Source organism: Pseudopipra pipra, chromosome 5 (assembly GCF_036250125.1).
Source record: "Pseudopipra pipra isolate bDixPip1 chromosome 5, bDixPip1.hap1, whole genome shotgun sequence".
Taxonomy (NCBI): domain Eukaryota; kingdom Metazoa; phylum Chordata; class Aves; order Passeriformes; family Pipridae; genus Pseudopipra; species Pseudopipra pipra.
In genome coordinates, this window is record NC_087553.1 from 50,244,183 (window position 1) to 50,316,271 (window position 72,089).

At 36.9% G+C, this 72,089-nt stretch overlaps 1 protein-coding gene across 3 annotated transcripts; it reads right to left on the reverse strand.

Annotated features, from left to right (window-relative positions):
* Positions 1 to 6,595: 6,595 nt before the first annotated feature.
* On the reverse strand, positions 6,596 to 48,676 carry TFEC (transcription factor EC). Of its 3 annotated transcripts, none has more exons than XM_064656030.1 (7): positions 48,395 to 48,676; positions 44,837 to 44,932; positions 25,005 to 25,119; positions 24,070 to 24,123; positions 19,965 to 20,040; positions 11,843 to 11,990; positions 6,596 to 10,917 (listed from the first exon to the last, which is right to left on the reverse strand). In XM_064656030.1, exons 1-7 carry the CDS (start codon positions 48,473 to 48,475, stop codon positions 10,537 to 10,539), a joined length of 951 nt encoding a protein of 316 aa, XP_064512100.1. In that variant the 5' UTR covers positions 48,476 to 48,676; the 3' UTR covers positions 6,596 to 10,536. The 3 variants fall into 3 exon arrangements, with proteins under 3 accessions (XP_064512100.1, XP_064512101.1, XP_064512099.1); XM_064656031.1 differs by having other exon boundaries at positions 24,070 to 24,126; XM_064656029.1 differs by lacking the exons at positions 44,837 to 44,932; positions 48,395 to 48,676 and adding an exon at positions 37,690 to 37,909 and having other exon boundaries at positions 24,070 to 24,126.
* Positions 48,677 to 72,089: the final 23,413 nt, after the last annotated feature.

The following is a 72,089-nucleotide window of genomic DNA, read 5'->3' on the forward strand; positions in this document are numbered from 1 at the left end:
AAATAATGTAGGACCTTGTACTAAATAGGACAGGGCTTTTGCATCCTTCTTGATAGCAGATGTGCTCCAAAAATGGAATAGAATTGATGTTTATAAAGTTACTTCATAAAGGAGGAAAGAAATGTAGGTCTCTAAGTCTTGGAAAGTATGATAGCACTGTAATGCTTTCTACAAGATCAGTCCCTCATGCCACTCTCTGAGTAGTGTCTTAGCTCCAAAATACAATCATATTGAATATGAGGAGGATGCTTAGGACCTTTACTATTTCTGTACACAAAATTTGTGTCCCTATTTCAGAGTACATACAGAAGTCTTATTTGGCTGTCAATCAGATCACTGTCTCTGTTTCTACTTTCAAATTTTCTGGCTACTACTGGCTAGCACGAGCACTTTAAGAACATCGTTGAGCAAAGAGAGAAAGAATAATAAGAAAGTTACAGTCTAACTGAAACAACCTATGAATGGTCCCAAATCATTTGTTCTCAATTCACTTAAGAATTTAGTTCCCCAAAACTAAAGTAATCCATGGCATGTATTCAGACTCCAAACATCTACTTCAGGAAATGGGCTTGAAGGGGAAAGTCCAAATAGGCACATTTTTGCAAATATTTTAGTGTGAAATTTACTTAAATCTCTGCATTACTTCACTGGCAAAACAGGACATAAGGTTGATGTTTGCAGTAATAGCTATATTTTTATTGACCAACCAAAAAGGTAATTTTGTATGGTCAAGCATAAACACCTCTGTTTAGAAGGAAGTCCTCAGTAAAGCCAACAGGCCCTTGATACAAAGCCTGCTCCCACCAGCAAAGTTATAAGAGCAAGCCATGTACACCTCCTAGTAACACTAGGAGTACCTGAATCCAACAACAATCCTGTTTGGGATTTCAGGGGCCTAAGGGAACCAAACGTCTATTTCTTACTGGATTTCAACATGCTGAACATCAAACTAAGTTAGTTCCACTGAAACGACAGAGCTTAAAGGGCAAATACCTTTGTTTTATTCCCCCGTTTGATAACTTTGAGGATCAAGATATGTAGAAAACCATTTCTGGCCTTTTAAATAATCACATAAGTGCTTGTTACCAGTAATGCATTGTAAGATCCCAGTCCCAGAGCCACAAGCTTAACTGGAAGTCATCATCATGGCTAGGCTTCGCGAATGAAGATTTGGGGAGGGCCCTACCCACGTTTGTTACAAGCATGTTGGTGGCTAAAAAGGCCAATACGAGATAGACATGTCTGGTTGCAAAAGGTACAGTAGAAAGACTCCTCAGATGGTATATTCTGCAAGGCACGATTCTTTCAGCATTGTCTTTTCTCCTCAAGAGTGATCCTGTGTGCTTTCTCAAAAGCATCAGCAGTGTTAAAGATGGTGTGTCTCCAGACCTCCCAATTGGAGGTCAGAGTAGACCAGTTATGTTGATCAATATGGCCAAGGCTGAGATGTTGTTTCAGGGAGTCCTTGTATCTTCTCTTCGGAGTTCCTCTCTTGCGGCAGCCAGTGGCGAGTTCACCATAGAGCATGAGCTTAGGGAGGCGGTGGGCCTTCATCCTGGAGACGTGTCCTGCCCAACGCAGCTGTGTTCTCAGCAACATGGCCTTATGGAGAGAAGACTAGATCAAAACCCAGTCATTTCCCATTGGGGAGAGAGGTTAAATACTTGTGACTGCTGCTTGTTCTAGAACAGATGTATTAGTCACATAATCTGACCAGTGGATATTTAGGATTGTATGGAGGTAGCGTTGATGGAAGTGTTCTAGGAGTCGCAGGTGGTGGCGGTAGATGACCCATGATTCGGAACCATATAAAAGAGTAGACAGCACAATGGCTCTGTAAACATTGATCTTTATACTTTTCTTCAAGTTTTTATTTCACCAAACTCTTTTATGGAGTCTTCCGAAAGCACTATATGCCTTTGCTAACCTGTTGTCTATCTCTCCTTCAATCTTACCGTCCGAGGAGATGATGCTACCTAGGTAATTAAACTGCTGGACTGATTTGAGCTCTGATTTGCCAATTGTGATATGGGGATGATGGAAGACTTTCTGAGGTGCAGGTTGATAGAGAACTTCAAGAGAAGAAGCTACACACTATTGTCAGGAGACACTTTTAATATGGGAGGAAGTAAGGATCTTGGCAAAAGTTTAAAATTTTAAAAGGGGTAATATACAACCAAGGTAGAGTATTCTACAAAGCACCGATCCAACACGCACCAGCTCGTGGCAGAATCCAATCCACTGGTTTTAAGTTACCCAAAAGAGATTAAGAAAAGAGTCAAGAAAGAGATTAAGTGAAGAAACAGAAGTAAAGAAAGAGAAGAAGAGAGGGGAATAAGAGAAAACTAGATTAAATAGCTACCACCAAAGAGTCCTATGGTGGTCCGGCTCTACAGGGCGCTGGCAGGTCCCAAGAGAAAAGGCAAGATGGAGCTTATGTGCTCCTGTATTTGTGTGCTTTAGCCACTATGTCCTCTCCTCCCAGGTGGGACGGCTGGCTCACTGACTACTCAGTGCCTCCAAGCCAGAGTGAGGGGTGGTGAAAGCAATCAGAGGCTGGATTAGGAGTTCCAGGGGGTGTGGACAGGCTCCCAGGCTGCTCTTTTGACTGACAGCTGCTCCATATGTGTTCCGGGGCTGCCCTTCCTCAAACACACACAAGTTGGTTCCAACTCAATAATACTTTATTGATCCAATGTTTCACATACATTGGTGCTGTTTCCCAGCTACCAGCCTGTTAAACCACTGAGTGGTCTGCCAGGTTCAACTGAGGCTGCAGCTGGTCCCTGACAAGCAGGAGGAGCTGATGCTCCTCATGCTTTCACCAGCCTCTGGAGAAGGAAGAGCAGTGAGCAAGGGAGTGCAGATTTTTTTGTTTTGTCTTTCAGAATTTGGCAGAGTTTGAAAAGTTAGAGAATAATGTGAAAGAGATGGATGAGCAAGGGTACTCATAACTTAACCCACCAGAAGCTGGGAATACCACAAAATAAGCTCATTTCTTTTCCTTTAAGAAGGGACAGGCTCTGCCAGAGCCCAGCCCGGTACTCCTCTGCCTGCTTTTCAGGTTGATATTTGCCTTTGAGCAGAGATCTTGCTTTGGGTGTCCCAGATCCCATTTGTAACATTTTGGGATCAAGAATGTACCTTCTTTTTTTTCTTGCCCCTTAACCTGAGTTGTCCCATACTGTGATTTTACTTGCTCAAAGGATGCTCTGCCTACTGCAAAAGAGCAAGTTAAATTTAGTGTAAGTTGGATTGTAAATTCTCAAATGGAGACAATGCCCCTTGGGTGTTTATTGTAGAATTCAGTTCTCTGGTCTGTCCTTACAACTGACCATACTTACTTTACTTTGCAGTAAGACTAAATTGTTTTGTGTCAATTTGTTTTTATAGCAAGCCAGCTGTGTATATTAACTGTTCTACAGTAGAAACTATTTTCCAGTGAATATGATGAAATGGTATTTCTGCAACGACTTTCATTATTCACTTTACTTTCCAAATGGCTCTGTAGCAATACAAGATTTTTTCTTCTTGATGTTCCTCTCCTTAATGATGACAGGAGGTGCCCATGTCACAGACTAACTCAACCTACTTCTGGAAGAGTATATAAAATACTTTAGCTAACAGATTTTTGTCCAACTCTGAATATTAAACTTAAATAATTAGGAATCTTTGTTAACTGAAGACAAGTTCATTACAAGTCAATACAATGTACAAACATGTTTTTATGCAAAATGATAAAAAAAAACATAAACAAAAGTCCTGTTAACCACCATTAACAAAATTAATGTTCTCACAGGGTTTGTACTAGGGACAGCTCTTGGTCTGAGCTAGGGTTTAGCAGCCCTCTTGTTCAAATGTCCTCAGGCTCAGAAGTCTGAGGGGTCTGCAGAAGAGCTCAAGCATGTTGCCAAATCCTGGCTTGCTTTGATGGACCAATACCAAGTTGTGTTACGTCAGTTTTATACTTACTGATTTTGAACCTCTTGGCTGTAAGCAGGTTGAAAGATGATCCAGGCCTGGATTTGAGGCAGAATGATTAGGAGACTCGTGCCAGCCCTGAAGAAGAAATCCAGGTGGAAAGTGAGGCTGGGAAGAGGTGTCCTCCTTAGAGAGATGGGAGGATGGGGCTCACCACTAGAGGCTTGGTTCATTTGAATCTGCTGGCAGTGGGATTGGTTGCTGAATAGAGTGACTGCTGTCTGAGTTGCACAGGCACGTGGTCCTGAGACATCTCTGGGGCCTCATCGTGTGGTGATTTAGGGCACACAAACGTTACATGCTAGAACTCCAGAGGCCTAAAAGGGAAAGTAAATTTCTAATCCAAGGAGTATGTTTTAAAAATGCAAAAGCACTTTGGAGGAACCATTATTTTCTGAGTAGTTCCTCTGTTGCAAACACAATGCCCATGTAGGAATGTTTATTTATGAATTCCAGAAAATTAATAGATACATCACTTGAATCAAGGAACTTCACAGAAAACACTGCTTATTTCCTCCATTCACAAAGAGGAAAGTTTCCAACAGTAACGTATCAGCTAATCATAGCAATCTGTGACGTGTAGCTTTCTTGATAACCTTGCAGCAAAAAAAGTAAATTTTTTAATAATTGAAAATTAACATCTTACAACCCCCCTGGAAATCAAAGGGAAAAAGGTCACAAGTCTAGGTCTAGGTGCTAATGCAAGGACTGATAGGTTTTCCAAGGAAGCAAGATAATTAGGATAACTGGCCATTGAAATCTTTTGAGATTTGCCCTGCTATACACTGATATACTGCTGTAAAATAAGAAAGTAAAAATAAGAGTCATGAAATTTTCTGGGGAAACTACATGGCAGGTAGGGATGCCAACATCTGAAAGTGCATGAATTAAATTAATGTATCAAACAGAGTCTTAGCACTTTAGCACATGTACTTAGGTACAGGGATTTATTTGGGGGGAAAATGCAGTTTGGATAGCAACTGAGATGGTATATTTCAAAGACATTTGAAATAACCCACTGCTTATTTCTTATGATTTGAGGCATTTCCCCTTCTTAACAAAGTGTTGTCTATCAAACTCGTAAGCATAAGAATTTCTTTGACTACTGTTCAATATGCCTGTTCATAACTCAGCCTCTTATTCCATTATAATGCTTGAATGATTCACATGCAATATTTCCAATCCACTTTTCCTATCTTGTGAAACTTTTTAACGAAATGTTAGCATTTGCAGGCACCAGATGTTTTGACATAAGGAGAAGCAATATGTAAATTTTAATCCATGCTAGGAACAATAGCCTGGAGGCACCTTTTTCTTATTACATGAATCATATACTTAACCACAATGTGGTGGATTATATCAAAATCATCACCGCCCTGAATATAAAACACTTGTCTTGTGGTTGCCAATTAATGAAACTGATATATATTTAACTTGATGGGTACCAGTGATTTAACCAATAAGCCTTAGCATACTTCACTACTGCAGTGTCCTTTATAATTAGACCTTTGATCTGATTATTATCACAACTTCATATATTTTTCTCTAATCTCCCATTGGTTGTCAGCACAAATGATGCTGACATTAAATCTGTTTGTCAATTGCAAACATCACCACTTTTAATCAAGCAGTATATCAAAAAGGCTTTTCTAATCTCTGAAATAACTTCTGATTTTATTTCCTGATGCTGTTTATTTAATCATTAACTGTCTGAGTCTGCAACAGGCTGAGCATTGCCTTTCTACAAAGGAAACGGAGGGCTCTCAGTCCATCACAAAGGAACTGAGTATCTTTTATGGTCAAATCCTAAGTTCATAAAAAATATGCAAAAGAGCAAAGCTTCTTTACATAGCTAATCACTGAACTTTAAATAATATTTAAAATAATATTCAATTTTAGTACTGATGCGGGTGTCTTAATGATTTGTCAAAATAAAGAGTCTGGAAAAATCTTTATTACAAATAGAATGTTTATCTGATGTATACAAATAATGAGCACTATTTTATAAGAAACAATGAACTATTACAAAACTATAGATTAAATGCATAATATTACTCAACAAACTTTACAACTTTTCATGCACAGAAAGCACCAAATATCTTCCAAAGAAAGCAGCACTCTTGATATTAGGAATTCAAAATGAAATCAGAATCCTTACTTCATTAAGGAAAAGTATTTTTTAGTGCCAAATGCTACCTAATTATCAGCTTTTAAAATGCTTTATATCTTAAAATACAATATTCTGTTTATTCTAGATTGTCTGGGGAACATCTAGTACATTAAAAGGTTTTTGTAGAGCTTCTTAGTGATTTAACTGATATCATCATGCCTGCTAGCAATTTTGCAACATTCTGAAAACACTTTCCATAAATCAAAGCCTTAGCAGCAGGAATAAGCAGATGGCAGGAGACCATATTAAAGAATGTATCAATTATTTTTATTAATGGGATGCTACTGGATCATGATCTATCATAATGGTCTAAATGTTTAACAGTTGTGAAGTGTTTTGTCTGTTAGATATCTTAGATGTTCTTAGTGGATGTTACTATAATGTCTTGTGACAGCATTTTTGAGGGTATGGACAGTGAAGTTTCATAAGGGGCATATAAAGAGATGTTTTAATTTCAGTCCTTTAATTATATTCATATAATAAACATAAAATACCAGCATATATAAAACATAACTGTAAAAAGATTGCATGTACAGTGTGTAATAAAGTACATTCTGTCTGCATAAAATGACTTGGAAAACAAGATACTATATGGTTAACAATGAAAAATGGCAATTATTATAAAAATATTCTACAGTCTCATAATACTAATGTAAATGCTTTTACTTATATGAGAGACAACATAATTTTAAATTACAATAATTTTACATCCTCCATTTATATATACAATCCTATTAAATTCAAAAGGTATTATAATAGCAAAGGTCATCTTAAGATTAAGTGAAGGAACTATAGTTATTTTACTATATAGAGCAACTGTGTTCCTGTTTGTTAAAACTGTTTCCACTTACTGTAGCTTTTCACAGAATCCACGCTATGCACAATGAAATAGTTTAGTTTTCTGTTCTTAGTATAGCTCTATATGCATCTCACAAATTAAACAAGATGTTAATATTTTGAGTCCCTTTCCTTTTTTGTAATTATCAGTCTGTTGTTTTGTGTATTTTGTAGGAACATGTCCACCAGCTTTGAATAGCTGCTACTGAAAACAAAAGCAAGAACTTCTCATTTAATACATCTTGACAAAAATATCCAGTTTTCCTACCCCCTGCCCAGCTGGAGGTCAAGCTCTGTAAGACTTTAAATTCTTTTCTAGTCCCAGAGCCACAGACATTATGCATGTCTTTCACGAGATTTCACTGAATAGATTTCTGTAGGAAATAGCCAAAGAGTGTATTTCACTTGCACCGTGTTTCAGCCCAATAATACTTGCATGGACAGCAAAGAAATTCTGCCTGATCAAGAATGTCAAGATTTGTCCCGGTAGTCATGAAATCCCTTTCCTCTGTGGAAGCTATTAGGAATGTACTCAGCTCTGCCATAGCAGTCCTCTCAGCTTCACAGTAGCATCACTGAACCTGCGATGGGAGAGGGAGGGCTTACGCTAAAAAGTCTGGGATTTGGCTGCCAGCACACACATCTCCTAAATACCTTCAGTGGCACCTATTAATCCCCAGAATGTCCTAGATTAGTTTTGCACCCTGTACCACCACTTAATTTCAAAGGTGAAGCTGTAAGCCAGTCCATAGCCATTAGCTAACACACTAATTATGGTGACTTTCTACTAGAAAAAATGCAGTGTTGGTGAAACACCATTGCCATAATAAACACCTGCAGGTATTGATGCATTTTGTGTTTAAAGCAAGGGGGCTGGGGATTTTGTGTGAAGAAAGACAGCTTGAATATGTTTGAGGATAGATGAAATACAGCATATTGCAAAAAGAACATTCACTATCTTTTGTCAAGTTTCTCATGCAAGAAGAGAGAGAAAAATTCTGGTGCTTTAAACTGAAGCAATTGTCAGAAGAATGAAAATCAACTTTAAAAAATTTAATGGGTGCACTATAATGTTTTTTTTAGAACAGTGCTTATAAAAGTGATGAAATTCAGGAGTTATTTAAAGTCAATATAGTTCAGAAGTATGGTCTAACTCACATGTAAAAGTTCAATGGGAAAATCATGTAATACATTCATATTTAATTTCTTTTTCTCCATTATGAGCAATCCACACTGGTGTATTTAAAACTAATGTAGTAGAAACTGCAGTACAAGGACAAATGGCATTTGATATCAACCAAATATCCCTTCCTGAATATGGACAATACTCAGATTAAATGGAAATACTCATACTATACTAGACATAATATGCTCCTAAATGTTACTTTTAATTCATCATGTTTTGTATTCAGATGTCAATATTAGCTAGTCTTTGGGAAAACTAGGACAAAAAGCTTCCTCTTTTAATTAATCCAATTTATAGAAGCACTCCAATTAAGGTGGTGTTCAGTCCTCCATCCAATTATCTTTGGGTAATACTCATCTGTCTTTTGCAGTCCTTTCCTACATACTACAAAACCAAAAAACAAACAAACACAAAACCCCCAAACAAAAAAAACCAAAAAACTTGCAAGAATCCTGTTTGTTGTTGTTATTATTTTTAACCATAAAGTGGGAGCATATCATAACCTCTTCTAATGGTCAGATCTGTGCTTACAGACCAGCTTATATCCACATAGTTTGCACAGGCTCATAGAAAACCTTGAGTTTCCTAAAATTATAAATATTCTTCTGAAATAGGACACTCCATCATCTTTCATAGTCATCTGGATGTCATTTATTATCCAGCTGCTAAATTTACAATTATGAAACTATCATGACACTAACTGCGTTGGTCAGGAATGTGCTATGACATGGGAGGAACACGAACCTCACAAGGACTGTGAGGAGGACCCAGATACCCATAACAGAAAAGTAAGAAACAATTGGTCTGGTTTTTGTTAATAAGTTTAAAGACATAAAATGTTAATACAAACAGCCATCCACTTTAATTTTTTCTTAATATTTCCAAACCTGTGGCATTTCTGGGCTGTGAGGCAGGCTCAGTTGTGGCAAAATTAATACACACTTTTGAAACATATTTTGAATCATTAGAGAATTCCCTGATGTGATCTTTTGGCTTTGGTTGAGGAAGAGCTTTAAAGACCTGTGCCAGTTTATTTTCCCATTTATTAATATTACAATTAGAATGATTACACTTAATGTCCTCCAGGAACATACATCACTCTCCAGAATTTCACTGTGTATAGAAGTGATATGACTTCTACCTGCCCTCTAACTGACAAGTCTTTACTGAGTCATCAGAACAGGTTTTCTGAATGTCCCCTCCTAGCAAGCCAGTTATGAGAGGCAGTGCATCACGTCAGTGTTTCTGAATATCCCCTTTAGTTTGAAAAGTCTTCCTTTTCAGCTTTTCTGTGGTGAATCTAAAGCCAAATTTGAAATTACATTATCTTTGTTTCAAGTGTATGGAATGGGAATCTTGTCATTTACCTCTGAGTCCAAATGGATCAAAGGCATATGGATAGAGTCCCTTTGGAAAAACCTCACTGTGCTGCCAAAGGAATTGAAAGCATCATCCAAAAGCACAGGATTATATCTCTGAATTCCAATCTCTTCTACATAAAAAAGGACACAGTTTGAATATTCTTGAAATAAGCAGCTGACATAGCACTATTACCAGTAGTTTTAAATTGTGCTAATTGTAACATGGAGTGTCTGTGCTGTCTTGTACATCCATACAGCCTTTCTGCTGCAATGCCATATCTTTTTCTGTCTCAGTTCATTTGAGTCTCCGTCATTATGTTAGCTTTCATTTTTCTTCTGTGTCATTAAAATATATATTAAAAGAGTGTTCTTTTTCTACAAATGAAATAAAAAAAAAACAACTAATGGCATTCCATGGAAAGCTTAATGGATTTTCTCCTTTTAAAGAGAAGCCTACACAGTTTAAACTGCATGCTTACTTTACTTGTGTGAAAGCATTGCCACCTTTATTTTTAAATTTTAAAATCTGTAACATCTCTGCAGTTCCCATCTTAAATAGTTCTCTGTTGCTTCACATTTCATAGAATTTTTAGTGGTATAAAAGAAAGAAATTAGCAAATTACTAAAACTTATGTTTTTTGCAGAAAAAGTGTAAGTAGATTGAAAAGAGATTGAATACAGTTTTGTAACATGGGTATTCCTTTTGTGGTAACTACTTTTGTAGTACTGTAAGTCATGAAATGATAGTAGAAATATTTCCAGTGAAGAAAGATTTATGCAAATGTCAGCTGTGAACAGAAGGTAAATTTGGGCCAAAGTGATATGAGTTCATGTCCATCTCATTTTCCTGTGAAGTAAGGGCTGATTTAAACCTTTGTCATGTAGTAACATCTTCACAGTGTCTCTCCTTATAAGTATTTAAAGTAAGAACAAACAACATGCTTACATTCAACGCGGTCTTTTAGCAAATGGTTTAGAGAAGTATGAGACCACTTCTGTTTTTATAAATCATCTCCATCATCTGTGCTAAAGCTGCTTCTCCTGCTGCTCTCTTTTGATGCAGCTGGGGACGTGGAGGACAAGAGTGGATCTGTTCCAAATGGCGACACTGTGTCATCCAATAAAATTTCCTCTAGACGTTGTTCTTCTTTTAAAGCTGCACTGAAGGACAAATCCGTGAAGTGTGAAAGTGGATCAGAAAAGGCTGTAGATCCATCACAAACATCAGAATTTTGTCCATGTACCAGAGGCATTTGTTGAGAGTAGTCTACAGAGTTCTCCTCTGGATAAGACTGTTGCTTGATGACCTGTGCAGCTAAATCGACAGCAGTGAGTGAAGACATGACTGGGAGGCCATGTGCACGTGCCTGGATCTCCAGTTCCTAACATTTCAAATGAAAATGATTAGACAACAGCTTTAAAAGACAGAGTTTCTTCAGAACTATTGCAGTAAGTACAGGAATCACGCATGCAAATTAATTATACCTTTTATCCAGTTGTGTGACTACATTTTAAAATATTAAATTCTTAGTCTATGAAAATTTGCCACTCAAGTGTTTTCATCCCCCCCTCTGTCTTTAAGCAACTATCCTACAGGAACATAAGAGATAGGACAGCCTCTACACCCACTGCATACTGAATCCAATGAAAATGGTAAAAAGATGTTGCAACTTGAAAATTTGTTATCCACTGCTATCCAGAGAAACAGAAGAGTCTTTACTTGGTGATGCTTATGATATACAGTTATATAAGTAAATCAACATATGTAAGATGATCGATTTTATGTCTGTCTATCTATCTACCTATCCATTCATCCCATTTTCATACATGTGTCTATATTAGAATCTTGCCTTTCAAGCTATGAAGGGCTGTATTCCATCTCTTCATGTAAAAAGTAGATATAACATAGCACACTATAACCAAGGAAGTGTAATGTGTGAAATGGCTACAAAGGGAAAATGAAAATACTGAAGGCAATTTTGTGTCCAGTATTGATTTTTGGCTGCAGGGACGTATTTTTTTTCCTTATCTTTTTTGTCTTTCTCTCGCTCTAACACATACATAATGAAACTGTTTGTACAAATCCTTTATTAACTTTCCATGAATTCCTTTATGTAAGGTATAATTATCAAAGAAATTTCCTAGAAACCTAAAAAATACCCCCTCTCCAATATACACAAAAATAAATAGGAAAGCCAATTCATTTTTAATAAATGTCATTTGGGGAAAAATTACATAGATTAATAAAATTTGATGAGGGATAAGTACTAAGAAAGCTTTGTAGTTCATGGCAACACTTATACAAACCTGAATTCGGAGTAGGAGTCTTCTGTTAGCATGCTCTAATTTCTTTTGCCTATGTTCTAATTCTCTGGCTCTCTGTTGTTCTTTCTGTAGCCACTTGATGTACTCCACTGATGCTTTTAAAATAGTCCCTTTGTTCCAGCGCATATCACTGTAGAATGTAGAGATAACCTTTTCACAATTGTACATGTCAGCAGAATTCATAAGAACTTACAAAATCTTTTACATTAATATGAAATAATGATTTACATGACTATTATTCACTCTTAGATATTATTGCTTCTGAATGGAAATTTTAATAGAATAGTTAAGAAGCCCTTATATAGTAAAATTAATCCCAGAATGAAAATAAGTGTCAAAAGAAAGTAATAAAGTGACTTTTTGTGGGAGAGCTAAATGCAATATCATGATTCTACCATTACAGTTTTTATATTTTTAGTGAAAATTGCTTTTATTATTAACTCTAAGATTAAAATCTATGTGCAGTATTTCTGCATTAATGAACTAGGAAATATACATTACTGAGGACTTAAACCTAAATTTTTAAAGATCATTTTGAATATACTACTCCTTTTACCTGACTTACTAATGAGGTTGCTTTTATGCTTGTAGAGAAGAATATTATCTGTGCTGAATGCCACTCCTCATTGATGACAGACCAGAAAAATCACACTTCTTTAACCATAATGACTAGGGAATGACACAAATCATGTTCAAAAATCTTGAAACAATATAAAATACACAGCTACATGCAGACCCTAACTCAAAATAAAAGCCTTGCAAAAAAAATTAGATTAAATCTGCCCATCATTCAGGAAATAATGGTTTAACTTCCAGCTTACAAGCAGCCTTACAGCAATAAAACACTTGTTTAAATGCATCTGTTCAAGGATTTTCATGTATGCATTTATCAACTTTTCATGTATTCCTTTAACTCAGGTCTTGAAGGCCTTGGAACAGGAATGAAATTTGTAGAAAATGTTTACTTTCTAATACATTTCAATATTTTAAGATACAGAATTCGTCTGCTGCATTAAATACACAGATATAAGGGTTTATCCAAACTATCCACTTCACTGTAAGACTGCTTAGGCTGAGCAGAAGGTTGGCCAAGGTTCTGGCCCTATAACACAACCCTGAGAAGGAAAAGTTATTTTTGCAACTAAGAATCTGACACTGGGAGGGGCAAGTATTTTTTTAATATCTATGATACCATATATTTACTTGCTGGCATTTATAGAGTCAAAAAGAAATATAAATTATATTCCAGTCTATCATCACTTTCCCTTATTCATAAAATCATAGAATATGCTGAGTTGGAAGGGATCCATCAGGACCATCGAGTCCAACTCCTGGCCCTGCACAAGACACCTCAAGAATCACACCATGTGCCTAAGAGCATTGTCCAAATGCATCTTGAACTCAGACAGGCTTGGTGCTGTGACCACATCCCTGGGTGCTCAACCAACCTCTGGGTGAAAAACTTTTTCCTGTCACCCAACCTAAATGTCTCCTGACTCAGCTTCATGTTGTTTCTTTGGGTCCTGTCACTGGCCAACAGAGTGAAGAGATTGGTACCTGCCCCTCCACTTCCCCTCACAAGGAAGTTGTAGACTACAATGAGGTCTCCATTCAGTCTCCTCTTCTCCAGGCTGAACAAACCAAGTGACTTCAGCCGCCCCTCATAAGGCTTCCCCTCCAGTCCCTTCCCCATTCTCATGGCCCTCCTTCAGACATTCTCTAATAGCTTATTGTTTTGGGTTTTTTTCTGTTGTCTTTGGTTGTTTCAGTTAATGAGATTTGCCCCTACTCTTGTGTTCACCTATGGTGAATAAAATTATTGCAGATGTTTTGTGTTCACCTTCTCAGAGTAAGTGCCTAAGGAACTTTGCACCCTTACCCCAAGGCTAAGCACCCTTATAGACTTCTGCCAATGCAGTTGTTTTTCTACTGAATATATAGGGCAAAAGCTAGGCAAGTACAGGATTTAGGAATCCAGGCCACTCAGCCTTTCCTGATGCACTTTACTAGGGATAAAACCTTACAGAGCTGATAGCTTTAAGGCACTCACAAGAATACACAAAATTATTTGTGATAAAGCGTTACAGTGTTTAACCATATCATAAAATTCAGACAATTTGCTAGAGATTTGAGAGAAACATTTTTTGATCCAAGAGTGTTCAAACTCATGTCTGTTCTCTCTGGGAAGCACACAAAGTATGGGGCTTCAGCATATTGGACCCCCCCTCACCTCAGTATGTGTGCCAAGAATGCACAGCTTTTTGGGATTAGAAGGTGAGGAGGTCAGAGAGAAAATAATTATTGTCTCAGATCCTGCTGTCTGCAAAGCCAAAACATCAGAAGCTGCTCACTGAAGTGGGTGTGTATTCTTATTTAGACATTCCATGGTCAAAAACGCTAGAACAGAGAGGGGACTGGGAGCCAAGAACAGAACATGTCTCCCTCATGACAGCTGAGTCATATCTTGGCAGTTCCTCTGCCCCTTCCTTCTTCTCCCTGAATTTCTTGCCCAGGTGGGAGGACAGAACATTTCCCTGTCAGCATCCCATGGGCTCCATCCTAGCAGAGGACTTTCTTCTCACATGTGGTTTACATTCAAACTGTAAATGTTAAGGAAGTTTTTAGTATGCATAATAATGCATATTTTCTGGACAAATCTTTGACTGCCATCACCAGCTCATGGCAACTTTGAAAAGCACTAGAGGAGTAAGAATGCCTCGAGTATATACTATGGAGAAATGCAATCTGCAATCATTCGTGTTACACATGATTTGCAACCTTTGTGATATTGCTTACTTTTAGTTCATATTACCTTGATAATTTGAGGTTTTTATTTCTATGGCAATGACATTTTTTGTCACAGGATAAAATAAATTTTCACTGGAAGACCAGTTCCTAGATTCAAACCGCCAGACGGATGGATCTGGTCAGCTTCTGCATGAGATACATATGGATAGATATCTCTTGTGGTAATATTTACAGATCTGAGAAGCAAAATTATCACAGGATGAAATTGCAGTAGTTATTATTATCATTTAAGAGACTGTTATTTAACCTGTGTGTGTCTGTGTCTGTGTCTGTGTGTATGCATGTATCCCATATATCTTCTACATCTCTTCTCATATATACACATACTGTTTGATGTCTTATTAAATGAAAAGTATTGAAGTTAAATCTTCCAATGTCTGAAGGCAACATGGCAATGGATCAGCTGGTGACCTTAGTAGCCAATGTGAATTTCACTTTGTGTCTCTCTATACCAGGATCAAAAGAAAATATTGAAGCTGTCTGTGCTAATTCTACATTGCAGGTCTTCCTCATCCATTCTAGCCCAGAGCACCACACAGCAGTCACGGGACAGTGCTGTGGAGAAACAGAGGCTCTACGCAGATGTGCAGTGCTGGAAGAGTAGCAACATAACTGGTGGGGATGAAGGCAAACAGGGCAATAGTACAGGTGAGGTTCCTGTTTAGCAATAGCCTACAATGCATCCAGCAGGTAGGCAAGCAGATTCATCTATGATGGGAAATAAAAACAACCTAGTATTTGAAAAGGGATTATCTCAAAGCACAAAAAGTGCATAAGAAGAATTCAGGAATTCTGTGATCGGTTATTAGGTTTCTGTTATTTCTCTGAAAACAATGCTTTCTAAATTGGGTGCAAATGAAGAAAGCTATCCGAAAAATTATAAAAGGGGCATTAGGAAATTATGGGGTTTGCTTCTAGAGATTTATATATTGTGCTTATATATAATAGAGATAAAAATTGAAATGAAAAGGCTTACAAACCCATTTGAGAACCTTTAAAATCTAAACAATCATTGGCAGTTGTTACTCATTTAACTGGAAACCACTTTATAAAAACAGAAAAAATAAAAAGATACTTGCATTCTTAACTGGTTTGAATCTACAAAGTAAGATATAGATCTACTGAGTCTTGGAGACGGCAGGAATTTTTTTTCATTTTACTCTTTCACTGTCTATTAATTCCTTTCTTGTTTGGTTTTCTTTTTTTGGGGGGGTGGATTTTTTTTATGGGGTTGTGTGTGTTGTTTTATTTGCTGTTGATTTGTTTTGCTTTGCTTTTGTTTTTCCTAGCCTTCATTTTTATTGAATGCATATAATACTTCGTTCTGTAGATATTGAAACACATGGGAAATTCTACATGTGAATAAAGTCATTTGAAAACAGTAAGAACTTTTGCAGGTCTGGTCATCAGCAATGGCCTCTGCAAAGGAAGATTTCATTTTTGTTTCTGTGTGTGCACGTGGTACAATAATTTGAAATTTTTAGCAAGCTACATGTGTTCTTGAGTTTAACTAACAGAGGTCTACCACACTTCAGAAGATTTGCATGAAAAAGTAAAAAATAAGTAAAAACCCACGTTTTATTGTCTCTGAACCCTGGCTCCTCCTAACTTTAAGATCTGAATCTCTCTAGAAAACTCAAATGCTCAGAACAAAACATGTAACTCTCACCTAGGAGAGTTTCCCATTTTGGAGAAACAAAACACAGACAAGAGATCGATCTTCAACTCATTTCCATTAATTTACTTTGTTAAGTCAAAGGAGCTTCACTAATTTAAAGAAGTTGAACTCCTGTAGGAAGAACCAGAGCATTTGGTCATCTAAGATTAGAACTAATTAACAAAAACACCATTTGTGAGAGTGTGATAGTCACAGGGTTTGCCAGGCACAGGACAGTTACTAATAACAAAGACATTTGCAAAGTTGAAAACATGTTTGCAGACCATTTCTTTCCCTGTTTCTTGAGAAATTTACGGTAGCGTGTGCTTCCTCAAAGAAATACTTCGAAGGACTTTGTACTTGTTTTGATGACTTGCACAATTGCAAAGTGTATTCTGAAAAAGGCAGTAAGTTTCCACTTTGTAATAGCAGGAGCATACATAAGCTTTTCCTGTACAAGAAATGTGGCTGTGCTGGCTACTGGAGCACCCAGAGAGCAGAGAGAAGGTCAGGCTCAGGCAGATGCAGAGAGAAGAGAGGAGAGAGTGAGAGCAAACCACTGCTTATGCCCAAATCCTCAGTGGTTTTCCTAACAGCCTAGGTCTGTAAAATGACTAGAATTCTTGAAGAAGGGGGTTTTTTTCTTCTTTGGCTTTCTGATAATTGAAGTCTGTCTACCATAAAACCATTCTTGTGTAGGCACTTTCAGACTCCATCACAGTGTGAAGTCCTGTTAACCACCTAAAAGGTGGATTCCGAAAGGCTGAACACAAATGGAAAAGTGAGTATATTAAAGGAGTATTTTATGAGCTTTCCAACAAAATATGACTATTTCTGGCATTTTTAAAAGTCTATTTTTGAATTATTCTGTATAACTGATTTGCATTTCTGAATCATCTAGCACTTGGATATCTAAGCATTGAAGATTAAACAAAAGAGTCAAAGTTCTTTTTAACTCATACTTATGTCCATTTTCTAATGCTGATGAAGTGAACTTAAAATACCCATTCATTTAAGCAATGTAATCCACACTTTTATTGTTAAATTAAAAAAAAAAAAAAGAAAAAGTGAAAAGGATAGGGGTTTAAGCCAGTCAAAAGAAAGTCCCTGCAGAAGCTCTACAGGAGCCAAACAAGTTCACTATATAACTAACAAAACAAAAGCGAAATAAAAACCCCACACAGCACTTCTAAGAAATATAAATCATAAAAGGTTTCCAAATGGCATAAAAAAATGTCCTTTTCTGTTCCTGACTCTGAATGTAATCTTCTTGAAGCAAGCCATCTGGGACAGGCATGCTAACCACAATGGCTTACTTATAGCAATATTTGCTCTTCAATGCAAAGGCTGATTTTTCTCACTGTCATTAGTCTAAGCATCAGTTAGGCTTCTCCTTATACAGCTAAGTTTCCACTATAGAAGAATTTTCTAAAATCAATGAGTGAAAATGCTATATGTGATAAAATGCTACAGATGAAGTATTGTAAGACATGATAAATCTCTTTCTTTCAAAGAAGAGGGGGAGATTGGGGGCACAGTAAGGTGTTATGAAGGGAAAAGCAAGAACTGAAAGAGAGGGTAAGGACATTGAGTTATGATTTGGCAACACAGGACCAAACCCAAAGGAAATAATAGTAATTTTAATCTGCTTAGCCAACAAAACAACATGCTCAAATTATATATTTCCATCTAAAAATACAAATACAAAAAAAGTGTTTTACACTTTGGATTAATTTATCCTGGCACCAAGCTATAGTAAAGTTATGTTGCAAGCTAGTGTTTCAAAAGCCCTGCACTTTTTGATGCCTTTCTTTTCTTAACACCAACTTGAAAACTTTTAAATAGGCTTACTTTCAAAAGGGGTACTGATTACCAGCCTTTTGAAGACAGCAGTCTTCAGAATGTGAGATACTTAAGTTTACCTTGTGTTTTTGTAAACATAAACCACTCTGGGTCTGTCACACTGTTGAACTCAGTCATGGGTTTGCAGATTAAAACAAGATAAGGCAATGACTGCAGAATCTATACCTGAGACTTTTTCATCAGGCAGCACCACCAGAATCTGTGGGTAAAGTCCACCATCCACTTGCTGGAGCAAAACCGCAGGCCCAGATAATTCATTTTAAGAACAGCCTAAGTGATTGTTCTTGGTATTAATGTTTCGATTAAGTTCACAAACTAAACCTTAATCCAGAACAAAACATGTAACTGAAACACCTCTGTAGGCAACCAAAAATCACAACTGGAATTTGTACCTCATGCTCATCTCTAATTGCAGTGTAACTGCCTTCTGTTATTGCTTTATAGCTGCAAACCAACAGTGCCATCCGCTGTTTATCTGAGAAATCTTTCAATTATTTGCCCAAATAGTATTGATACCAAAAGATGCATCAGCAAAATTAAAATTCTTCTACCAATCTGTGCTTGCAATAGAGCCCAAACTTTTTTTAGGTACTTAAAGCCCTTTTTATTTTAACTCAGCTGTAATACCTAATTCTATATTAATAACAAAAACATGCCCATTTATCTAATCTCAGGTGAATGCTATAGAAGGAGCCAGGTTGGTGAATTCTCTAAAATGGATGCAGTATGTTAACTTTCTCCCTGGTGATTTCACTCCAAGTGAAGCCAATCTTGCACTTTTGTAAGTCTCACATAGCTTTATATTGTTCCAGAAATCCTTAATAGAAACAAAAGTTTCTTAGTGCTAAGGAAAGAAAAGGCTGAAACAGATGTTTTCATTTGAAGTATCACGCAGGTCTGTATTGACATGTAAATGATAAAGACAAAATCTGTATAATCAATTTTATGCAAGTCACAATCATGGTAGTACGTGGTCTTAAGTCTTCCCCGAGTGACGTGAGAAATCTAAGGCTAAAGTTCAACTTTAAATATCACACTGAACTGTTATTGCTAATCCTGTGGTGGGCTTTCCTACAAGACAACCTTTTTCATATTGATGACAAATATAAGCTTTAAGGGAATGCAGGTAGTGGTCAAGCAATATGCATTTTGTGTTACTGTAAGTGTATGCATTAGTATAATATGATATTATTATAGCAATTGTATCAATTATTACTTTAATCCTTGCATTTTAGGACAGGTGTTTTCCCTGCACTGAGTGCAGGACTTTTGAAAAATGCTCAGTCTACAGACTCTTGTACTGATTTTTTTTGCCTTAGTCAAAGGGCAGACAGTGACAACGTGAATTTTGAGTTATCCCACTAGAGGGCCATAGCAAGGGCTGAAAGCATCACTCCTTCCTTCTCCAGAGACACCACACAATTGAGCCCAGGGACAGAGAGATGGACTTTCTGCTGTTTGGCTTATCTTTTTTTTTCTTTTCTATTTTTGGTTTTGTTTGGCTTTAATTTGTTTGCTTGTTTTTCCTTGATGTGGCAGTCACTCTTAAACACCCTGGAATTTTTTTCATTTTATTATCATTTCAGATGAGTTTTTCCAACAGGCACCAAAAATCTGTTAAAGGCTTGTTACTTTAACAGCCTGATCTGAGCCAGTGACCTGGCATGGAAGATTTTGTATCCCATTACTCAATCCTATATCCAGTATATACTACTGTCTCTTTTATTCTTGTATTTAAACTATAAATGTTATTTTAGGAAAGACTGTTGAACTCACGGATCATTGGACTTGGGGATGAGGGTGCCAAGCTCCTTGATTCGGTAGTTAATATTATACCTTCTTCTTCTCTCAACTGTTAAAAAGAAACAGTTACTATATTTATAGTGAGATATTCTTGGTGAAATTCAACATAGAACATTTTAATTAGTTATAAACAAGTCAGTCAGTTGATGGACAGAAAATTTCTTCCTCAAATAGCAGTCCCAACATGAGCTCCTACCTGTCTCTGACTTATTCTCAGGACAAACTGCGTGATTAGTACCATCTGTATCTTACCTTACCTATCAGTTTTTTCCTCCATTAGCCACTAGACTTCTAGAGAATTAAATAGTCGCATATTGTCTAAATGTGAGCTAACACTTCTTTTTCCTAATGTTTCTGTAGCCTTTCTCCACCATGCTTGTACAGAACAGAGATTTCAGTTTGGCAGTTTTGCTGGTGACTTCAACAGGGTCACAAGACAACTCATCTAGCAATTCATAGTTTGGCAGAACTCATGTTACAGATCACAGGTAAGAGCTCCACTATCCCTTATTTACAGTTGCCAGCATTTCAAACCAGAAAGAGGACATAACTGCAACCATATCTCCTCACTGAAACAGAGAAAGATTGTGTTCCAGAAACACTTCATCCCCAGCACATCTCTTTCCTTTGGGTATGGAAAGCACAAGCATGTTTACAATAACTTTTAAAACACACAGAAAATGAATAAAAACACAGTTTAAATAATAAAAATATATTTTATGGATTTAAATTTATGCTTCTTCTAAGACAAGCTATGTAGGGTATCTCAATTTACTTTGTAGTTTAGTTAGAAAGAGAAAAACAGAAGATAAGCTTCTTAAAATTATGTCTGACTCTCTGTGCTCTCAGTTCACTTTACCAGCATTGTACTGGTATCCAGGCTGGAGTATGTGACCTTGAGAAACTTAACATTTTCTAATGTATAGGTCCAAAGGACATCTCAACACTTTGGGGGATTACTTGTATATAATTGTGACATGGAAAGTATATTCAGTGAGAATATAGTCCCGTTGGGGTACTGCTGGCTGTCAAAGACCAGCAGTCTCTACTGACGTGAACTCGCACTTTTGTCCCTTCCCACCACTTTAACTCAATCCAAATCTCACTGAATGAGCAGGATTCAGTTTTGGTCCATCACTAACATCACATTGAGCTGCTCCTTTCATCCTTTTCATCTTGGAAGACCTTACCTTGGGCTCAATATGCTAGTGCCACTGTACTCTGTCAGACCAGCCCTGTCCAGCTTAGAACATGGGCAAAACAGATCAGTGCTCCACATATGGAGATGTTCACTTAAAATTTAATGTCCTAATTTTAAATATAAATATGAAAAGCCCAGTAGAGCTAAAGTATACGTGTTCAGCCAAAGGCATCCTAGCTGGTCTTTCAAGGCTGACTTCAGTCTTCTCACGGTCACATGAGCATGTTGCTTTCAGTCTCAGACCCACCACTTAGATCACTTTTAGTCCTTTACTTCTTCCAGTACATAAAAGTGTTTTCTTCCTGTCTCTGTGAGGCTCTTAGATTTGTGCAGCAGTCAGTTGTTTCCTCCCTAGCTGATTACAGCTCCAGGAACTCCCTGAGTGTTGTTATTTATTCTGATGAAGTGTTCTACCTTGGTGGGATGTATTATTTTGTCTTGATCTCTCTAGAAATAGGAATTTCACTCAGCAAATTAAAGCATCTCAGGTTTTGCAGTCATGATTCACACGTGCAGAAGACAGGTAATATAATCCTCCTGAGTGTACTGCTAAGTGAACTCTTGTATCCCATTGGCATGAATGTGCTGGATCTTGTAGGAGAGCAGAGTGTACAAAAGCACATAGCAACTGAAAAAATTAAAATATATATTTCAGTTATGTTGGCAAAATAATGGCAGGGCAAACAGAGTTAAAGAATGTGCCTTAGCTATAAAGTCCTATGGCATAATAGCTGTTGTTTCATTAATATTTACAATGTGGAAAAGCTCTGCAAGATACTCATCAAAAAATGGTCAACTAAACATTGGCTAAAAACAAGGTAAAAAAAAAATTGTCTTTACAAGTGGACACCTACAGAATTCTTTTTATTTCTATTCTTTTTTATGTTTTCCTGAAAAGAAACTTTCAGTGGTTGTGCTAACGAGTTAGGGGGAAATTTTGAAGCTTGGAAACATGTTTCAATAGAGTTTTCCTGATATATGTCTGCTAGAGTTCCAGTGATATCCTGAGTTATCAATAATATTTCAAATGTCAAAATTATACATAAACCAAACCAGAAAATGATTTTTCAAACTACATGGACAGGATGACAATAAAACATTCTTTACTTGGAAGAAAAAAAAAAAAAGGAAATGTTTTCTAATGGTTTAAACTCTTGCTGTTATATGACGTGGTTCAATTTCCTAAATCTAAATCCCTTCTCATGGTTTCATTGAGGATATAACCTTTCAACAGGAAATTTTTTGTAGTTCCTTTGTTCTCCTTGGTATGAGAATGTACAAGAACATTTTTGCAAAATGTGGACTTAAATTCAACCTGAATATTGAATGTTTGTATAGTTCCAATCAAGTTCCACAAACAGATTTTTCAGATCATGTCTAAGAAACCTGGTCCTTATAAAAGAGTAAATTACACTAATAAAGCCTTTATATGCAACACATTATAATGTCCAAGCCATTAGATAGTACAGCTATCTCCAGAGAGACTTTGAGCTCTGAAGTGTATGACTGGAGCTCTGAAGTGTATGACTGTCTTTCCCCTTGTAGTTCCAGACAACTTCTACCCACCACCTTTCCTAGACCAGCAAAAACTCCCCATTCCTGCCCAAACAAGACAGAGAGCAGCTGCATTAGCATTTCAGAGATTACGTGCTAGCAACAGTTCTAACAATTTACATGGTCTGTCTGTAGCACACAAAAAAATTACAGACAGACATAAGGATACCTTCCAGAAATTTTAAGTAGCAGAAAGTTGTCCACAGTGGTTGCTAGTACATTATGCCAGTGGATGTGCACTTTTAGGTATGTAATTTCATGCAAGTAAAGCCTCTAAGATTACTGGAATGGCCAGAGAACTAAGATATAAATAGAAGAATAAAGATATAAATAGTGGTTATTAAGTAATTACTAATTTGGGTTTAAATTCATAGAATCATAGAATATCTTGAGTGGGAAGTGATTCAAAAGGATCATCAAATGCAACTCCTATAATATTTCTGCTGGAAAAAGTGGAAAGGAGAACTGGGAAATGTAACTGCTTTATTCAACAGAAATTTCCAAATTTCCAAAAAGAATCCTTCAGGCTTTTTGTTTCAAATTATCCTTTAGAGGGAAAAGTTGCCTAACTTTATAGGCAATCTTCTCTCAATAATAAAACTGATTTTTTTTTCTATTCTGTATAAACTGGTTTTTATTTTTATAAATATTTAGACTCTAAACTATGAATTTCACTATGTTCTAAGAAGACTATTCCTCTAAATCAAAATGCCTAACATCTGTACCTGGATGCACTGCTCTCCACAAAGGAAACAGAAGTGTATCCCAGATCACAGAGGTTACAGGGGTTTTGTGTCAGAGTCAGAACACTGTGAGTCTCACCCAGTCCTGCCCTGATCTCCTTTTGTGACGTACAATTTCCGTAACTTTAAGTGCTTAACAACCATTCGTAATTATCTGATATACTATGCAATTTTTTTTTCCCTCCACATCACCCATCAAGAGATAGAGCCTCTTTTTTGGACATTTCAGTAAATAATGTACGAAGACTTGATGTTCACTGTTGTTTTTCTCATCATCTCCCTCCTTTCTTGTCTGTTTTACACTGTAATTTTTAGAGACAACATCAAGTGTACAGTCATAGGATAAAAACATAATAGCAGGAGATTATATGGAAATAAATAAATTACAATATTCAAAGAATGAAACTAATTTCAGGAAAGAAAGCTCTGTGGTTGGCTGTGTTTGGAGTCTGAGTTCAATTTGATTAGCCTAGTAACATGCTGATCTAGAAGATGAGCAGAGATGGGGTAGCTAATGTCTAATATTTTTGCATTCTCCATACATTCCAATTAATGAGATGGAAGATTAACATATACTTACTGAGATTGTGGTTATCCTTTTTTTGTCTCTCCTTTGCCATTGCTCTTGTATCTGCTTCTGACAGAAAGTAACATTTATTAAAATAGTTCTTAAGATGAAATTTCAGTACTTCTTTCACCTTTCCAAAATGGCCTCTTGTCACAAAGACCAGACTTCCAGTCCTTTTACCTCCAGTCCTTTTACTACATTACTATTATTAAAGCAGATCATAGGCAAATCCATATCCTACCAATACTAAATTTTGCACAAGCTAGCAGGTTGCTTAAGATCTTTTTATTGCACAATATTTTTTATTTAGGAACATAGAAATATCATGGAGGGGTATTTTTCTCCAATTTGCTGTATTTTACATCAAGATAAACTTACAATACACTAATGTGAATATGGATTTTCTATATCCCATAATGCAAGAGTTAATCAGATTTGTAAGATATTGAACAAACTCACTGTTTCCTCTGAGTGACACTAATAAACTGTACATGATTTTTAGCATTCTTTGGATTAATTGAATGCAACTTTTAAAGTTCTTAATCCACTAATATAGATTTACCTTGAATAGACTTATTGTAAAGTTTTAAAAGAATCATTTGTTCTACCCTAGAACAAATTAAAAGGATGATAATTTATTTTTACTCTGGGTCAGGAGCCAACATGTGGAAGAATATACTACGTTTTCTAAATATTAAGGTTTATTAGAAGTATAATGTTCATAAAAAACAGAAGAAAAACCTGGTTTCTGAGCTGCTAAACACAAGAACAGAAAGAAAACATTTCTTCTTGCTCTTTGTTCTTTCTCTTAAACAAAACTACAAAGTGCAAAATTCTCAGGAATTTTATTATGGATATCCTTTTCATGGGTAAGATTTATGCAACTTTTAAGAGACACACTGTCACTTTTGCAATCATAAAATACTAAAATCACAGAGTTCTTTTACCTGTGAGTTCCCTTTTTACTGGTAGATTAGCTGGGCAAGAAGCATTTGTGAGACTCATATTAGCTGGTGCCATTCCCTGGTCACTGTTATATATATCCAAAATGCTGCTAGATAGCTTGAGGAGTACAGAAGGAAAGAAGAATAAGAAAAATAAGATAATATTAAAATATGTTAAAGACTTAAAAGATTTTAAAAAAAATATCCAACATAAATTCAAGGAGCAAACATCTTTGGATGTGAGTCTGGTGCTCTATAGAAGGAGATGTGTATATGTGTCTAAAGAGAAAGTTTACCATTCTGTGGTATTAAGTGAAATTGAAAGCAAAGGGTCACAGCCTGCCACTGATCCACAGGCAGCTTTCTAGGTGTTGTGAGTGGGTTTCAGATGCAGAGTGATGGCAAGATATAGGCTCCCATCTCTACTTTTCAATTGTTTCTATACTATATTCTCTAAAACCATGACTGCACTTCAAACATGAATTAGGTTGAAAGTCAAAATCACCTTGCTGATTTTGACATACTCCTCAGTGATTTTTCACCGCATCACTAAACGCTGAATTAGTACTTCATACTGTGCCTGGTTTAGCAGTATAAAGACTCAGGGACCCAGTTATATGCAATAGTTAAAATTAGAGTAGACAGAACATCGAAGAATATGCTTTAAGGAAAGAAACTGTGCTGTTGTCAGGATAGACCAGATAACCTAATGGTTTTAACATGCATAACATATTCGACCACGTATACCAGTATCCTTATTACCTTCAAAATTCTAATATAACATTATTTAATAAACCCATAGAATGCACCCAAAGAGAAGTAAGGCTAAAGTATGGTTCTACGGATTTCAGATAATTACATAAATATTACCTTTACTTGAATAATTTTACATATATATAATAACTGTAAAATATGTAAAAGTTTAGTAAAGAACAGTTCAGGCTTTGCTCAGTTTCAGTGACCCTATAATTAAGTTTTCAGCATTGATCATTATCTTATATATCTTATTATTTCTGTAAGTTCTTGTGAAAACAACTATATGAAAACATCCAAGTCCAGATTCACAAAAAATTGATTTGTATTCTTCTTGACTTCTATGACAGTAAGAGCAATTTTTTTTTTTATTTTATTTTATCATGCATATAAAATTTGTGATGACATATTTGTTTTCTTTTGTGGCCAACACACATGGACTCAGAAATTGAATTTGGGTCCAGCTGGCCAAGGCAACAGGAAAAAAAAAAGGATTAAAAAGTGGGTGAAAAAAGTGGGTGAAAAAATGTGGGTAAAACTACTGACTTTAGACAGAAAAGCGGGAAAGGAAATTATGAGTTAGTAAAGGAAATAGTTTTTCATAGACAAGCAAACATGTTGTTAACGATATGCCCTACAGCCATGGATCCTAAAACACACCGGAATTTTCCAGGCAGGACACCAAGACACCAACCATAATTATATTGGTAAATAGCTTATTTTATACTGATAATTTATTTTTTTGTAGAGACTGTGAGCTTCACCACAAGTTATTTTGAATGGAGACAATTTCCCAGTTACTTAGTGTGAAATTGTTCTACAGCAGTTCTTCCTGTATTTTTATATTAAATCTGAAATTTTAAATGTTTTAATTTTAAATAATGATTTTATTAAATTAACTAATAACTTTACTAGACCATCTGAGATCCTAGTTTAAATTTCCCCAGTTCTATTTCATGCAGTTAAATGAAGCAATCAGAATTCTTTTTGAATGTACATAAATAGCATGCTATTTTTAAGTAGATGTTTATTACTTAAGAAAACTCATAAGTCTTGAATACCATTAAAAATCACAACACTAAGTCAGTTTTAAAAATCTGCTTACATATTTGACCTCTCAATGAAAATATTTTTCAAAAGAATGTTTGGAATTCAGATGAGTATTACTCAAGAACAAGCAATGTGTAATAGGTAGGATTTGAATGCTAAGAGTATTCACACATTAAGCACCTTTGTTTCATTCCAGAGGGGTAAAGTGACAAGTATTACAGAATTCACTGCAGCTTTACCTTTTCATTTCCTTTGTTCCAGTGATAGGATATCTGTATTACAAGAGTGAACTCATATTAGCTCTAGACACATATTTAGTTACTTCCTACAGTCATGTAAATGAATTTGGCTTATTGAAATTATATGAAAACAGAATGACATAAAAAATTGAGAGTCAATGTGACTACTACACTCATTCCAGTGGACTTCCAATTGGGTTGTTATATGATTTAGGCTACTGTTTTTGTGAAATGCTAGGAAATAGTAACCCCTGAAAATAATATAACCTAATAAATAATCTAACAAATAAGAAATGCATATCTATCGTATTTTGCATATTTCATTTCTAATTTTCAAACTATAATTCACATTTATCCTTGAAAGATAGTTAAATCTCAACAGTCTGTTCACAAAGGTGTGAATTTAAATGACAATGTCCAAATCCAAGATGAAAGGTCATGAAAGGCCTACTTAACTGTTAATGAAAAAAAACAAAACCAACACACCTGAAAGTTCAGAATTATGTGAGCATTCAAAAGAACATGAGGAAATTCAACCTAAAACCACAGGTAGACATTTCAGATGAATTTGATTACACAGTTGATGAAAGCAATTGCATGTAACTGCTGCCATTGTCTGAAGTGATAACAGTTCATATACCCTCTTCCATCAGCAAAACCACTGGGGCAGGGGCTGCAATCAGATATCTGTCCATGGTCTATATCTGACTACTCTAGTGCTTTCATTAAGCAGCAAAAGGCATGAAATATCATAGAATCATAGAATATCCTGATTTGGAACGAACACACATGGATTATCAAAGTCCAGCTCCTGGCCCTGCACAAGACAACCCCAAGAATCACACCATGTGCCCAAAAGTATTGTCCAAATGCTTCTTGAACTCTGTCGGGCTTGGTGCTGTGACAACTTCCCTAGGCAATCTGTTCCAGTGCTCAATCACCCACCACCCTCTGGATGAGGAACCATTTCCTAATATCTAACCTAAACCTTCCCTGACACAGTTTCATGCCATTCCCTCCCTGGTCCTCTTACTGGTCACCAGAGACAAGGGATGAGTGCCTGCCCCTTCACTTCTGCTCATGAGGAAGTTGTAGACTGCAATGAGGTCTGCCCTCAGTCTCTTCTTCAGGCTGAACAAACCAAGTGACCTCAGCTGCTCCCCATATGGCTTCCCCCCAAGATCCTTCACCACCTCTTGGGCCCTCCTTTGGACACATCTTCCCAAAACCACACACAGTATTCAAGGTGAGGCCACACCAGTGCAGAGCGAGGAGGGCAATTACCTCCTTTGACCAGCTGGTGATGCTGTTTCTGATGCATCCCAGGACATGGCTGGCTTTCCTGGCTGTCAGGACACTGCTGACTCATATGCAATTTGCCATCAACCAGGATCCCCAGGATCGTTTCTGCAGCGCTGCTCTCCAGCCTCTCATTCCCCACTCTGTACGTGCATCCCAGGGTTGCTCTGTCTCTGGTGTGGAATCCAGCACTTGTCTTTGTTAAATTTCATACAGTTGGTGATTGTCCAGCCTTCTAATATGTCTAGGTCTCTTTGCAGAGCCTCTCTGCCAAATGTCCCATATCACCTTTGTTTTCTGCAGTGTTTCAGCACTTTTCCCCTCATAATTTCAGAATTTCTGTCAGCCATCAGGAAAACAGAATCATCATTCCATGTGAAGATGATGAAAATGAAGACCAAACCCAAGTCATTCAGCTACTGATGACTAGAGTTCTATTATCTCACTAATTAGAATGATTCACATAAGCATTACTCCGAAAGGAATAGGTAAGAAAGGAGAGACATGGGGCAGTCCTGTCTTTTTTAGTGTTTTGATTGTCTAGAACTGAATAATGGTGATGATAGGCTTGAGTGTTTATGGGTAAGAATCAGGAGGAAGGCCAACAAGCCAGCTATCCAAGTGAGACTGTTATAGACCACCCAAGTAGGATGAAGAGGCAACTGAAATATTCTATAAATAGCTGAGCGAAGTCTTATGATTGCTGGCCCTTGTTCCCATGGGGAACTACAGCTTACCAAATGTCAGCTGGAAATAAAATAGCCAAGAGGAAACAGTCCAGGACATTCCTGGAGCGTGTGAAAGGTAACTTCCTGACACAGCTGGTGATTGAGGCAACTAGGGAAGGTGCCCAATGGACCTGTTTGTGAACAGAGAAGGACTGGTGGATGATGTGACAGCTGGAGGCTGTCTTGGGCACAGTGATCATGAGATGGTAGAGTTTTTGATTCTTGGTGAAGTGAGGAGAGGGGTGAGCAGAATTGGACTTGGACTTCCAGAGGACACACTTCAGCCTGTTTAGGAAGCTGGTTGAGAGAGTTCCTTCGAGGTGGTCCTGAGGGGAAAGGAGTCCAGGAAGATTGGACCAAGAAGGAAATGTTAAAGGTGAAGGAGTAGAGCATCTTCATGTGCGAAAAGATGAGCCAGTGAGGAAGACTGACCAGGCTGAACAGAGAGCTTTGGCTGAAACTCAGTGTATCCTTTGGAAGAAGGGGCAGGCAACTCAGGAGGACAGCAAGGATGTTGTGAGGTTATGCAGGGAGAAAATTAGAAGGGCCAAAACTCAACTAGAAATTAATTGTAAAAGACAATTAAAAGTGTTTCTATAAATATATCAGCAACAAAAGGAGGGTTAAGGAGAATTTCCATGGTTTATTGGATGTGGGAGGAAACACAGTGACAAAGGATGAGGAAAAGACTGAGGTGCTTAATGCCTTTTTTACCTCAGCTGGAAGACAAAGAGCAAAACGAAGACCTCATAATCCAAGGAAAATGGTTATACCACTTAGACACACACAGATTTATGAGGCCGGATGGGATGCACCCAAAGGCACTGAGGAAGCTGGCAGAAGAGCTCACTGAGCTGCTTTCAATCATTTATCAGCAGTTCTGACTAACTGAGGAGATGCCAGTTGACTGTAGGCTAGCAAATGTGACACGCATCTACAAGAAGGGCCAGAAGGAGGATGGAGGAACTACAGGCCTATCATCCTAACCTAAGTGACAGGAAATACCATAGAAAGTTAGTGTCAATTGCACTATCAACTGCCTCTAGAACTCTAGTCATCAGTAGCTGAATGACTTGGGTTTGGGCTTCATTTTCATCATCTTCACATGGAATGATGATTCTGTTTTCCTGATGGCTGACAGAATTTAGTAGAAATCAAGTATATTGTAGTGGGCACTGTGAAGGATAAGTGGATTTATGGATAGGGCCACTGGTGATCTCCCTTTGATACAGTCTTCATTCACAGTTAGTCAGCATGAAAAATGTGCTATGAATTAGCATGCAATGAATAACTCTCAGTGCCAGGATTCAGGATCAGGAGAAGAAACAGAGGATGATTAATCTGACCTGTCTTGGACACTTAGAATGAACTGAATAACCTCTGTTTCTTTTTCTTGACTCAAAAGACAGTCTGGGGTGACTACTGCAGGCTTTCCATGTGTACCTTCTCATGAAACCTCACCGTGCTCCTAGTGTGAAAATTTCCACATAAACTGTTGGTCTAAAAATCATGGAAGAGGAACTTCCTTTAAAGATATTCACATTTCTGATTATCAGGGATTTTTAAAAATAAAGTAAAAAATGTATCAAAGTATTTTGCTGAAACTCTCTACCTGAATTTGCTCTGCATTTATATCAAACGTGGAAAATTCCAAGGAATTTCTTTGCTAGTGTTACTGAACACTGAGAACAGTCTTATAGTAGAAATCAGCCAATTTTGATACAGCATGAGAAAAGACACTATTTTTGTCTGACAAAGCAGGAAGCTCTGTTAGAAATGCAGACATCTGTAATAACTAATTTTTAAATTATGAAATCAAAATATATAGCATAATATATTATAGAAATTGTGGGTCAAAATACATCTAGTTGTTTGGATGTGCACTAAAACTCATACACCATAATTCATTTTTTTTCTTACAGTGTCATTTAAGTGGGGAAAGTTTTTGTAGTATTGAGGCTTCAAATAGCTTTCAGTCTCACATTATGGGATATATCTATATCTATCTGTCTGTATATATGCATACATAATCTCACAAAAATCCAACACAATCTTACTACAAGTACAAATCATTTGCAATGGCACAATTATATGATATGTGTACAGTGATGATCTTACAATAAATTCTATAGCACTGTCAAAACTGATGAATCCCAAAGCACTTTAAAATTCCAACTGATTCTACTGCATCAAAAGCATGTTCTTGCTTTCAGTTTACAGATGTGAAAACAGACATTTGGGTATGAAAATTCATAAATCCCAGGAAATTATCTCGCAGGTGTCATAACCTGTATTGATTCACACCTGTGTTGTTTTGAGAAGTCCTGGTAAGTTACATAATTTCCAAACTTTGAATTCATGATACATATATTTATGTATATGGATCTGAGAATTTAGATGCTAGCAGCTTGTAAGGGATGAGTAGACATATATTAAAAATAACAGAATATAATAAGGCATCTTTCCTACTTCTAAAATACAGCCAGCTTTGGAGAAAAGATCAACTACCTTTAGCACAGCAAATGGTTAAGTGGGAATAACCAGTTACAATGTGGTATAGGAAGAGAATAATACCATATCTAATTAAAACTGCAAGGAGAATTAAAGACTGTAATTAACAAAGTTAGCATTTGGCAAGGACACTGGGGTTAACATTCTTCCTTTTGTATAAAGTGTCATGGGATCTTCAATTCCTGTGTGCAAAGACTGGAACATGAGAATTTCCATTTATGGGGCTCAGTCCTGAAAGATGCTCAATTTTGAAGCTTAGACCAATTATAAAAGCAAACTTCAGCTGCAGTACCTGAGTGAGTACACCTCACAAGAGCCTGTGACCTTGTGCTTGCTGGCAGTGTTCAAGGCAAGTACTATGAAGGTCTAGTTGAAAGAAGGTTGTTACATTCAATACTTGGGTCTGAACTGCTATGCAGGCAGGAAAGTATAGCAAATACTAAGGGTTTGTTAGTATGGATAATTACCAATGGACAGCTGTGATCACAGTATGCAGTCTCTAATACCAAGTTTTGGGGGTTTTTCTTTGAAGGAAACCATTACTAAGATATGAAAGATACTACCTTATTAAGGGAAATAATGTAGTGTTCCAAATCCCATAGCATGATAGCTGTTGGTAAACATCATGTTATTTCAAGGAAGATTTAAGCCATTTCCATACCTTCCAAGAGAAGGATTCTAAATGTGATGATAAGAACTATGGATACAAGTTGTCTGTGCCTGTTCATCTGTACCCCCTAGAGCTCTATGTTTCAACAGTGTTCACTTGCATGATCACATATTATTTAAGTATTTTTCCGTTTTGGCTTTACATGATGTGTTTGCCTCACGCTAACATTCAAGTCTGTAAGGATCATAGCTCTATCAGAATCAGTGTGGCACAGATAGAGAATATCAGTCCAACCCTTTTCCAGAGTCAGTTAGACTTTTCTTAATTTAAAAACTCTGTTGAATGTGGTAATGCCCAGTCTGGACTAGAAAATATTTCATGGATATTGGGTTCATTTAATGTGTTATCACATAATCTATTTCATAAGACAATAATGTTCTAAGATCAATTAGGTTTTACATCTCAAATATTTTTAATTTGAGTATGTTACAAAAGTTGAATGATTGGAAATTATTGTCAGAAAGCTTTCCCTTTATTTCCATTTCCAGACAAATTTTGTTTTGGTTTTGTGTTCCTTTAAGACATATAATTCATTGTTCAACATCCTCATGTGACTACTGTGAGTAGCTCCCTTAAGAGCTCCCTTAAGAGTTTGCTTTGCTAAATAAAACAGGTCATGCTCCTTTAGACAGAATTCCCATGATATTATATGTACTAACAAGTCTCTCTCTACCTTTCCTGCTTTGAATTAGTTTTTCTGAAGGGTGGACACCTTTATCTGTCTAGAGCATTCCAGAAGTTTTGTGCTCAGTGAATCCCACAGTGAATATTTCCTTATGTCTCTTGGAAATATATTTCATGATGGATACTAAGATCATATTTATCTGTGTTTTGCACTCCCATCATTTTGATGGCTTACAGTTATCCTCTGGGCAACTAATATAACCAGATCTTTTTCTGTCATCTCCAGTTAATGAGCTCTCAGCTTACTGCAGACATTCCTGTTATTAGTATTTGAATAAATGACCTTGCACTCAATACTATTACACTCCTTCCATTTAGACCATTCTGTCATCACAGTCTTATATTCTTATATAATTCTTCCTCTATGTTATCCTTATCCTCCTTTGTATTGGCAGTACTTCCTACTTTTGCTACCTCAGTGAATTTCATCAGCATAAATGTATTTTTATATCACTAGTAAAAATATTAAATAAACTGAGGCCGACGATTGATTGTTGGTGCACTTCATTAATATCTTTTATTTGCAGAAAAAAATCTTTATAATCTCTTTATCTTGCTCCTTAACCTAAAAACAATTCTGTTAGGTTACTTTTTAGATAATCTGTATTGAATTTTACTAATATGCATTCATACAAGAAGGTTACAATCAACAAACCTTGGATATGCAGGACTAACAAGAAAGACTAATTCCAGTAGGAAACAGCTCTCCATACATCCAAAGGATGCCAGTAATCAAGGATGATGGAGGGTGTACATTTTTAAAGAGCAGACACCACATATTTCCTAGTTGTCAAAAATGGCTAAACTCTAGGATAGCAAGAGCTTTTCACCAAAGGTATCTGGACTGTCCTAACAGGTCAAAACAGTTCATCAGCTAGCCTGCTTTCCCTTGAGGAACCTGCGAACATACAGCAGAATGGACTGTCCAATTAGTGGAGGCTTATTTCCTCTTCCATTTCTCCCAGAGCCTTACTTCTTCACAGTTCCACTCAAAAGCCCACGTGTAAGATCAGAAGGGTCAAGATGTGCCAGCTACAGAGGTAAGGACCAGACTGTCTCTATCAGAGGTCTTCATTCTGCCCAGGTCAGAAGTGTCCATGAAAAAAAGCAAGTGGGAAGCATATTGCAGAAATAGTCCTGCAGAAACTTCCTTTGCTACTCTCTTTTCCAGTCCTAATAACTGTAGACACACAACCTACAATGTGTGCCTGCATGCCTATGTTTCCTGCAGTAAGAGAGGTATGGCACGCATCCACAGCAGCTGCAGTGCAGTACAGACCATTCTGAGGATCATTGACCCTATTACACGTGATCAGATTGCCTGTACTGCACCAGCAGACTCAGCAAACTCAAGTAACAGTGAACCACAACACATGCTGCTTTACTTGTCACAAGTTGAGACTATGCAGCTGCCTACTCTGAAAGGCTGAGTACTGCATTTGCAGGAGAAAATTTCTTTCTGTGCTAGATAAAAATTGGTACTTGCTCAGACTGCATCTAAAACAAAAGATTAGTGCAATACTTCATCATTTCCCACCCCTAAATACATCCCAACTTCAATCATGTTTTCATGAGCTTAGTTGATAGCATCACTTCCAAGAACGGTTTTGTAAAATGAGGCTGCTTCCTCTTCTTAGCCCCAAAAATATGTTAGCACCCATCTATTTCAATGTGGTTCTTTCTCATTCATTAAAAAAAAAAAAAAAAAGGATTTTGTAAAATTTTTATATTCTTATCCCATATATGCATCCCAAATATAAAAATCTAAACTTGGAATAGTGTCCACAGTTCATTTTACGCATCGAGTAAAAGTTTGTTCAGTATTTGTGTTACTGGGGTACAAAACATAAGAACACAGTTAATTGCTTGTCATGGCTTTACTATTTATTCATGACAGGTAAACAAAACATTTTCTTGTTTTTCAAGTTCACAGATTGACATCAAAATGTGCACTGAATTTGACCAAATAGTGGTTGATCAATAAGTGTATATTAATCCATCCATCAAAAATCCATTTTCTAAATAGCAAGATATGGTATAGAGGGTGTTTCCAAGTTTAAACAGTAGGAAAACTGGGGTAATTCTTGTATCTTTAATGTGTTCTAGTTAATTGTGATTTTCATCTTTTCAAAGATATTGCAGACAGGATGTGTAAACTTGTGAGTCAATGCAAGTCCTGTGCTGAGAAGACTAGGGTTCAGCCTCTGGCTTTCTTTTTCAGTTGCTGTGCTACTTGAAGAAAGCTGAACATAAGCTCTGTTATCCTTTCTATTTGCAAAGATTTGTTTACACTCTCAGTTGCCAAAGAAGTTGTAGTACACTGGTTTTGAGGTCTAGAACAAGAAGATATCATTCACAGCTAAATGTTTTAGGTCCTTTTGTAATTGCAATACAAAATACTTATATTTGAGAATATATGGGTTTCAGCAACAAATACTCAAATGTTCTAGTTTCTCTTTTTATTATCTAAGGAGAACAGCAGAAAATTCTAGCCTTCTCAGGCTTGTTTTCATTTGAATAAATTGTATCTTCTTCTATATTTATTTTTAACATGGTTCATAATTACAGACTCCTCAACCAGGGACTTAATGTTCAGATATATTATATTACATATTATATATTATGCATGAAAACTGGTTCATTTTTTATCTTCAAATAATGATCATCAAGCTGGTTCATTATTCATCAGAGAAAAATGAACTCTGTTCATATTCCCAGTCACAGTACCTTCCTGCCCTGATCATATACATAGAAGTCCATTGTCTAGATAAATGTCTGATCAAATATGACCACGCAAAGGAATTTTCTGGAGAATCAACCCTTTGCAGGAGATATCTGCTCTTTCAATTATTATCTCTTAATTGTATGTTTTTAGATATTCTTGGCATTTCTGATTATAAAATTAGCATAACACACAGTCCAGAAGTAAAGTGATGCTCTGATTATGTCATCATCCAACTTCCAGCTGGAAATGGGAGTACTGCCCACTAACCCCCAGGTTCTGAAACCTAAAGATGACAATTAAATGACAGATCTGTTACCTGTTTTATTAAGATTGTTTCGCTAGTAACACCACCTAATGTACTAATTCCTGGTTCCAACTGACTTCAATTTTGCTGGATACCATACATAAATGCATATACCAAATCATTCAAATTCTTCCTCTAAAAACAATGACCTAAGATAAGCACGAAAATTCAAAAAAAAATGAAAAATTGAGGCTGAGGAAGAAGTGAAAAAGAGATTTTTTTTCAGAATTAGAATATGAGGCATTTGCTCATATATATATACGTGTGTGTGTGTTAATATCTCTATTGCCAGTATTTATATTATATATATATATGCTTTATATTATATTATTAGACTTATCATCTAAATATCTGAATATATTACAGTAAGGTATTTACTGATTTCAATGACCTAGTGTGTTCACACGGATGTACCATGCAGAGTGCAATTTTGATTGAAACTCCTTGGTGTAGTGGTCGATTTCAGATATATTCACAAATGCTTATTTCTAGTATAAATATAATAGTCAAATACTTCATAAACTACTGCACACATATATTAAAGGTCGTAGAAGGCCTAGGCAGATAGAGAAGGAAGTGCTAAGAAAACCTATTGTATTTTTCAGAAGTTTGCTTCTCAAAATGGACTTCAAAAAATCTGGATTTTTCTGCAAGTTAGCTTTATCTTGCAGTAAAAAGCTTGATTGCACTTGGAGAACAAAATGGCCATTGTTGTTGCCTCTGAGTATTCAGTCTTTTATTCAACCTATATAAATCATTGACAGAAATTCATAAAGTTTATTTCCAGAAGTGATTGTAACCTATACACCGAGGACCCCAATGAGCTTAATGTAGCCTTCTTTATTCCCTGTTGTCTCCTAGGGACTTCAAGTCTTGCATTGCTGTATGCAGACAACAGTATGAGACATGCAGCAGAGGCTTTGGGATATGACAGAGTCTGCTTGGTGGCCCCAAACAGCAGGAATTTGCTTAGAATTAGTAAGGTATGAATATTAGGAGAATTAGAAATTTGTTTTAACTATCCTTTTCACTTACCTCTGTCCAATAAACATTAAGGTCTGAGATAAAGACCATGTTTACAAGAGATACTTGTGTACAAACAACTGTATATTTTAGAATAATACTTTCATTTCTGTCTATTTACCTTTTAAAAAGAGAAAACCAAAGAGGAATTTCCCCTTCAGTTCAGAGTTATGGAGTCTTGTCTCCCTTTAGCCAGAGACTTCTACCCCCAAAATAGAGAAGGGTTAGTAGACACTGGCCATGTTAGAGTGTTAGAGAGAGAGATTAACTATTTGGGCATTTTGCATAGCTGTTGAGCGCTGCAGCTATGTAAAAGTGGACCACAGTTCTTCTCCTGACCCAAAGAAATGTATGCTGTGTGCTATGAATACCTTTTCTACACCATAAGGTAAATTTCAAACACTCATACCTAATCTATTTGGAGTATTTAGAGCAGGCATGAGAGCTGTACACTGCCCATTTCAGCCTCAAACTACTAAATTGTGTGAAATATCAAAAGAAAACCTTTATCTGACATTCATATGACATTCAAAACTGCAGAGGCAGTGTTAACAAAAGACACCTCCAGTTGCAGGAAACTAGCCTGAATTCTCCATTTGTGCCTTTTATTGTTAGTTTTTGCAACTGAAGCAACTGAAAGACACAATTTCCTAACTAGCATCTTTATAGTATTGAAGAAAGACAAACAAAATATTTGCTCACCAGTTTTATTTTTGAGGAGTCTATTATTTCCTCAATAGCTACTGACTGTTCCTTCTCCTTCATTTTTCTTTTTCATTAAACTTGGAAATGATGCCAGAGAGTGCTAGAAAGAAGTTTATATATGTAGGTGAACTTTGATGCTTCCTTGGACTTTAAGACTAATCTAGTGTAGAATGTGACTGACAAAGCATTTTCATGGATGTTATGCAGCCTTTTCAAGTTACCCAACCTAAGCAAACGAGGTTGTTAATGTTTACTCTGGCCCTTTCTCTATAATGGTTTTGAACTTTAGCAGATGTTATCAACTTATAAAGTTTGCCAAATGACTTCAGTATTCACTAAATAAAATATACTTATGATTATGCAGCAGGGGACTGCCTTGATCAGCAATACTATATGCACCTCTAAAGCAAAGCCAGGTTTACTTCATGATTGAATAATCACAGCAATTATTGAATAAAATACTTTAGAGCATTCCTACTTGGATTTCTTCTTTCTGTATGATTTCTGAGAATAGGAGAGACAGCAATTTTTGTAATCCATCCAGATGGTAACCATCAGTATTTGACAAATAATTAATACAAATACAAATTATTAATGTCATGATGAGAAACTGTGACCTCAAAGACCTTGTAATGGCAGTGAGATTTGCAGACTGAGTGAACCGTGTTTTACCAATAGTGTCTTCATAAAATCAAAAGTAGAGTTAACAGATTTACCAGGACTTTATACCAATTGTAGTTAATAGAATCATAAAAATTAAAGAAGGAAAATATCTATCCTGTCTTGTCCTGATCTAACTTCTACTCCATGCCTGTACAACACAAGATTTTTTTCAAATGCCATAGGAGCAAAACAAAGACAAGCAAGCCGCAGGGCAACTGAAGATTTTCTCTGCAACTTTTCCTGCAGGAGTGACAAAAGTGAAGCAATCCCACTGACTTGACTCCCAAGTGGACTGGAAGCAGACAGTAGCTCGCAATCTTAGTGAAATACTAAACTATAAGTATATGAAATGAAGTCATGAAAGCGAAGCAGTGAAGCCTCACAGGACCCTTCAAGAGTTGACTCATTGCAAGGTATCACCTTCGCACAGCATTGTGCTCCCCTCTCTGCCACCCTTCCCCTGCCCAGTGGGCCCCCCAGCTCACAGCTGGCACAACTCCTGCCTTTCAGCATGCTCAGGTGCTTTTGCTTCCTTTCTCTGTTAGTGATTTAATTCTTTTTTTCCCAGCTTATAAATACCACATACATCAAGTCAGATGCAAATGAGGACTGAAGAAATTTGGTTAGCTTTACAAATAGACAAAGTTCTCAACAAAAGATTCGTTGTTTGTGATAGCTCTAAATATCTGAGGTGATGCAAACTTCAAAGCACCTATATCACCATAATAACTTCAGTACACTGTTATAGCTGGAACTGTTGGAGGAATTAATGCTGTTTCAAATCTCTAAGTATCTATTTCCTTTAAAGAAAAGAATCATTTTTTGGAAAATATTTTGGAGAGTTTTTTTTTAAATAACTTTTTTTAAATGATATATGCTCTACCTTTATCTCGGGCTACCAAGGCTATTCTGCTTCCTGACTGAGAATAATTCTTTAGATCACACTAATGGTGCATTTATCTATATATAATAACAATATCCCGTTTCTAGTGGATAGAAGCCGTTGCTTTCAGGAAACATTCCTGCTAGAAAGCTCATTCAAGGAGGTAATTAAATAACATATATTACAAATAAATCATAGAATCGTAGAATGCTAAGGGGTTGGTATGGACCTTAAAGATCACGTAGTCTCAACCCTCCCTGCCATGGGCAGGGACATCGCCCACTAGACCTGGCTGCTTAATAAGGATGGCTGCTTAAGTCCTTATCCAACCTGGCATTGAACATCTTCTCCACATCTTCTCTGGGCAGCCTGTTCCAGTGTCTCAGCACCCTCAAAGTAAAGAATTTCTTCCTATATCAACATGGAAACACTTTTTCTTGGCTCTATTTAGTACTGGACATGTTAAAAAAAATCAACAAAAAGGTTTTCCATAGAGAAGCTTTCCATTTTCTACCAAGCAATCTGAAAGAACCTGCTCCTTTTCAATTTCTTGAAGTCCAGTTTCATGGTAGTGCTCTGCCCAAAGCACTGCTCTGCAACTACTTCTTAGCTCTCATTACCAGCCATCTACCTGCTACAGAGCCTCTCCCCTCAGACTTCTTCAAGAATACTACTGAAAGCTTATATTTTTTTTGTCTGCCAGAAAAATGACAACTTAGAATCCTTGAAAATGTTCACAAAATTAAATTGTTTTCCTGGCTGGTCACACCCAGTACTGTGCAAGAGAGGCCTGTGCCCTTGCAAAACATTAATATCCTCTCCTTTCATTCTTATTCCTAGCCAGTCAATCTCCTAATACTGTTGATGTAAGTTTTAGTGGACTGCATGTCAAGCAGAGGACATTATCACAGTTGTACAGTGATTATCTGGGCTGCAACAGTTATTTCTGAATGAAAGTACTGGTAAAAGGCCAACTGTTTTCATACAGACCTCCACTGTGCTTGCTAGATTACTGGGTTTTCTGGTGACTCCTAGGCCTGTATACATATACTGTCAAAACAAAACAACATTTAGTGCCAAGAAGTGGTTCACAAAGTCACACACTGTTAAATCACACCCTGAAAAACAGAGATCCTATTTTTCAACTTTGCCCTTTTCTGTTTCTCTTCACTGTGACTAGTGCTCTCCAAATCTGCCTTAATACAGCATGGTTCTTAAATTTCTCTTTTTCAGATACTAAAAGCAATGTAGAGCACAGCTTTTTAATACCTGCCCTGAACTTTTGATGATGGTATAATATACACTTTACATTAACCTAAATATCTAAATTTACTATGTTCTGAACATTTGAAAGTTAATAAACTTTAAATTCACTACCAAATATTGAATAGACTGTAAGGATTTTGAATAAAAATGAAATTCTGATAAAAATGAAAAGTATTTGCTTTTCAAATGTCTGTCACCATAGCTGACACACATGGCATTAGTTCACTTCTAAAATTCACTCATATATTCTTTCTTTCATTTTTCTAATGATTGGTATAAGGTTGGGAATAAATATATTCCTCCTAATTTGATATTTAGAAAAAAAATTAATTTCTTATAATATAGATAAATATGCTTCTGTCTGTTAATAAAAGTATCATGAAAGTAATTATTACAACAAGGAAAAATGGCTTTAAATTGGTGTCATCTTCATGGGGGTTATACTTTCAGAGGAATCAAGAACTCTTGCATATAGGGAGGACCTGGTCTTATATTTTAACTGAACTTCTAAAAACTTGTTATAAAAAGTAGGTTTCTGCCATTAGTGTACTGTGAAGAGAAACAAAAACACAGACAGAGAATTCCCTATTTTAAACAATTCTTAAGTTGTCACCTGTCACGGGTTGAGAGCCGGGGGGCTCAGAGGTGCTTGGGTGCCAGGGCAGTGTTCCCTGGAGAGCCAATCACCGCTCATCTTGTTCGCTTCTGCTGAAAAAAATCATATATACAGAGCCACTGGAAACTGTTGGCAATTTTCTGTCTGTGTCTGCTGCTGCATGTAGGTGTAGAAGGCCAGGGGGTGGCTGGGCCTCCTTCTTCCCCCCTTTGGGGGAGGGGAGCCCTGCGGCCCCCCCAACTCTGCCTAAGCCAGAATTAGGGGCAGCATTTGGAGTGAGTGTTTGTGAGGGACGCGACTCACAACACCTGAGGTAAGAGGGAGGAGGCCAGGCCCTCTTCCCCCAGCCCTGCAGCTGCGGGACACTTGGGAGAGCGTATAACTGGACCGAGCTGCCTGTGGCCAAGGCTAGGGGGCTTTTCTCTCTCACTGTTAAGAGGGAGTGGATGCAAGGCTCAGCATTGAAGCAGAGCCAAAGTGGACGGGCTGAATGGAGCTCGGTGCCAGGGAGAAGAATCCCAGGTGAAATTGGAGACGGACCAGAAAGAGAGGCTCGGGAGTTGCCCTAATGAGGTTTGACCGAGGGCAGCCGAAAACTGACTTGGAGGACACTTGATAAACTGACTACACTACAGCAGCCTACGAACCGAGGTATGAGAGAACAGACTCAAAGCTATCTTCTTGGACTTCATGAAGAAGACAGAACTGCAGCAAACAGCTGAAGGTTGGTGGGGGAGTGTTCAGGGGCCCCGAACACTCCCACGAGAGAGAGACCGGTTACCTATCAGCCTGAAAAGGCTTTTCGTGGACTAATTGAGGGAGAAGCTCTGAAGGGACTGATAGAAATGTATAATAATATATATATAGTTGCTTTTTGCTTGTATAGTATTTATTTGTGTAAATAAAATGTATATATGCTTCCCCCTTCCCCTGTAGAAGCCTCTTGCCTGAAAGTTTTCTCTTCAGTGTTGAGATAAATTGTGGGAATGGGTGGGGAAAGCCTGGAAATTGGATTTTGGATTTCTAATGTGGCTCAAACTGCCACACCACCCAAGACCAGACAGTTTTATGAAATTATAAATTTGGGTCCAAAGACAATAAAAGCCACATAATCCAGAATTACAGCTTTAGAAGCTGTAATTATTTTAATGAGAGATCGAGGAATGTTCTTGTTTTCACTTCTCTGATTCTACTAATACATAACTGTAATTCATTAATTCAGGGTCAGACAATGAGTCTTTGAGCAATTATTCACATGAGTGGTCTCACAGAATTCAATGTCCTCATTTAATGTGCCATTAAAATGGTACATGGGTGCATCTAACTAAAGCAACATTAATTCAGTGCAACACACAACAAGTAGCACTGTAAAAAATGGAAAGATTAGTCAGCCACTGTCTATTGAGAACAATGAGAAAAGAAAATGGCTTTGTGAATTTGGAACACCCGAGTCTTATAACACATTCTGAAAGACAGTCAGATTATTTCAGAACTTCAGAGTGACTACTCTGCGGAGTTTGAAAAATCAAGACAATCCAAAGTAAGGAAAATATAAGATGAAACTCTAAAAATACTTAAGCGTTACACTGGAGAAGTGTAAAGAGAAAGCAAACACCAAATCAGACAGTTGCACAGGCAACTCAGTCTCACCTATGGTCTCACTCACTCTACATTTATGGCAGCCACCACAGCAAGGCGCTTGTGCAGAAGTACATAAGAGCTAATTTAAGTCTTTGCTTAAGTACAGCTCAAACCCAGCATGCCTTCTCAGGGAAATTAGATGTTCTCTTATTCCTGATCATGTCTCCTAGTCCAACACTCTTGTAATTGGTACATTTTTAGCTCAGATAAAGAAAATTTCACTATGCTTAATGTGATAATGAAAAACTGTATCTAAAAAACTTACTTTTCACCTGCCTCTCTATCATTCTCTATTGCACAGCTTATGACCAAAATTTTGCAGGCAAATTTAGAATGTTGCCTGAAAGGTGCCATAAAACCATGTGCCATGAACTAAATGCCTGAGATCACCTCTGTATGCATATTTCTTTTGTATATTTTTGGAGTACACAATACCGAAAAACAAGATAGAAGAGGCAGAGGCACTGCTCAATTTGTTCCACACTGGTGCAGTTCACTTGCCTTGTTGAAGGCAGGCTTTATTTTGCCATATTATTGAACAGAGAGATTGGGAAATGCATGCTATTCCCCAACTTACCTGCCAGCCTGATGATTTCCTCAGCACAAACAAAAATCCCAATACCACTGCTTGGACCAAAGGCACTGCAGGAGTCCCAAATCTTTGCAAATACAATATCAGCAAGGCCTAAAAGTCATTGCATATTTCCTTGCTCATCAAGAATAGGATATTCAATATATTTTAGAGAGATATGTCCTTCATGGCCGAAGATAAAGGCTAATGAGCCTGGAATTAGCATAGATTAACATCATCCAATTTTAAAAGGTATTAAGGGAGTATGACTTCAATCCAAAACCCAGAATTCATGCCTCTCGTCACCATCCCACAGTACCACACCGAAAGAATCCTCCCCTGCCTCACATTAATTTGAGAGAAAATATTAATTCACTCCCAGGGGGTATTTCTTTGCTAAGTTCTGTACTGAGATATGTATAAATCAGTCAAGCTGTATTAGTTCTCTAGCTGGCATGCAAATATAAGATGTTCACGGAACTATTAATTGGCATCAATACTGGACTGTATAGTGGGTAACGTAGACCAGTAGAGATCTTATCTCCTAAGGTATATTTGTAGCCAGTGATGTTCTCTAGTCAGAAAAAGATGTTCCTCCAGAGGGTGATTAAGAGCAAGCACCTGACACCGTATTCTGAAATTAACTTGGTAGATTGTCAAAGCCTTCAGCCTTCACCAGAGTGAAGTTTCAAGTCTCCCTTTATCAGTGTACATTTTAAAACCCTGTGTACATCAGTGTACATTTTAAATTAGGGTTGAGAGTACAGAGTACATCCTTCTATAAAGTGCATTACAGTTATTGATAGGTATGACTTTCATAAATAATAATGCTCTGGTTTTGTTGTGTCCAGAAAAGGTCCATCCTTCCTCTTCAAAGATGTAACATTTATGGAAACATAAGTAGCCTTTGTTAGTCCTCTGCCATTTCTTCACAAAAAGACATTACAAAATTAAAGTTTGTTACATTAATTCCCATAAAGCACTTCATTTGAAAAGTTACATTTCTCTTATTTTTCCTTGAATTTATTCAACTAAATGCAGCTTGTCTATATGAAAATCAAGAAATAGAGCCCATCCTTGCTTCAGCATAAGACACTGTACCATAGGAACTGTTACACAGGGAAGATCTGACTTTTGTTTTAGTCAAGGTAGAAGGATCTTTCAGCAAGACTCTAAAAGGTCTTATAGTGTTCAGAGACTCCTTTTATCCATGGTCCTGCATAGGAATTAGTAACTCCAATGGCTTATGCACCAGATCTTTCCTGGGCTAGAACCCTAAATGCTATTCAAACCAATTAAAACAGCTGTGTCACACCACACTGAAGCCCTTTTTCTAGCATTTTACATTTCTAACTTTTCTAACATTGACAAAAGAACAAACAACTGAATAGAAATGAGAATAGTCCACTGATACTATGCCTTAGTTTCTGAACTGTGATGTGCTTAAATCACTCAAAAATTTTTTCTGGTATAAACAGCAAGACGAATTCAACAAAATACTTACAGTTCTTTGCATTAGTAAAGGAGTTTCAGAACAACCTATGCCTTCATCATTAAAATTTGATTCCATATTGATTATGTCTTCAATCACCTCTTCCATCTGATAAAATAATATTTTAAGACAAATCATTACAAATAATAATGGAAAAAAGTTATTTTGAATATATAGAGGAATTAATCTTGAGTATTTATTACATCAATGAAACTGAATTTTAGAAGTTTATATCTTAAAATTCAAATAATTCAAACACTTCTACACAACATTCAGATTTTTTACTTCTTATGAAAACAGCTGTGGTTTAACAAGTCACATATTTCCTCTTAAGCATCAGTCTAATCTCCTGTTTTAACCCCTTACTGCAATACCATGACCAGATGACAGGAGTGCACTGCTATGTTGTCACTGTGACCTGTCATCTCAATCAAATGCATCATATCCACAGTGCATTTCTGCAACAGTGGCTGAAAGGAACCTGTGGTTCTGCAAGAGTGTGAGTCTCTCAAGGTCTGGTGTTACATGCTGGTCTCAAGATTCAGCAGGTAGAGGTTTGTGTTGTGTTTACACTGGATACTTTTCCAGACATTTTCTGCTCCCATTTTTGCTCTAATCTGAGTTAAAAACTACCAAAGCAGATGGAATAGCTCATTAATTATTTGGGATGAAATATGAATAGTTTGCAGACCCATAGACTTATACAGATTTGGACAAAGCAAAGCATGAGTTTTCAATGATAATTGTGGTCTGGTTCGATTCACAAAAATAACTTTGGGAAGGATCCCATGCCGAACATGTCGCTTTTAACTCTACTATCTGCAGCTCTTGGGAGCTGAAGGAAGTGTAGAGGGTCCTCTGCAACAAAAGAAAGTATTACACAGCCATGAGACATTTTGACACAGACTTTTAGGCCACATGGCCCAGCACAGCTGTGGTGGGGGAAAAACGTTTTCCCTCCTGGAGCTATAAAAAGTGGTAATCCCCGAGGGGAGTGGTGTCTCTCTTGGGGTTGACCCAATCAGCGCTCCTGCAAAATATAAACATATCACAAGCAGACCAGAAAAGAAGGTGATGTTGCAGTTGTTGTTGGAGAGGTGGCCATGTTCTGAGGCCACGAGGAGAAGGGGCCCAGAACCCCACTGGGGGCTGGGCCTCCCCCAGCCCCTGGCTGGGTGACTACAGGGACTTGGAACAGTGTTAGACTGGGCTAAGTATCTGTAGCTAAGAGCTGGGGGATGTTTCTCCACTGTAAGCAGCAGCAGAAGCAGCGACAGAAACAGCAGTGAACGGAGGCTATGGCTGAAAGCCAAGAGATAAAAACTGAAGAAGCAGCAAAGCTGGCGTTGCAGCCAAGGAGGAGAGACACAGAGAAATGTCTGATGGAGACAGAGCAGGACTAAGCTCTACAGAGAGAGAGAGTTTGGGTAATAACTGAAACAAACTCCCCAAACTCCTTGGAGACCTCTCCTAGAGAGGAAGGGTGGTGGACTCGCACTTGAGAGGAGTCCTAAAATGCAGCACCAGAGAGACGGAGAAGAGCGAAGAAGCTCAAGAGTCCTGGAAAGCTGGACTGGGACAGCCAAAAGGAATGTGGAGGAGGGCTTCACCCCCCCGCTGCCGCTGCTAAGCGAGCAGCCTGATGACAGAGCACGGGAGCTCTGCAAGGGAGCTTGAATCCCCTGAGGATAGGGACTGTCACAAAGACTCCTGCACTTCATGATATGACGTGGTGAAGTGACCTTTGTCCTAGTGAACACAGCCCACAGAAGAGAAAGACCCTCACTTGGAATCGAAGGGCTGTGAGGGGCTTGGAGACCCCCCTCGTGTGTAATGAAAAGAAATCCAGCTACAGCTGCTGCATGGAGGAAGGGAGACTACTGCCCTAGAGAGACTGCTGCTCTGAGAGTGGAGAGGATCTTTCCTTTTCCCTTCTGGACTTTTATTGAAGGGAGAAGAGATTGATCCATTGTAATGGATCAACTGATTTATTATAGGAGAGATAGTTAAGATTGTATATGATGTATTATAATATTTATTTGTACAGTGTTTGTAATATAATTCCCTTTCCTCCCATATTGAGTCTCGTGTTTCTGTCTGGAAAACCCATCTCACACTGCTCTGAGTTGTGGGAGAGGGGCTTGAACTCAAGAATTGGATTTTAGGGCTCTCAAACCATGATATAAATGGAGGTTCCACCTCCCTCTCTAAAACCAGAGAAGTGCTCTGCCAGGAGCTGTGCCCAGACACCTAGGAAAGCATTGTCAAGGCCAAAAGGATGCCAAGAAATGCCAGTAATTACACAATAGGAATGACTACTGTTTACTGCATCACCTGGGTGTTGGTTCTATATTATTTACTAATGTAACACTAGCCTACTCTCAACCACAAGGCATATCCACATTAGGAAATTACACTGTACCAGTCATCTCCCTGAGACTCTGTGATGGGATTATTCAAATCATCAAGAAGATGCCCATGAGAATTTTGGTCAGTGCCAACTATTACTCTCTCCGTCTTCACCAGGCACAGATCTGGAGAGGGATTTGCAAGCAGCCATCTTGCTTGCCAGGACAGAGAGTGGTGCAAGGGTAGGCTCCAGTTATTCCTGGTCAGATACCCAAAATACCTGACAGTAGTTCCAGCAACTGCACTTGCCAGCAGGGAGGTGACCATAAAGGCCTCCACAGAGGCCATCTAAAATAATCTTTGCAGACTAGTAGCTCCAGTAGTCCATAAACCTGGCTTAAAATATCGGTTGTCAATGCAGAAGGAATGGAGAGGCCCCAGAAGAACTCTCCAGGAAACTTTGTGGATTTTTTTCATCTCCTTCATGCTTAGCTGCATAACATCCAAATGCTCAGATGAGTCACAATATATTTGTAACATTCTTCTATTCTGTTAGAGTCCAAGATATAATACACATCTCCATGTCTCATTTCTGTAGGAATTCCCCCTTTACCTAATAAGCAGTCTCTTTTGAAATCTACTGAAGTACTAAAGGACATAACGATCTACATCTCACACTGGCTGAGAATGTAATATTGTATAATAGCTGTCCCTCTATTAAAGTCAATGGTGGCATTAAAGTTAGCATATATATGTCAATTTACTCAAGATAACCCATGTATAAATATATCAGCTAACTGAAAAATGAATGAGGGATTCTTTCAGTTACATCTTGAAGGTAATTAGTATTTAACTTTTTAATGCAGCTAGAATAATAGTTTTAGACAGAAATAACTCTCATCTGGAATAAAAGTTTTCCTTTGCAAAGTCCATATTCAGAAAACATATAGTAACATATGACACATATATTAAAAGATGCAACAGTACATTTTAGATGGCAGCAGCTTAAAAACTTGACCATGCAATAAGCTATTCACAGGCATTCAAGGGAATAACCCACATAATCCAAAAGAATGCAGGAAGCAAGTGCTGTAACCAAAGGCCCCATGAAAGTAAAGAAAGTCATCTCTTGCCCACTACTAGTACAAGATGGGTCATGTGATGTTTCTGCAGAAGCAGACAAAGCCCAGTTCCCCTTTCCTTTCACCGGTCCTGCCCTACCGCATTTTCGTGTTCGCCTCCAAGGGCCAGCAGCTTGGTAACGGGGCTTTCCGGTGTGCCAATATCACTGACTGGAGGCATGTGTCCGTTTCTGAGAATAGAGGTCACTCCCACAGGCTGGATTGTGTGAGAGTGGGAGAGGGAAAGTGTCTGGCTGGACAGCTTGGTATCAAGGGTCAAGTACTGCTTCACTTGGTGCCTCTGGCTCTGCTGTATGTGGTATCTAGACTGATTTTCCAAGTGTGTTTGTACCTGGAGAGGAATAGAAATAATTGCTGAATTTTCAAGCTGCTAGTATCAGTATTTGCCAATATGCTTACTTAACAATACTTCAAAACAATAGATTCAGTTTTAATAACACTTGGATAGAATTAACAACCTTAATCTTTTTTTCAGTTTTACACACACATTTCTTATTTGTGTACCATTTTCCCCTTACACAGCTGAACAAACCCTCTGAATAATTATAAAAAAAAATATAATTAGAAAAGATAACTATGATCCTGAGAAAAGACCAGAACTATGCTACACATTTTTCTCTTCTAATTTAAAAATTATCTTTCTTGAGATTACTAATATCAAATCTACAAGCATATATGTACTCTAAAATTAATATCACAATGTATTTACTCTTTTGTACATGAAAGAGTAAATAAATGCATGAAGAAAAATACGATCCAACCAATAAATATAATATAATAAAATATAATCCAACTTCAAATGATATCAACAGCAGCAGACATTATTTCAGATCATTTGAGGAGTGAAGGACATCATAAAATCTAATGGTTAGTAGATTATCCATCCCCTCCTAGGCACTCCTGTTGTCTATTACCAGGCTTTCCTAATCACAATGAATTTAAAGTCTATTCAGAACCAGAAACACCAAGCATGAAGGAAGTCGAAAGCATCCAACACAAATGTAAATATAACTCCACCAGTTCCACAAAGCTGAAACAGAAATGAACACTCTGAGATGGATTTTGTAATCCAGAAAAAGATCCCAATGCACATGTAACTGACTGTACCCCTTTCTGTTTTATACCTCACTGACAAGTCTGTTCTGGGAACAAGAACATAGCAGCCTTTAAGAGTTACAGATGCATATTCAAGCTTCTTCAACTGCTCTTTCTAGCTTGAGTACACATCATCATGTTGTAAAACTGTGGTAGAGTTGTGCAATGTCTTTTCCCACAGTCACACTAAGTTTACTTTTGTTTCTAATACGTTGCACAATGGCATAACTAGGCCTTCAACATTTTCTGATAGGATTTTTCTTCTGCTAGTAAAAGAATATGTAGCATGTCAAAAGAAAGAGGACAAATTTAGGGGACCTAAAGGAGGCATGAACAGTGTCACTGATTTTCCAGTAAGCAGCAGTGCCACATCTTTTTTGGCGTTCCACTAAGAACAAACAGACAATATCTGTACTCCCAGGCTGCTTTGCCCACCATCAGTCCCAAGAGAAATAATAGGAAAACTGGAAAGAGATTTAATTAATAAATTATTAAAATATAGGAATATAATTAATGCTAGTCAACATAGTTCTGTGCAAAATAAGCCTTGTCAAACAAATCTACTTCTGCTCTTTGATGAGATTTTAAGTTAGATTGCCAAAGGTAACGATGTAGGTATAATACACTTCAACTTTTGTGTGCCTTTTGACTTAGCATCATTTAATATTCTAATTAAAAATATAGCACTACACAATATCAATAAAGCGTGTTTTAACCAGTTTAAGCACTGGCTAGCAAACATGCATAAGAAAGTGATTAGCTTGGCATCAGAAAGAGGGGCTGTTCAGTCTTGTACTACTCAATTTAACCATCAGAGATTTGGGACCAATGAAAAATATAACAGACTAAAAAGAATAAATATTTTTAGAGCAGTGTTCCCAGTCAGAAAAACACATATCTGCATATGCTGGAGGAAGAAATACAGGAGCCATCAATGACGAAAACACTTCAAGCAATAAGTCTGTCTGTAAAGAATTTGGCATCATAACAAACCAGCAACTCAGCAGGAGTGTCCCACTGATACTATAGGAAGAAAGGGAAAATAACATAAAGGACGTAGTGAATAGGATCCTGGCTTAACTCTGCTTTTATTTATGGCTCAGGAGAGATCAATAATGGAAGCCTAAAAATATTTCTACTCTAAACATATTTGAAATATAGATATTGAAAAATAGAAAGTATGTAGAAAAGAACTATGGAAGTCATTGTAGGCTGAGAAAAGGGTGTTTGAATGAAAGCTAAAGAAACTCAGCTACGTCCTTGGCAATTTGTGAAAAAAAATTGTGAAAATCTTGAGAGATCCTGAATGTAAAAGGGACTTTCAGCAAGCACAGAAGAGCTGTGGTAAGAACCGCTGGCCACAAGCTGATGCTAGGCAAGCGCATGTCAGAAATTGTGTGCATAAACACTGAAACACTCAAAAGGAAATGTTCTAACTGCTGTTTTCTTCAAACTGAGGATTGATGACTTTCTGGAAGAGATATAGTAGCCAAATCCAAAATATATTTTTATCATACACATTCTTGGACTCAAAGTTGAGTACTAGGATAATAGTTGAACGGAATACAAAAGCATGTGATTTTAGAAGAATTAGAATGAGTGGTCTAATAACCCTTTCTGTGTTAAGATTTTATGGATTTTGAGATCTGAGAAATAGTTATTTTAATAGCAAAATTTTCTTTGATGAAAATTTACTCTGAATGTAATAAATGTTTAAATCTCTGCTACAAAATAATACACTTAAAGATGATCATAATATACTGGACAGAACTCAGCAGACTTCATAATAGTTTGCCATTTATGCTGAATGTTAATTTGTTCCAGTGTTTTTAATAGCTTCTGAAGCAAAATTTCTCATCCTGAGGGGATCATGTCATTTATCATCAGTCCTGAATGCAACACTTCTCTGCAAATGAGTTATGGGGTTTCATGTTCTTTTCAGCCACTGTACCAGAAAATAAGCATCTAATTATGAACTTTTAATTATTAAAATGTTCTCCAAGCACCCAAAAAGTCTAATTCCATTTTACGATATGAAACACAGTCACAACACAATTTTTGGTCTATTTCCGAGGGCTTTCAAATATGTTTTAAGGGTTAGGAAAAAAGCATTTTTAGTTATGAAATAACCCTTTTTAATTTATTACAAATGAATGTCAGTTGTATGTTTGTCCCGCTCTTTTTATTAAACTTTTTGAGGAAACACTATTTGTAAAACTATTTCATAATAAAATGAAAATTCAATTTAACTTAGGAATTATACATTTCTGTTCTATCTTAAGAACTATCACCAAATACAATATTCACGTTAATGTTTAGTTTATAAAAGCATGTGTGATTATGCCAATTAATTACTTAAGCTAAACACAGTGATTAATTTTTAAATGTGAGTATTTTTCCTATAGGAACTTTGATCTGACTAGATAAGACCTTCCTATTAATATGCATGAAGAGAAAACACAAAGTAAAAGACATCCAGTCTGGAAACTTACAGCTGCGTTTAGTTGATGCCTTAGAGTAGCTTTCAAGTTAAGAAAAAATTCTCATGTGACTCTAGTGCACTATTTTTCATCTTATTTAACCTTTGACGTCATATCCATCAGGAACTTGTGAATATTCTTTCAAGGGTGAAGGGACTGAAGAAGAAACATTCAAAAGTTCATTGACAAAGGCCATGTCTTCAAGAATGGCTATTACTTGTGTGTTTTGGTATCTCAATATCTAAAAAGAGCTGATAAGTATAGATGTGGGGTAAAGTGGGAGCAATTGGAAATTCTCCATCATACTGCCAAGCATTATGAAAACCAAGAGGAATGCGGTAGCAAAATAACTGCAAAACAGACTTTGCAGAAATCAACGCTGGCTAAGGAAACTTTCTTTGCACAGCATAGGCAGCAGAACAGTGTTTCTCTAAGGAGGAGAAAGACAGCAGAGCTCTCAGGACTGTGGCTAATAGATGCTAGATCTTACAGCTCACCATTTCCTGACAAATCCTCATGCAGGCACAGGGATTTTGATAGCATTTCCCCATTGTGCTATTCTCTAGCACTCACTGAGCACTGATGGAGCTCAGTCCTTTCAGTTATTCCTCTGGGCTAACCTCCTTGTGCAATCAGAAATGAGTTGGGGGAAGCCAACTACCTGCAATGAGCAACTACAGAGACATTATCAAAGCAAGTACTTCCATTTGTGCCAGCATACCTGAGACACTCTTGGCTTCTTAATTGAACTCCTGCAGTTAAGATACACATAGCTCTGATGGCTTCTTATCCATCACCAGCTTGACTTCTGAAGAAAGGATCCCTAAGGGCTTAAGGCCAGCTTGTCATGTTTTAAAATAACAATGAGTTTCAATGACTTTGTGGTCTTCAGTGGCAGAAAAGAATCAAGTTTTTTAACATTGAACTATAAAAACAGGTTATAAAGTTAAGCAAAGCAAACTACAGGAAGTATTTTTACAAAACTATCCCTTTGATTTAAGTTGGAATTTAAGCTGCAAATCTAAACTGTGAAGAAAACCAACCACTACAGTTAATAGACCACACAAGTGTAACAATGGGTTGCAATCAAATTATGAAACCCCAGCTAATATCTTTACTTTGACTCTGAACAGTTACCCTGTCCATGCTCTCACTGATTCTTGAGATCTGTTTAATACAATAAATCTTTACTGTTTCACTTCCTCTTTATTGCTGGTGTTATTACAGGACAGTGAATATGACTCTTGCATTTCAAGAATGTAAAGAAACTTTTTGTATGGCTAGCTATGTTCTGTATTTATCAACTGCAATAATTAGCACAGACCCATAGAAATTACAGTTATAGCAGCATGGGAAATCCATAACTAGAATGATGCATTTTATTCAGAAAGTTAAGATTTTCTGACAAGTGCCATACATCTAAAAGAAATCTACTCCAAAATATAGGATGTACATAACACAGACTGATACATGGATCAGCAATAAGGAAAATTCTTGCAGACGTGAAAGATTATATTTTAATTTCAGCATTTTTAACCATTTAGCTTCAGACGAAAGCACTCAGAAAAGACAAAAGATGACTATATTATGAAATCCACATAGTCTATTTTGTTATCCATCCATAAAGTTTGTAATAAAAGTCTAATATCAGAGAAAACCAGTTGGCAGGTATACTACCTTTATGTGTAGATAAGAATAGTTGCAAAATATTTTGGTCTGTTCTTTGATTTCTGATTGTTTTCATGTGGCAGCTATAATTCTTCACTTGTGTCTAACTTTAAAGGTTAAGAGAACTCAAAAAGAAGTCAGCCTTAAAAAGTATGAAGAGGGATCATTAGGCAACAATTTTGTCACTGCTGTACACTTTTTCTGGCTCCCCAGGCGAGCAGACACTGTATCATTTGAGATTAAATTATGGAAGTAATATAGTTACTGTTACAGTTCAGTTACAGACAGACAAACAACCTTTGAAGCTAGATCTAAAAAGTGTATTTTCCTGGTATGTAAAGGTATGGACATCAAGTATAATGTGGCAAAAATGTACTAATGGTAAAACTGTAAGAGTAGTAAATAGTACTTTGACATTTAATATATTTCTCGGAGAAATTTCTTTTTGCACTTATTTCATTCCATTTGACCATTAGTGTTCCATTCCATTACTATTTGCACACAAAAAGTAACATTTCTAATGCATATTGCGATAACATTGTCATGTTTTGGCTGCAGAAGTTGAAGAAAAATTCAAAGCCTGAACACAGTGAACCTACCTCTGGTGTGCTGTTCTTCTTCAAAAATGAAGTTCAAAAGGCTTAGTGAATTTGGGCAAAATCACTGGTTTTGCCTATTTCTAATATACAAGATTCATGTCTGTATGCCAAGGAGACTATATCAACATCCCCCAAAACTGAAACCCATGCGTTGAAAAGCATAGTCAATTTGTTCAAAGTGGTAATTTCGCCACCAGATGACAGCACTGCTCATTACTAACCCTTTTTTTTGTGTGTTTCAGTCCTCCCTCATTTCGAAAACTAACTGTAAAGGGGTATGCACCCCCGAGCCCATGCACGGCAAGAACAGAGGAAACAAAACCAGAGGCATAAGGTGGTTTGGTGAGACAGTCACATCAGGGAGGCTAATCTTTTAGACAAGATACTTTAAGTCTGTGAAGGGTTATAGCTCCTGTAAAGGCACAGACAAAACCAGCTTCAGCCTGAGAAATGTGCTTTCTATTTCTATTTCCTCAATCTCAGAATGATAAAGAGGGCAAGGGGGGAAGCCTTCAAAGTAGGCATCTTAGGTTCAGCTTCACAACACGATTTTTGTGAAATCAAGGCAGCAACATAATTTTCAGCCAGCTTAGGATCTGTCCACAAAGTATGCTTTCATACAAGGCAAGCAGATTAGGTTAGCTGGCAGCAGTAGGTGACGTTTCCATCAAAAATAAGAATGGCACTTCAAGGATAACTATGATGAGAAAAAAGTAACAAAAATATTTCATATTAGTTGTTAAGAGCATTTTTAAAAAAATCTACCTGATCCATTTTGTGTCCAAATATATGTTATGGATGTAAGCAGCAATGAGTTCGAGCATGTTCATGCTTCAGGATGCTGCTGTCATGCTGTTCATGGGGTTCGCAAACATTACCTTTAGTACGTGAACAACAGCTACGAGTCAGTGTAATCTTTTGGTAATACACTTCCACTTATGTTCTGAGAGTAGTAGCAGTGGATTTACAGTACATCAATTATGTGACCCTTGAAATATTTTAATAGTTTCATAGCATTTAAGTTTGTCACTATTCTTACAAATAAGTGTTAAATAAGGAACCTGTCTGTCAGTGAAAAAACACCTAATATAATAAGAAACTATAATGAATATAAATGTTTACTTAAAAATTTTAATTTATTTTGAGGAATATTTTCTGAACTGTAGGTTTTTTTATATTTGAGCCTGGAAATACACATTTCAGTCTAACACTGACAAACATCTGCTGAAGAGAAGAGAAGCCAACAATTCATTCAGGGAACACTTACAGCATGCAAAACTCCAAATATTTATATTTTGCTGTACTCTACAGTTGATGGGAAATCTCACAAAAATAGCATAATTGGTACTTTCAGTACTGAACTGGGAAAGCAGTCTTGCCTTTTGACGTGTATTTAAACTAATGTTAGTTCACAATATGTTCCATTCAGTACTGACTCAATTAGGAAAAAAAAAAGTAAAGAAAGATTATATCATTTCTAATATGCAACAGATCAAAATTCAATGCCTTTTAAAATTATTTAAATTCTGAAATCAGCCTTTAAAAATTTCTTAGAAAAAGAACTGCTGTAAAAGCAGCATAAATAGAATCAAAAGGCAGCCTCGCAGAAACAAGCACACATCCTTCAGTGTTAGAGTTGTATTCTGCAGCATTTCCATTTCAAGTTAGGTACAACAAACATTTGTGCACTTAGTAGACACTATAGAATAGGTGCCAGAGGAGTGATATTAGACTAAGCTCAAACTACTTAACAGTTTTCAGCTAACAGCCACTAAATAAAAACGTTAACAAAAGATGATTGATTTTACTGGGATTGATCAAGAGAAATTCCCATTTAGTTTAAATGAGAGTTCTGTGTGAATATGGAATTAAAGCTTACTAATAGTAAGCCATTACTAAGAGCATTATTTATAAGCTGTATTGTACAGAACAAGTCTTTCAAATGAAATGGTCCTCATGTGAAAAGGAATGTACAAGTTAAAAAGAGGTTGCTAGAATTGCCTGGAAAATTATTGTGATACCTATATATGCATGAAATAATTTTAGTTGAAAGTAAGAATATTTAACAATGATAGCTATTTTAAAGAGTCTTTAGTATTTTGCCACAGAACTTTCAGCAGGGAAACCTCACAGTGTTTGTACTGCAACAAAGTGCTGTGCTGTGAATGTTAATGGTAAGATTTAGTAAGTGAGTTTACTAATATTAACAAATTTATTTAATTATCAAGAGAGTTAATTAGCATTTAGCAGCATAGTCAGTAGGTCATGTTAAAGAGAGAAAGAAAGCGCTGGTCTCTTTGGTCTGGCTTAAGAAGTTGGGAGACAAAACTGTGATTCCATCACAAAATAAAGCAAGAACCTAATAGCTTGAATTTTTATCACACAATATAAAGTACAAAAACACTGGTTTGACAGCATCATTAGTTACCTGCAGTAGCTGGATTTCTATCGGTTTTATCACCTCTACACAACAACATCCCCCCATAGCCTGGGTACCCAAACACAGTAGGGCAAACAAGAAAAGACTAGTACAAATCTGGCCATGAATAATGTATGTCTGTGTATATTCAGTCTGTTCAAGGGAGAGAAAGGAGAAATGGTCCATAAGGGTATTTCCTTAACTCTGGCTGGAATTGCAGTTAAAGAAGAAGAAACGATACAGCACTTCTAAGGAAAGAAACTTTCTATCTGTGTCTTAAATGCATTATTAACTGAAGAATAGATGCTGAAAGAAATCAATAGCATAATAGTATGACCATGTTAGCAGTTTTCTTCAATCGTTTTGTCACTCTGTCAGCACTGTTGCCATACAAAAGACCACAAAGGCTAAACCCAGATGCAGAATTCTTCATAATGCAGTCTTCTTATTATTTTATTCTGAAATGAGATAATTATCTCCAACATAAAACACTAGGTTCCACCCAGTTCACAGGCAAAGTTTATTCAGCAATATCTCAAAGTAGTTTAACAACACAATTTACTGAGATTTACTCAAGCTTGTCACCTTTTTATTAGTTCTATGCGGAGCATGTGTATAAGACGGCTGTTATTTGGTAACACTCTTCTTTTTCTCAGTCAGGTTCAGATTTTATCCTTATGTTAGTGGCCCTCAGGACCATCCCACTGAATTAACAGATGCATAAATGCTTGCCAGAGTGGGGAAGGCTTTCTTACAGTAAACTAGCACAAAGGACAGCATAGGTAAACATGACCTCAGACTGTAGCTGTGCTGGTCTCTGAGATGGTTTTTTGCCTTGTTCCTCCTTTGACCACACATGCACAAGTACACAGCCCACTGTTACATTCAGAATGATGTCTTTATTGGTCAGGAGTATCCCTCCCTAAAGATTACAAAATCCTACTACCTGAAGTGTAAAATTGCTGCTGTCCATCCTCACAGCTGGATCTCCAGTAGAAGAATTTAGCTTGCCACATTAATCCATGAGTCTCCAGCCCAGCTAATTTAACCTGCATTTCCAATTCCTGAAGCAAGATTTTCATATAGACTACTAAAGCTTCATATTCAATTCTAAAGACACATTTTACATTATTGTAGATTTTCTATCTTCTAAAACTTTTATAGTGCACTTCAGTTGAAATTTACATTTACCAAGGTAAATGAAAAGGTCCTTTCCAATTATGTCACCAACCCACTTTTCTCCTGCATGAAGGTCACTGCAAACCTTGAACAAGAAACTAAGCATAGCACTATCAACAGAGAATACTCAAGTCACCTGAGATTTGCAGATAATATTATCCTCCTATTTACTGGAAAGCTTTGAGACAAGGTTCAGAGTAGTGGGAGGAGCAGGATATGCTGACTCAAGATGAATAGGCACAAACAAGAACTGAGTTTAATACCATTATGAAAGAGGAAAACACTATAATAATGTAAGTAGAAAAAAATATGTCTTGATAAAAAGCCATCAGAATATGAAGCAACAGAAAAAAAACATTAAGTTCAGTTTCTACTTCAAAGATATTTTGAGTATCCCTCTATTCCTACCCATAATACTTGAAAGCAAAAATAAAGCCTTTGAAAAGAAAATATCTGGAATAAAACTACTGTCCTGGCTACAGTTGAGAGAGAGTTAATTTTCTTCTCAGTAGTTGGTCCAGTGCTGTGTTTTGGATTCAGTGTGAGAATAATGTTGAGAACACACTGATGTTTTAGCTGTCATCTAAGTCAAGGACTTTTCAGTGGGTCATGTTCTGCCAGTGAGGAGCTGAACAAGAAGTTGGGAGGGAGCATGGCCGGGATAGCTAACCTGAAATGGTCAAAGGGATATTCCACACCACAGAATGTCATGCCCAACATATAAACTGGGGAGAGTTGCCTGCAGAGGAGGGCCAGTTGTGGCTCAGAGATGGGCTTGGCACTGTTCAGCAGGTGGTGAGCAATTGTACTGTGCATCACTTGTCTTTCTTGAGTTTTATCTCCCGCTCTCTCTCTCTTTTATATTACAATTATTAAAAGTACTATTAGTATTGTTGTTGTTATTAATATGATCTTATACTTTGTTTCAATTATTAAACTATTCTTATCTCAACCCATGAGTTGTATTTTCTTTTCTTTCCTGATTCTCCTCCCCATCCCATCAGTGGATGGCAGAGAAGGTGAAGTGAACAAGTGGCTGCATGGTACTTAGTTGCCTGCTGGGGTTGAACAACAATAACTGTAAAGGAAAAGAAAGATTAGTCCATCATCATAATGAAAACTAAACAACCTTAACAAAATAAAAGGAAAACTGGAGAAGAGAAGACTTCTGTGTATTTGCACAGAACAAAGGATCCTGATGTTAGATGTGAAACTCAAGACACCACAGAAGTTCATAAGCCAGAAAGTTCTTTGCCAGCATGAGCTGGAAATGATATAAAAGACTACCTGCAAAACAAGAAACAGTAATACTCTCAGCAGGGGTTTTTATCATTTTATGGATCCAAACAAGATGTGTTATTTTGTTGCTAGGATTTTCTTCAAGATGGTAAATTTTGGAACAGACAGCACATAGGCAGGCAAATAATTTAAAGCTTTTATTGTTTCATTAAAGCAAATCCCAGTGTTCCCTCACAGACAAGGAGGAGTACCAGTAGTACAGTTTCACTGTGTAGATGATGTACACAGAAACTTATTTAAAATAGATTTTATGTCAAAGTGTGACAGGTATGTGTTCACTGTGCAAAAAGTGCCATGGTTGGGAGGGGAAAGGTGTCTCATGGAAGAGAAGCCCTGGACAGCAGCTAATTTGGTTACCAACCATACTTCAAATACTGAGCAGTGAGGAACATAGGATTTTTTATTTTTTTTGTCTGAGAATTCATTACCACAGAAAATTTCATAATAAACATTTTTTCTCTCAATTCCTGTACACGGATCTCAATTCCAGTAGTCCTAGGATTTAGATTTCAGTAATGAGAAGGATGTGTTAGAAGAAAGTAGAATTTAGTAGAAGAGTAGAATTTAGTAGAGTAGAAGCTTTAGTAGTTTCCTAAACCTACTTTTAAAGCCCACTATCTGGGAGGTCTGATATAAGACACTCTGGGATTCCTTTGATATGACAGAGAAAAAAGTCTTTGCATAGAACCAAGACAAGTTAAAATGATTCATGGTACCAGTGGCTGCCGTATAGTAAAATTCTAAGTCATTTTACCGTAGGCTTCATATCTGGACACTGTCTCTGAAGCAAATGTGTGAAGGGTAAACAAAAGAGAAAGTCTGATAGGAAGAGGATTGCAGCAAGAAGTAGCCTGCACAGCAGTAGGAAACAGAAATCTACATATAAGCCTTCATATACAGAGATTGTTCACAGTCTCATCAACGATATAAATTCCAGATTCTGTTTTATGGTTGAACAGTAAAATCAATTGGTATTAAAATATAGTATGTAGAGTATTGCAGATTAAAAAAAAAAGGGAGGGGGGTGTTTGTAAGTGTTCTCTGCTAGTGACCAGTGGAAGTTGAAGGCCATGGGCCGTGTCTCCATCCTCCCAAGTCTGAACTCAATAGCTTTAGCAACACAGTAAATACAGAAGATAGACACAAAAGCAGGTGATTTGAGGAAGGGGGATGAAAAAGATGTATTTAATAAACATTAATTCTCAAGAATTCCTTCCATTTTTCTGTTCCTCTGAAACTTCTTGTAGTTGCATAGTTTTTGATTCCACAGGTAAATAGGAGAGGTTTTTAACCTACTTATTTCCAACTCTCAAATTTTCCTTTAGTTAAGTAGCAATTAATTTTTGTCTACTTTCATCCATCTCAATGGAGGTGGGATGGTGAAAGTGTTTAGTTTTGTTTAATCATTGCTCATAGGTACAAGAATGTCTTTATCCTTGCTAATACCCTTCTAGGCCCTGATCCTGCATCTTCTCAGACTTTTTCCATTGTATTATATGAAGGGCTTTCACTGATTTCAGGGAAATAGTCACATGGACAGTTGCTTGTAGGACTGGAACTTTAATCATTAGTTGTCAAGGGCATCCTGCATTAGTGAGCTACGAAAAAAGTCTTTAAGAAGTGTGCTGTGCTTCAGCTGTTTGATAAAGTAATATTTTATGTCTATTTACATTACTGAGAATTGACTGTAAAATTTTGACTAGCCAAAGGATATGTATGTCGTGCAAGAAGTAAGATGACAAACCGCCATTTCTTGGTTTAAGTTAACATTCTTTAATCACCAGAACTTGTTGTGGCTCCACTATGCTATATTCTTCCTGAATGTACCAAAACAGTCATGCCATTCATAGGAAAACCACTTTTTCCACAACACTTGTCAATAATTTAAATTACAGCGGATTGGCATTCAGAAGTGCTATATATTCCCTGCCCTTGCTAAATTTTCCTTATATGACCTTAAGCAAAACATTTAATCTACTTTCCTCAATAAATTTGAGTAATAACATCTATTTATCACTGTTATTATGTTTTTTCATCTTGGAAAATTTTGAGGGCAAGGATTATTCCAGTCCCCTTGGGACAATGGCACCACCTCTTCACTGGGAACTTGAATTGAAACACTTCTTCTTCTTCTACTACTATTACTACTACTGCCAATAATAATAACAGTATTTTATTTATTTGCAGTTAAAAAAAACAGACTAAGCAACTTTATTTTTCAAAATACAACATAAGACTTTGAGACTAAATATAAAAATTCAGTCTTTTCTCTTGTATGACAACCAATCAATCTCTGTTAGTAGACTGGAATTCATAGGCAAGACTAGAAATGCAATTATTTTCTTACCATTGTAAGACTGATTCTCCCAGGTTATTAGAAAGTGAATTGTTGTATCACAAGAAAATTCACTGCAGCCTAGATTGCCTTTTTTTTTTACTAATGAAACATATTTGTTCTAAAATATTTACAATGTTTTTTCCTCTACAAGGGCTTCACAAGAGCATGTAAAGGTCTGGATATAGTTTCTTGTTTTGTCCTTTTATTGATAGAACTTTATGTTTCTACCCTTAACTAGAAATGTCTTTCCTGCTCATGTTTATGCAAAACAGATTTTTTGGAAGAGAAGAAAAAAAAATTAAAAAAAGAGGTACTATAACATCAGAAGAAAACATCAAAGGGCTAGTGGCAACAGGCTTTTATCAAAGTAGTGAGGGAATGCATTAAAGCAACAATATATGTAGCGTACAAATGATAAGTCTATCAAATTCAAATGTCTGATGAATATAGAGGACATGTTTTTATATGCATTCTTTGTTTTAAAAGAAAGACTTGAACAGTGATTTTGCTTTCAAAACTATGAGAGGAAAAAAAAAAATTACACTCAGGTCTTTAGGTTGTGTCATTCAATGCAGCTACAGTGGAGCCAAGCCCACTTACCTGAGGACAAGTTACACTTTTATATTTTTCAAGATCAGTGTCTTCAACACACACACAAATATATTTTGGGCTTTTTATTCATCTTCACTTTTGTACCTATATGAGAGCTGTGTAACAGAGTACTGAGACTTGGCCTCATAAATAAGAAATGTAGATAGTTCTTTTAGCTCAGAACAAGTCTGTTATGAAATGGTGGAGCATGTCCACAAAATATCTTTCTGTCAACCCTGTTTCCCAAAAGTGTTTCAAAAATCTCTAAGTTGGCTTCACTTATTAGGAAAATGCCATTCTTTTTTTCCTGTTTAACCCTAAAACTTGAATTTAAAAACTTTGTTTCTACAAGCAGCGATACCACGTGATCAAGTCCACAACTGATTTACAGTCTAAACTTGGCCCTCAACCCCTGTGCAGAGCACAGCTACCCGTTCTGTTCAAATTCATGGCTTTTGCAGCCTCCTGTAGGAAAAAATACACATTATGAACCTACTGTAGGAAGACACGGCTCCTAGCCCAGTTTCTGCAGTAGTAGTCAGCTTCAAGCCCCAAATAAGCCCAGAACCAGGCTCTGCGACTTGTGGTTCCAGCAAGTCCATCAGCTGCTCCTAATATTTCACTAATGCTCACTGTCATTAATATACAAAAATACTCAGTGCATTGATGGATAATAAACATTCACAAGTTTTCCAACTAAAATAACTAGTAGTTCCTACAAAACTAGTTCAGATACACCTGAGATTAAAACCTAGTTTTGTTATTGGGGGGGAGGGGTGTATATACATACATATACATATATATATATTTATTTATTTTATTATTTTTTTAAGCCTAATCTTAAACACAGTGTTATAGTGAGAATTTAGGAGAAAACCTGCCCTTCACAGCAGCAACACAATATACAGGGAGGCATCAGAACAAATAATTTCCTTAATAAGAGATCTGACCATTTAGTTCATGTACATGTAAAAAAATGTTCTGAGTTTAGTTCGTGGAAATTATTCCTGCTGGATCATTATTATGGCAGTTATGTTTTCCATGACCCTTGAATCCTGGTCAAGAAGACCAAGGAATAGCTAACAAATGTTCAACATCACTATGTTCCCTCTCCATGCCTGCTTCCTCCCCCACTGTGTGTGTAGCTCTGAGTAGGGTGATGTAGGGATGCAAAGAGGCTTCTTTCTATTGATTTGCAGCTCTTACAACATATTCTTTGGCTCTGTAGGCTGAAAGTTCACAGGCAGATGCTAATCCATGTGGAGGTGAAAAGCAATGGATAAAAATTAGCATAGGGACTTTGAAATCACAAACCTCAACTGCTGGAGTTTTATTGCAAAGTGCAGAATTTAGAAAAAAAAAAGTCTGATGTTCTGTCTTTACTGTGTCATTTTTATTTGCTTTTGTATATGGGTACTCACTTTTTCATTATAGATGTGACAGAGTTAGAGTGTATTCGAATCCTTCAGCAATGTCAAGACCAGAAGACTCTTTCAGAGTAGAGGCCAAAATTCAGAAAGTAGTTATTATTCTTGAAAACATAACTCTGGAGTTCATGGGAAAACCAGGAGACCTGATTATATGCATCAGATCCCCAGACTGATTAATGCTTACTACAGCAGAGATTTATGGAATTTTCTTTCTAATAGCTCTTCTGTGAGCCCAATACAGGGTGATTTTTTGCATATCCTAACTCTCTCATCATAAGTTCTTCACCCATTTATACTACTTCAAAATGTCAGCAGGCCAAATGTGCCCATTACAGCTTATTATTATTTATTAATTGCATTATAGCAGCACAATGAAGCAGGAGTAGAGTGCACAAAAGGAATGAAATGCAGTTCCAGCCGATCATACCCCTCATGCCTATTTTCTGCCATCTTGGCAGCCCAGTACCTGCCACCTCCTTCATCTATACATCTGTACCACATTGTCACTCAGTAGTCATGTCACTTTTAAGATCCTATGATATGCCAGAAGCCCCTCACGCTATACATTTTGCAAACTCAGAATAAAATTTCAGGCTCTGTCCTACATCGCAGGTTGCTCAGGAGACACAAGCAGCCAATAGTTATGACCACCAGATTGACAATGTGTCAGGTTTCCTGCTTTCTGAATATGACTGGAATTTTTTGGGCTCCTAGAGTGAAACTGATTTTGGAATAAACTCTGAAAGTTTTTTTTCTGTAAGAATTGTAAAAATCCAACATATAAAAGCCCCTTTGTTAAAACTGAGGAAGTCGAAAGGGCTGAGAAATTCATCAAACACCCATTTCTGTCTGTCTACTGGAGTGCTTGATTAGGGCCTCACATATTTATGAAAGACATAATAATAAATACAGCTCTGAACTAACAAGAGAGCAGGAACAGAGACAGGGAATACACATTCAGTCCTATTAATTGCCTTGCTATATGGTCCTCCATGCTTGTGGGAAGTCATGTTTTAGAAACATTCACAGAGATATCCAGCAGAGAACATGATACTCTTTTCAGTAGGCATACTCATAGACTTGCAAAAGCTAATGAAATAATGTCAACTTTTTACGAATATTCAGAGCACTTTTGTTAATAAAAAAGAAGGTATTATAACAGCCAACCATTATGTAGGCTGGCACCAACTATTCAGCTTTTCTAACAGAAAAAATTAATTGCTTGTGAATTGTTTTGCTCATGAAAGTGAGACAGATGAAGGAAGAAGTCAGGCAAACACCACTAACACTTGCATCTCACCTCAGACTCCACCTGGAACACAAGTTATTCAATTACTGGGGCTTAACTTAGTCCACACAATGTTATGCAGCTTTTGCGGCTAATTTGCTGATTAAGATATGCAAACAATTTTTCAAAACTACAGCAGTTTTGTAGACCTACATCTTTCAATATAGGAATTTTTAAACAATAATACTCAATAAAGTTGAGACCAAACAAACTAATGTTGTCCATTTATAGGTTAGTTTGGATCCAAAATTTTATGTGAAGTTTTTTTGCTACTCCTTTCCCTCTCCAGTCTCTCTTCCAAATGAGAGCTCTGTCCCTGAGCACAAAGTAAAGACAGATGGACAATTGCAGTATTCAGATTATTGATTTAATTTTTTTCTAACTTGGTCTTACACATTTATAAGTGAGTGAACTGAGTTAAATTGCATTAAAATCTAATAAAAATTTTTTTGTAAATCAAAGTGTCTGTTATTGGTGAGTTTGACTCTTAATCTGACCTTTTCCATGATTATTCTTCCTGTACAGCCCTACCATGTTATCATGCCTCTCTGGGCAACCTGTGCCAGTATTTTACCACCCTCATTGTAAAAAATTTCTTTCTTATACCTAATCTCTTTCTATCCTCTTTTAGTTTAAAACCATTACCCCTTGTTTCATTACAGGCCCTGCTAAAAAGTCTGCCCCCATCTTCCTTATAAACCCCCTTTAATTACTAAAAGGCCACAATAAGGTCCCCCTGGAATCTCCTCTGGTCTCACTCTCCTGTGCTAAGGACCCAGAGCTGGATGCAGTACTACAGGTGGGGTCTCAGCAGAACCAAGTAGAGTGGCAGAATCACCTCCCTTGACTTGCTTGTCATGTTTCTTTTGATGTAGCCCAGGATAGAGGTGGCTTTCTGGGCTGTGAGCATGCATTGCTGGCTCATGTCCAGCTTCTCATCTACTTCTGAAGTTGCAGATCAATGCGCTTCACACACATGATGGAGCAAAATATTTAAACTCATGTACTTTGAAAGTTATGTTTCACTTCTTTAAGACATTCAGTGCAAGTGAACTGCTTCTTACAAGTATGGAGAATCACCACTGTGGAAAGCTTCATGGGCTACAAAATACCATAGGCAAAGGCCAATCTCAGGAGCACTTTTATCTAGGGGGACGACTGAACATAAGAAGACCTTAACTCGGGAATTAGAGGCCATGTGCACACATGGCCTACAAAGATAGCTAGCATTAAATACATGCCTCTGCTATCCTAGACGTGTTCATGTCTTGGGGAGTAAGTGTGCTTTGAATTTCTTAATCAAAATTAAATTAATTAATCTTGCTAACTCTCATAGATTCAAGTGACCTGTAACATGAAATGCATGATAGTATTAATTTGATTTTGGTTTGGTTTAATCTTGCTAAACCTAAAAATATGTGCACTTTAAAACAAAGAAACATAACATTGACAAAAGTGTGAGAACAAAGGCAATTATAGCAGAACAAAGTCACTGAATCTCCTGTTCTGGATGCAGGTAGCAGCTTCACACTCTGTACAGACACAAGTACTTTAAGGAAATGTGAGTAGAAAGAGGAGTCAGGTATTGATCTTTACCATGCAAAGAGAAATATGAGTGATGAGGACAGAGAGAACTCCTTTGGACACTACATACAGTGACCACCTAGCTTCATTGAGCTCTTGTGCATACTCTCAATCCCACTGTCAGTTTTTATGCAGATTGCAGTAGTTCAGCATTTTATTAGTTATTATCACATTATGTTATTCTAGTCTTTGTAAAAGTAGTTGAAACATGACTTCCACCAATTTTAATTTCATTTTCTAGAGACATTAGTTTAATTCGAAGGGCAGAGTGTTTGTTATGTCCCATCAGCAGAAAAAGAGAGCCCTATTCCATGTTTCAGGTGGATCACTCCTTTTTAAATACTTAAATTTTATGGAAGCCAGTAAAAAATGGTTCCTAAATATACCCTAAGCATCATTGTGGATCAGCATTTTAATCCTGTCTAATTAATTAAATATATATATATATAGACATCTCTAATCAGAGTTTGGTTTGGTCGCTTAAACTTGAGTTCCTATGAGTTTTGGACAAATCCAGCTCAGTTTAGGTAACTTAAGCTAACACAACAATGAGGAAAAGGAGTCCATCTTATCTACTTGTCTCAAATTGTGTCCATTTTCAGGTTTTCAGGAAAGTTATTTGATCATGAGAAGAGCCATACAGACAACGCAAATAAGTATGGGATTCATTGAGCTGAAAGTTAGTGACTAGCAACTTCCAGCTGAAAGTTAGTAATGGTAGTATAGGAAGTTCTGAATAGGAGTTCTTTGAAGATGTTTTACGTTAGTGTTCCATAACACGCAGTTATGAATATTCCTCTCTTGCACAAATTCTGCACATCTATAGGCATATAAAGTGATGTTCAAAAATCTTAAATAACAATGTTTACATGATATTTTTAATTTCCTTGACATTTTTCCTTGCATCTGTTTGACAAAAAGGAGCAAACATCAATGGTATACCTAGACTTTCAGTAGCTCTCTAACATGCAAATGTAACATAACTTAAAATAAAATCTAACTGAAATTGTATGAATTCAGAAATAATATGGAGAAGAATAATGAATCAATAGAATTAACTTGAAAGAAAATCTTTAAAATTAAAATCCTTTGAATAAAATTAATGGAAAAATGTGCATAAAAAATAGTCAACTTTAAACAGTATTCAAACAAACAGAAAATAAATTGCTTTGATTATTTTCAGGCATACATAATTATGGTAAATCCAAACATTGAATTTACAAGAGTAAAGTTTTATCAATATGTATGAGGTTACATTATTAAATATAACAGGAAATCTACAGTTTTACTCTAACCATATAGAAAGGCTTTTTATCATTTAAATATGATTTGAAGGAGGGGTAGGTGTTCCTGCATGTTACTGTGCTCTATTTCATCTCTAATTTAACCCTTTGAGCATTTCACAGAATCAACAGGACATATGTGCATCAAAGAAAAAGATAAATTTGATTAATTAAGTTTGGTTAAAAAGTGGGAGTGTTTCAACTTGCTATCATTTTAGTAACTATAAAATAAAATTCCTGTTGGTGTTTATGGTTGGTTAGACATCTTTTTTCAAGGCCTTCACTACAAAGCAAGAGAAGCTGCAGACCTGATCAAACATCTGTAAGCACTTAAGGACATTCCCTTTACCTGTGGGAGCAAAGGCACTTCCAGAATGATTTACTCCAGAGAGGAGAAAACTAATAATTAGGTTCTGCCTTTTCTCAAGGATTCTTTTCAGAAAGAGTAACTTTCTTTACAGCTGTTGAATGGCTCATGGGTGCCCTGAGCAACAACCTCGACATCATCTACTCTGAGAGGGAGCAGAAAACAACCCCGAGACATTTGGCACACATGTGACAAAGTCAATCCCAGTTGCGTGTGGTTCCCTAAACAGCTACTCTCACTATGGTACCAGCTTCACACCTATCACCACCCATCTCAAGACATTCCTCCTTGAGCAGGGTCTTAAGCACCCAGATACCAGCAGCAGGAACATTTCCAGAAACAAAATTTGAAAATTTCCCAAAATACAGTGGAAAGGCTTTTTTTTATCATTGTTAACTGTACTAATGTCAATGAGCTACAGATGTTGTCAATTTTATGGTTTTGGAGTTATCTCACATGTGTAAGGTAAATGACCATCCTTAACTCTGTACACTGGTCACACTGTCTGAGATCATGACTTACTATAATTCATTTCATTAAATACTGAGATATGGTAGCTGAGTAACTGTATCCCTTTAATTGAAGTTCATATGGCGTCATAATTTATACAACAAAAATTTGAGCTGTCTCTACCAAAGTTTTGCAAGAAAGATAGCCTAATGTTAGAAATTAAAACTGAACAGAGACCACCCTTAGCTTGAGTTGACAGTGGAGTCCAAGAAAAAGTAGTCTGAGTCATGCCATTATTGCTCAAAGTCATTACATTTCACTTTCCTATTTTTAGACTTTTTTTTTTAAATAGATGTCAAGCCCAGAGACTGAAGATTTAGGAAAGTTAAGATGAAAAAGAACATTGAAATTTTTTATTAGAACACTCATTTTAGAACAAGGAGGCAACATTTACTCAATTCACAGTTTAAATTTTCTGTAAGTAAACATCTGGAGCGCAGATGTTTTGAAATTTTATCAACATCTTTCTTTTTTATTCTGCAAATTGTTCCTAATTGTCATTTTTTGAGTTTGCCATCCCATCCATGTTTTTGTTGGATGGTGAGCTCCCTGATTTTCAAACTATTTTCACATTATTTCTGCTTTTCCTCTTTTTTTTTCCCAGTGTGAAACACATTTTATGTTGACTACTGTCAATATAGGCCAGTGACTGCTTGTATTTACATTTACACACCATTTATGATGCAGCTAAAGCAATTGCATTTCTGAAAAAATCAAGGCTAGAGGAATATTTCATACTTCTCGTGCATATTGATTACATTTAGGCAATGGAAGTTATGAAGAGAAAGAACAGAAAGTGATCTGAAAGGTACATCTGCATTTCCAACCCATAACCCATGTGCTATAGATTGTAATTTCCACTGATCACTTTCATCATCAGATTATATAATAATCAGAAAAAATAATTCTCCCCCTGTTTCTTTGGCCATTTTCAAATCAGTACAACAGAGAGTCCTGGTGTGTTGTTGAACTGGTTTGCAGTGGAATTGCAATTGGCTTACCACAACCCTTAAACTGGCTCTGAAACCGAAACTTGCTCTAAAACATGCTGAACTTTTTTTTTTTTTTTGAGGGCCTGATTATCTTGCAAAACCTTCAACACTTCCTTTTTCAAAATAGGCTGTAAAGTCTGAGAAGTCTTCTCTCATCCTTTATCTCCCCTTCCCCACCCCAAACTTTCAGCTATTGCTTAAGACTCTAACTTAACAAGGAAGTTCAGAGAAGTAGGACAAAATCAATAACACACTTGATTAAAATTGATCCAAGATATATGATGAAGAACTTTATCTCAGGACAGTGAGGGTGTATTCTAATGCGATGACTGAGGGATTGGATCCCTGTGGCAGATGAAGTGCCTCTAATACAAGCTATGTGGCCATTTAGACACTCAACAAATCCCTAAGTAAAGTTTTATCTGAGTTTGGTTGGACTTGCTTTAGTTAAGCAGAATTACTCTTCATTTCAAAGTCACAATCCATTAAATGCCAAAAAAGGGGAGAATTATTTTGCACTGCAATATATCACTTCATCCCATAAATCCTTTGTAGCACATCCAGCCATGCAGGAAGGTGAAGAGGGGATCCCACTCATGCAAAGGCAGAAAGCTGGATTGAACACCCTCTGAAAAAGTGAGGCTTAGAAACATCATGCAAAACTGAGGAAAACAACAAATACTTCCTTACAACATGTGTAGCCTGAGACTTGAGAAGCAGCTTCTCCTGTCCTATACATAATTTTTTCCAGAAATAAATATCAACCTCACAGGTTTTGAACACACCTATATAGTCTTTGCCAAATGAAAAGTTAATAGGTCCCAATGGGTATGGCTACTTGATCAGCAAGGTTATTTTGCGCTTCGCTGTGCTGGGTTTTGCAAGCATGCCTTTACTGAACCATGGTATAATTATCACTTGTAGAAAAGAGTTTGTTCAGTTCCCAGCCTTGTGCCGACAACAGCCTGCAGCCCTGTGTTTTCACAGCTCAGCTGAATTTGTCCCATTGGAACAAGGCCAGTTACAGGCAGATCTAACCACAACTTTGACCAGCCCTGCTTACCTATCATCTGGATGGGCAACATACTGGTACAGTCCCAAGAAGCCTCCCAGAGCAACAGAATGACTGTGAAACAAATCCTGGTCCCCTGTCCGTTTGCTCCTCACTGACTGCTTCAAGGTAGATTTGAAGCACTCCAGTGATACAGCCCTCCTATGCCTTTGTGCAAAATGATCCTCACAGTGTTCTGTTCTCTTTTGGTGCAGGGAAAACAACGGTTTGGGGAAGTTTACAGTCTTGTGCACTGGGAGTAACACTCTATAAAGGTGAAGCAATTTAGACTGATGGATTAAAACACAACACACTAGGGCAACACACAGTTCAAGGGAAATCTTGCCTGATCTGGTTTAGAAACTTCTAATTTGTACCTTCGTTTTCTTAAATACATTTCCATTTACAATTGTGTACACTCTCACATCTGCCTTTGCCCAACACAACCAGTTACCCTGAAGAAGAATATGTGTATCTCTAGTAAGTAAGTGTCATTCCCCACAGCTGTTGGTCACATTTTTCTTCTCCCACTCAGCAAAGGTGTTGGGCATTCTTAAGGTTGAGGACCATGTAAGAGGTCAATATGAAGAGAAAAGAATGGCTTCAAATCTAACCTTGTTACCATTTTTTTCCATGTTTCTTTCATACCAGTGCATGTCAGTTCCAGAATACAAGTTTTGGATTAAATTAGAGAGTTATGTCCCGATTATGTCTAAAACAGGTGGGTGAATTGCTCTGTGCTAGATCTTGGTTCTCCACAATTACAACTGCCTTAGTCCAGATGTCAAACTTTTAGAATGACACAGATAAGATGAGCTAACTAGAAGCAGCTTTGTAATATGATATGGGATAAATAACTATCGATTTTATTTAATTAACCTTGATTTAAAATTGGGCAACTAAATTACTACTCAGTCCTGTCAGCTGACATGGTAGTGTCAGAATACCTTTGAGTATAGCTCTACAAAAGTCAATTGCTCCCCTCAGCATTGCAGGGAGCATATTGACTTTGACGTGAAAACATACATTCAGGATATTCTTGTGAGGACCACAAAAGTGACAGAAGAATGCCAGTCTCCACTGATCTTATTGTAGACCATGCTCTTAAATCACTTTCAGGCTCTGAAAATTCATTTATATTTTGGACATCCAAATTTGAGAGATTTGTCCACGACTGCGGAGGCAAAAAGACCAAGTACCATTAAATTCTTTAGATACCAAATTATAATTAGAGGTTTAGGAGACAGAGAAGCGTTATTGGTTTTTTTCTTAGATCGGTGGGTTTTATTCTACTTTCCCTTGGGTATATATTGCTTATATTTAGAATCAGGCTTTTATGGTAGAGAGTTTAACTGTGAATGAATATAGCTGTCCATACATCCATATACATGGACTTAATATCTGTACATACATGATTGTTAAAGTCACTACAGTTCTAAAAATTATTTAATATTTAAATAAAAAATGGATGAGTGAAATGCACAGTGGAAAAGTATGGTGTCATGTGAATATTTTTTGAATAGAGTCTTGCTCTGAACTTGTCAGCAAAACTTCCACTGAACTCGGCAGAAGCTTTGTGTTATAAAGCAGTAAAAAGTATC

Excerpts from the sequence above, each read along its gene's own strand:
- TFEC (XM_064656031.1), bottom strand. The coding sequence starts at position 48,475 with ATGCCTCCAGTCAGTGATATTGGCACACCGGAAAGCCCCGTTACCAAG. Across the intron at positions 44,933-48,394 it reads GAGGCGAACACGAAAATGCG|ATGGAAGAGGTGATTGAAGA; the intron begins GTAGGGCAGGAC and ends TTATTTTATCAG. Across the intron at positions 24,127-25,004 it reads AGTAAAAAGGGAACTCACAG|AAGCAGATACAAGAGCAATG; the intron begins GTAAAAGAACTC and ends ACTTTCTGTCAG.